This window comes from Epinephelus moara, chromosome 9, assembly GCF_006386435.1.
Source record: "Epinephelus moara isolate mb chromosome 9, YSFRI_EMoa_1.0, whole genome shotgun sequence".
Classification (NCBI taxonomy): domain Eukaryota; kingdom Metazoa; phylum Chordata; class Actinopteri; order Perciformes; family Serranidae; genus Epinephelus; species Epinephelus moara.
Window position 1 is genome coordinate 32,143,990 of NC_065514.1, and position 72,089 is coordinate 32,216,078.

Here is a 72,089-nt window from a genome sequence, read left to right on the forward strand (position 1 = left end):
GCATGAAGCATCAAGCTGTGTGGCGCCGTGGCGCTGGCGGGCAGTTAGGACAGTCCAATAATAACAGTGCAATCAAACTGATTTAGCTGTTGACACTTGCTCGTGTCGCAGTAAGGACATGGTGTAACTCTCATATTGACATTACAAGCCTATATACTTCAAAGTCTTAATAGAATTCCTAAAATTCAGTTATGCCTTTTGGTTTTGGTGCCACCGCAAGATTTTCAGTTGCTCCATCTGGCCACCCCTATGAAAAATTTCTGGTGGCGCCACTGTGTGTTGAAACCATTTTAGACAGATGTATACACATCTTACACTTGCAGCTGTGTAACCATTTTCCTGTAAAATCCTTTAATCCACAAGGACCATATCGCATTCGACTTCCTCATCATCAGCTGAGGCTGTACACACACACACACACACACACACACACACACACCAGCACACAGGTCAGTCCTAATGAGGAGTTATGACACAAACAGTGACGCACAAAGTGACGAAACAGGGCACCGGACAGCATGTGGGAGATAAGAGCCTGGGGTATATTTTAAAGACATTCGTCACTGGTAGCAGCTACATTTGGATGAGTGACACTTGAGGAGAGGAGAAACTGACCTATGAGGAGAAACCGTCCTGAGTGCCATGTTTTAGACACACATTCCTAATAATTTCTTTCGATCTAAAGTCTGGGTAAAGCAAAAATAAATGTGTGTTTGTGTTTGTCACACCACAGAAAAATGTGTTATTAACCACCCAGCCAAATTTAAATGATTAAAAAAAATCATCAAGTATTTAAAATGGGATATGACAGTAAAATGGGAGAGTGTCAGCTGACGGAGCTGAGCTTGAGAAAAAGCTCTGTGAAGCAATGGACTCTATCAGCTAACCCCTCAGCACAGCATACACACCATGAGATGAAGAATGTGTGAGCAGTGGCCGACTCTCATGAGCAGCTAACCCAGTATCACAGTCAGGGGCCATGTCCACCAAAGCCTTTTCTTTCTGGGGCCACTGTATTTTTTTTTAATTATTTTTTGCTGCGTATTTAAGCTGTGCTACAAACATCGGCAGTGTGACAAGGCACGGGGTGGGATTCCTGCACTAAGCACTGACGTTTTCTTTTTCTGAGCGCCAAAGAGTTGAAAAATGTTCAACTTCAGGTAAAAACGCTGCTCTCGTCACTGTCACTTTAGCCGTTCAGTCACAGTGGAGGAGGGACGAACACTGCAAAGACATATGACCGAACTGCAATATTTGATGAGTTGGGATGAAAAGTTGTTGGTTTTCAGCTGGAAAAAAATGCATTGGTGGACATGGGGCCCAACATACACACACTCAGAACTGAAGAAAGACTGTCAATATCAGCACAAATATAACATGCTAATCTTATTTGCACTAGCCTATGATTTTTTTTTTACATTGTATAAATTAGCCTAGCAGCTAGCAGAGATTTCCTCTACTCATATGAAACCAGGGACATCAGCAACATTTAACAAAGGTAATGTTACAAAATTTGGCTCCATTACAATTCACAAGGTTCACTAACAAAACAACTGTCTTATACTAAACACGTTTTCCATGCAAATACATATAGGATGACCATATTTTGATTTCCCAAAAAGAGGACACTCGGCCCGGCCACGACATAGCCTACTTAAATGATACTCGCAGTTTACTCAAAGATGCCTTATAATTTTAATATATTTAAAATTTATATGTATGGATAGAAAATTCAGTTATATTACAAAATAATATCTCTCAAAGACAGAAATTCAGATAGGCCCCAATAGGGGACACATACACACACACACACTAGAGTGTGGCTACCCGACCCGAGCCCGACGGGTCCCAACGGTAGGCCTACCCGGTCAAAAATGTATAAATTGTATTCGGGCTCAGGTCGGATTTGGTCAGTTTTCAGTGAACATGTAGTGTAAAAATAAATACAGTCCTACTGTCTGTCCTGTTTATTGCTTGGGCACTGTTATTTACGTGACAACACCTGAACATAACACACACACACACACACATTGGCTGTTTGTTTCTAGCCCTCCCCNCTCCGCAGAGCACCCACGGTGCACGCCCAGCCTGTTAAATAGCCTGTAACCATAACAACTGTGTGACACAAACTCAGTGCTTTGGTCATTAAATAATGTCGGGCTCAGTTCGGTTTCGGACATAACAGCACAGAATGACTGTCGGGTTCGGACAGAAAAATGTGCAGTTACATTTCTGGGGAGGTGCTTGTCAGGCTACAGCATCCATTTGACGCAGAAGTATACATCCTGCTTTATCTATGTTGTAGTAGGGGAGGGGTCATGTTAAGGACGGCTCCAGTGCGTCATCATGCTATGATTTAAGGCCCACCCAAAAATCCTGGAAACAAAATGGTTATAACAGTGTAACAGTCTAACTCTTATATAGTTCAAAGTCTTTTCACAAGTTTTCAGCAAGTTTTACCTAACTGTTGATATGTTTAGACAGAAATCTTTTATTTTACTTTGCCTGAACTTAAATCAGTCTTATCCCTCCCCTGAATTTCTCCAATTGTTATTTCCATCCTCCCTCTAAAAAAAATCCATCGTCCTTCTCCCTGAGGTGTAAAAATAATTTAACCTCATCTATTTGTTAATTATCACATTGTTGTTGTTTTTTCAAGCAGTCTTCCACCCACTGCTCTTCCTGGCCATTAAGAGTTTCTGGTCTCCTTGTAATTCCAGAGTAATGGAGACTTATAATAATTAACAGACCAATTATTAAATGTAGTTTCTGCTGCAGCCATAAAAATAAAGCCCAATATTCTGTTTATGTCAAATACAATTTGTTCCTATAGTTTGTTTTGATCTAGATCGAAACTTAAGAACCTTAAGAGTTGCGTGTGCACTTCAGGTGCAAACATTTTTGTCTTAAGCATTTCTTGATTGCCAGTAATTTCCCCCTCACACTAACAGGACCTCATGATTATACTGATACAGATGACTATCAGAGATGCTCACGACACATGAGTCAAACTTAACGATCAGTGGGGAAAGTCTCCTCTGCTGAAAGCCAGTTCCTGGACATGACGTGTAGTCACAGGAAATGAAGGGACAGTTATTCTGAAGAGTGTATGTGAAAGTGGAGGGTGAGAAAATAAACATCCACATTCAAAATAATCAAATGGCACTTATGATTGATTGCAACCTTTTAAAAATGGAACAAAAAACATAATTACTGCGTGGCATCTTCCCAAGGGAGATAGGGTGATTATCGTGCTCCATTACAGCCAATCACAGACAAATTGCATTGTAACGGTGATGGTTTGTGCGAGCACCATCTGCGTGCATAAAAGCGCCACACTTTGCCACTGTATTTGGTTTCAGTAATTTTCCTCTACGTCACAGCTGAGAATGTCATCCCAAATTAACTGTCTGCTTGGGTATTTTTGGAAAAGAAACGCACAGAGGAAAACCCTCAGAAAAAGCAGCTTGAATCTACACTTTTGTCCTCCCCAAGGTGACAATATCAGCATTTCTGCTTGAGGGGAAGTTGCGTCCGTGTGATTGGCTGATGCTGTTGGACCCAGGTGGTCTGTGAGTACTGGGATTGCCACGTGTCATTGAGACATGGTACACAGTCATTTCCCAAAAGCACAGTCCTCTCTCGCCTTGTGAGATGTCAAGTGAGTAAAAGCTGAATGACAGCCCACTCATTCTCACGCACTCACACATGTGCTTCACTTAAGTATTTCCATATTATGCTGCTTTATACATCTGCTCCACCACATTTTAGAGGGTAGTGCTGTAGTTTTCACTCTGTTGCATTTATTTGACAGCTATAGCTACCTTTAGGTTAAGGTTTTACATACATAAAACTAAAAAAACAATTGACTTTAAAAATTACATTACAATTTTTTATTTTTGGCTTTGCAAAAGGAAAAAAAAAAGATTTTATGAGTTGTTAGCAGTTCCACCAAAGAGAAATGTCCCGTCTAAAGCTCTCAGATGGTTTGACGTCCTAAGGTAATATTGTCCAAAATCCAGGGGCAAAATTTATAAAGGTGACACAGAGGACATGTCCCCAGCACTTTTTCAAACCCCTCTACTTTTTACAGTCACTGGCCACTTTATTAGGTACACCTTGCTAGTGCCGTTTGGACCTCCTTTTGCCTTCAGAACTGCCTTAATTCTTCGTGTCATAGATTCAACAAGGTGCTGGAAACATTCCTCAGAGATTTTGATCCATATTGACATGATAGCATCACACAATTGCTGCAGATTTGTCGAATGCACATCGATGATGAGAATCTCCTGTTCCACCACATCCCAAAGGTGCTCTGTTGGATTGAGATCTGGTGACTGTGGAGGCCATTGGAGTACCGTGAACTTATTGTCATGTTCAAGAAACCAGTTTGAGATGATTTGAGCTTTGTGACATGGTGCGTTATCCTGCTGGAAGTAGCCATCAGAAGATGGGTACACTGTGGTCATAAAGGGATGGACACGGTCAGCAACAATACTCAGGTAGGCTGCGGCATTTAAACGAAAATATTGGCGTGCAACCTCGTTCTGTGGACGATAGATGACATTCAGACTTCCAACTGTGTTGGTGAGCATACAAACATTACATATTGCCATAGTGTGTTAAAACAGCATGTGCATCCAGTGAATAATAAGTGTTCCAGTTTCCAGATGAAATAGTGCTGTTTATTCACTGTATCTTCATTTAGCTTTTACATGATGTAGAAGTGATTTTTTTTTACCATGTAAAGGCCTATATTGTTAAAAAACAGATCAGTGGTCAGAATTTTAAATTGTTGAAAACAAACAAACAAACAAACATTGTAAATATCAGGAAAGAAAAAAAAGTCTAGCTTGAGAAGCATAAAGTATTGGGCTAAATGTTACAGACATTGTACAGTAAATATCTTATCACTGTGATCCTGTGCGTTTTTCCATGACTCTAGCTTTGCACCAACATGAAGGAAAAAGTGTTCCACCTTGGGGAGCACAGACTGACAGCAAGAGGGTCAGGGGACAAAAATGTTTCCTACTTAATGCACCATCAGGCTGTGACAACGCCTACAAAGACATTTATGAGATATTCAACTTTTGACATTTATATTAGAGCAGGGACTCTCTCAGCAAACAAAATAAATGACCATGAAGGATTTTTTGATGACAAAGGTGTCTTTTTAAAGGTTAATGCCACTCAGTTAATCGTCAGTAATGACCTGAACGTACTGTGCCCTCTATCACCGTATAGACAAAACTAGGGGAGAAGAGCTCTTACTTTCCTGATCCCAAATGTGGAATAAAACACAGCTTCAAACATGATAAAAATAGATGACAATCACAACACAGTGGGATTTTTTCTTTTTTGTATTTTTTGTCACAAACATCACTCTAATATAAAAACAACTATAATTTGACGCTCGATGTGAGATCACAAAGTCATTGTTTAACAGCTCCAGGCTGAACGTTGGTCTTTTTATTTTATTTTTTTTTTACCTTTTTTTCTTTTTAATCTGTGACAATATGACTGAGTGCTTACATACATAAATATTACATTCCCAATCCTATACAATGGGAAGTGCTAAAAATTTTTCTATATTCAACTGATGGGACATTTGATAACATTTTCAAACGATTTAAGATTTACAGACGGTTTTCTACAGACATCTACTTGGCTTTCTTCTTCTGCTCTTGGAAAAAGTCATTGCAGGCAACAGTCAGGGCGGCCACCAACACAACAAACTCATTGAAATCCACCTCGTTGTCTTTGTTAGAGTCCAAGTCGTTCATGATTTTCTCCACCAGCATCGGATCCTTCTGAGACTGAAAAATGGAAAATAAAAAGAGAATATTAGACCAACAAACAAGATGTTCTGTAGCTTTTAGTCTCTTCATGGTTCTCCTGTATGTCTCTGACATGTAAGCCAAGAGCACTGACATTTCCCTGTTCAAGCAATTAAAAATACCTTTAAACACATAGATGTAGCTCATGATATTGGAATTATCAGTCTGTCCACGTTGGATGAGTAACAGCCATGGAGTTATTTGATTGTTATTGGAGCTTCATATTGACTCAAGGCAAAAGCTGCCGTCCGTGTCCAGTGGAGAGCAGAGTGATGTTGCTGCTCAATGAGCCATGAGCTGCAGCTGATCACACCCAACATTTATTGCTTTTGCTCATTTCCTCCAGGATCCAGAAACAAGATATGGCTTTCCTTTTACACCCCCTAACCTCTGAGGCACCGCTGATCTTTACGTTGCACAACTTATTAAAGTCAACTAGTTTAAGCAAAGGTTGAAATTAAAATCCACTCCACACTGAGGGCAAAAACTCAGATGGGATTTAGGTTACTAGAAACATTTCCCCTCAATGCTGCTGCATTATTTTAATGTGGGTTTAATTTTATATTGGTCCAAAAGACTCAGAGCTACATTTGAGCTTAGCTCATTGGGGCTGGGCAATTTGGAGAAAATCACATATGATATTTTTGACCAGATACCTCTATATTGATATTGCAGTAATATTGTGGGGTTGACTATTGCTGCTTTAACAAAATACTTATACAATGAGATTTTTGATAAAATGTTGATAACCATCAGTAACGCAGATATAATTACTAAGTGGTAAATAATACAACAGCTAGAACAGAGGAGCAGCACTTTTTACCTGCTTAGCAGACTCAATCTTTGTAGCGTAGGGTTAGTGCCAGCTTCACTGTGTGTGTATTGAGTTTTACTAAGTGATAATGCAATTGGTTATGCAGGGTTTGAAGGTGTAACTGGTACTGAATTAATTAATGGGACCATTTTATCAACAGGATGCACTAATTTAACTGATTTATTTTAATGTGAAAAGTAAAATCATCCACAAGGTTGCTCTGCTGCTTACTGCCTCTGGTACAATGAGGTAATTATCATAATTATCATTATCATTTTTAAACAGATTATATCTGTTTAAAAATGATCAACGTACAGTCACAAATTTGTGGGACAGAGTTGTCTCGCCTTTAAGCCGGCATCGGAGGTTGTACCTCCAAAACAACCGTTGCATAAGAGGGTCAACTGGCAGGACCAGATCATACGCGACAACGGTGTGATAATTTGACAACATGTTACGCGTGCAACCCACTGCAGGAGATTTAAAAAGTAGCTGTATGTAGTTAGCGGCTAATTAAAAGAGGAAGAACAACAGCTGAAAATGTCCACAAATTGGGAAAACAATGAGGTCTTTACTCTCTGAGCAGAGGACAAAATCAACCACCATATAACAGGGACAGTGAATGATTGTTATTACCACGTTATTTTATTGTTATTGTTTAAAAGTGCTGCTATTATATGTCACACTGTTGTGTTACATGTTATGCCCATCCAACTCCTTTTGCCTCTGCAATGCCAGCATGCTGTCTAAAATAACACATGGGGGTGGCATCATGCCGCTGTCATTTGTTCCTGTGTAAAAATGCAAAGGCGGCATAAAGAGGGGACTTTGTTGTGGCCCTATAGCACAATATCAGTACAAATGGACGCACTTTGCTGTGGCAGATGAGTTCCGCCACGACTGTGTCCCATGTATTTTGGCCGTAAGTTCAGAAAATGACATCGCTTCACTGTAATACAGCCTTTCAAACCAGGAAAACGCCATGATTTGAAGATATCCAAAATCTAAGACGATATCTAGTCTCATATGATCACAATCGATGTATTTTCCAGCACTGTAGCTCGTGTGAAAAAAAAATCCTGCACTTTTTATCAGTAAACAAATTCCTATGAGGAATTAAAAATTAATTATTCAAAAATATTTTTTAAATTAGCGTTTACAAAGTCTGCCACAATACAATTTTAGTCTAATTGAATTTAGGGGCTGCAATCAATACAAGACAGTTATCGGGTATTGTCTGATAGCTGATATCTGTCTCGTACCGCTTTTCCACCAAAATTAGCATATCTCTTCAGGCTTGTACAGTATAAGGCCATAGACCCCCTTTCCATTGCCAGTAGAGCAGAGCTGTGTACACGGCTCTGCAGCAGATGAGTAAAATAGAAAATAGGTTAGTAGAACAGTAGAAAGCTGCACGGAGGCCAGTGAAAACTTTACGACGGTTACCTTTCTTTATATGTCTCTTAGTATATTCAGTCTCTCTTTCAAACTTGGTGCAGACTAATTTGGATTGATGGCATCTCGCTGGTTAAGGGGCCAAAATTAACGTGTTCATGGGTGCTCTGTTTCCATCAATGCTGATTGGAGCTAGAACCAATAAATACTCGTGTCTACTGCAGAGTCAGTGGGAAAGGGGCTACATTCAATGGCATTTTGCCATTTTCTACTTGGCACTAGGTCGCCATAACTGCGTAAATGTTTAGGAAGTAGGTGTGCTTGGACAGAAATGGTGACACAAACCTGCTATGGAAAATTTAAAAAAAGATATATCTTTTTTTTTTAGGATTTTTTTTTTTTGCTTTCTTGCCTTTATTCGATAGAACGGTGGAAGCTAGATATTTAACATCAACTTTTAATGGTTTTCGTTAAAAGCAATGATTAAAAAATATAGAGAGATTATAAATAACAGAGCCCCAGACATGGCTGTCCTATCCTGCTGTGTGGAGTTTCAGTCTTTTTCATCTTTTTAATATTACCCTCTAACTTCTAAACTGAACACTATATATACAGTCATCTATAAAGCCTCGGTGTGGAAGTGTCAGTGTATTCTTCTCAGAGGAAACTGAGGGTGAATGTTTGGATGGGGCTGCGTCTATACTCAGAGGTGACTACAGCCCGGGGGGATGTGATGACATCATGGGAGTGTCTATATTTGGAGGCGATATGGGCCACTGATGATGATGTGTGAGCACCTGAGGCTTCCTATCCGGATAAGGGAGGACAAGAAGTGAAAGGAAAGAAAGATTTCTGAAGGCATCAGAGGTTTGACTCTCAGGCCCCGGCCCATTTTGTTAACGTGTTGGTCTCTATCATTTGAAATCACAGGCTCGTACTCGCACTGCTATCACACTGACTCAGGGGCCGAGGCTTATCTGAAATGACCTCATCTATCTCCGTCTTCACATCCTTTATTTCACACAATGCTGTGAGTTGATGTGATGTGAGAGCCACCAGCAGTTACTCTCTGACAGCAAGAGAGCAATCAATGCGAAAACCATTTTCTTGGGTCAGGGTCAGAATGCTCTTCTTTAAACTATCTGAAAACATGCTTGTCTAATTTTACTTTTAGTGAGTCAGGCAACAGTAAATGGTAAAAAAATTCTCAATTTGTGAATTCCTCTAATTACTATTGGTCATTATAGATCCATTGAGGTAATGGGGGAGATGTAAAGGTCACACTTTGGTGCACCAACATGTTCCCAATCAGGGCGGTTCTAGGGTGAGTGGAGATCCGCGGCTTTGTCCTGAATGAGTCAGGTATCTACGTATCTGTTAATATTGCATATATGAATAACCATTTATTATTATTAGCTCTTCCTTACTTTAACAATCATTACAATAATTTAAACAAAGTTATATTTTTTAAAACGTATAAGAAACTCGTCCAAGTTGGATATTCTGACTGAACTGTCATTTATTCCACTTTAGTGAGATACTTCTGGCTGCGTTTCTTATGGAAAAATAAATTCAACAGGAAAAATCAACATAATCTAAAAAGGATTTTAAAAAGTAAAAAAGTCATAATTTCATGGCAAACATAACAAAATGCTTCATCCAGTTTTAAACAAATATTACAGCCACTCTGTATTTGATGGCCTGACTGTCAGGACATAAAGGCCTAAAGTCCACAGGAAAGTCTTCCCGAAGACAGTGGCAGATCTTTCAATTGGCGACGTCAGCAGCCAGCTAGGGTGCCATACAGAGGGCTAACCCTAACCTTTATCCTAACCTAAGGGTGCAGAATGTGCAAGGTCTGGCACTGTCTGCGGGTGCTCTACTGGCAGGGGCTGAGCAAAAGAATTACAGCAGGGAGGAAGGAGGGGCCCTGTTTTCTGCTCCTTCTGCTTGTTGCTCTGACAATTTTCTTTAAAACACATTGGTTCCTGCTGAGGAACCAATCTGAAAATTCTGCTTCATGATGTAAAATTTTCTATTTGGATAGTCAACAAACTAAACCAACAGCAGTGCAATTTTAACGTTGAAATATGTACTTTACCGTGAGGAAGTCAGTGAGCTCACTGTTGAGGAGTTCTTTTAACTCGCCCTTGTTGAGCTTGTATTTGTCTCCGTCGTTTCCAGAGTAGTTGTAGAAAACTGTTATCAGCGCATCCATTGCACCCTCGAGCTGGCTTGGCATTCTGTTGGAAGGATGAGAGCTCTTGCAGCTTCCTGACAATGGAAATGTTTCATGATTTACATATTCAATGAATTAAAACTAAGAGTAAGAAAAAGAATTTTGTCGCTGGGTGAAGTGTTCTTACCTGGTTAGAGTTAGAATCCCAAATGTGATGAGAGAAGCTGCAACACAGCTTGTTTATTAGGAAATGAGGGGACGCTAAGTGAGCCTTCCTCTATCTTTGTGACGATAATTAATTCCACAGGTGAGATGCCCATGGTAACTGTCTTTCTTTCCAGGTTTTAATCAAGGCTCTTAAGTGGAAAACAAAACATGTACCTGTGTAACCCTGGAGCCCCCAGGGGAGTTCATCAGATCCTGGGCCATGCGTGGATCTTTACATGTGTCTGCATCACGCACCATCCCTGAAGTGACTCCAGCACTCTACAATACTTCACAAACGATGATGGGTTAAGACCTGTTACATTCATTTTTAAGGAAACAATCTAATAGTTTAATGCAATAGTTAGCTGGGAATAGTTAATGGGAATGAGCACAAGGGAAATATTATGTGAAATAAATGTCACATCAGGGACGCTGTGCTTCCAGTTTTGTTGTGCTCAAAGACAGAACACGGGCAGCTATGGGAAAGGGGGTTATGTGTAGCAGTCATTTACTATCTGGAAGGTCGGTGGTTCGATCCCTGAGCCCTAGTCTACATGTTGAAGTATCATTGATAATGAATCCCTAACTGTTCCTGATGGCTTATCTAATGAGTAGGTGGCACCATGTATGGTAACCCCAGGCACCAGTGTATGAATGTGTGCAAATGTCAACCTGCACACTTTTTCCAACCAACCAATTGACAGAGTGAGCTATAAAGCTGCTGGTCACGGCTAATCTTACTGTATAATGACGAAAACTCTGTCTGTGGGTGTGTCTGTGTGTCTGTTCCACGTTTTTCTCCTCACTGACTTAGTCAATCCATGTGAAATTGGGCACAGTGGTAGAGGGTCATGGGAGGATGAGAATGAAGCAATATTACATCAATTGGCCAAAGGGGGGCATTTGCAAACTTTGAATGGGCATATCCCATGCCCCGTATGTCGTAGAGACATGAAACTTTGCACAGAGATGCCTCTCCTCATGAGGAACAAATTTGCCTCAAAAACCCCTAACTTCCGGTTATATAGATTTTCCGCCATTTTGTATTTTTTGAAAAACACTTAAAATCGATCTCTTTCTAGGAAGTTTGACTGATCTGCATGAAACTCGGTGAACATAATCTAAGGACCAATATCTAAAGTCCCTCTTGGCAAAAGTTGGAAAACTTACTAAAACTGAGNGCTGTGGCTCCCCCTGTGGCCAAATGTTTGGGTTTTTTTCTAATTGTTGGTATGACTAAGTCATGGTATGGTATGCTGAACATAATCAGGGAAACTGTCAGTCAGTCATTCTGTCTGTCCCACATTTTTCTACTCACTGACATGGTCAATCTATGTGAAACTGCACATAGGCATTGAGGATTGGCATAGGTAGAAGGTGACAAAGCTACCAATGGGTATGGACTAGTAAAATAATATAATCAGGACAGGAATTTTTGAAACCTTATTGAGTCAAGTTACTAACATGTGAGAGGTGATTGCCAAGGAACTTTAGGACGGTAGCCTACATGTGAAGATTTTAAAGGACCAATAAGCAAAATTCATCATTTCTAGATTGAAGGAATTAAAAAATTGCTATGTGAAGAACTAGAGGTGTAATTTCATCTGGAGTTAGCCTCCGCTAGCTTCCCAGCTAACGTTAGCCCCGGCTCTCCGTTTGGATCCAACCGGAGCACCGAGCCCTGGTTTGTTATTCAGGTTAATGTGGGAAGAAGCAGCGGGTATATCGGGCAGCTGAGTGAAGTGGAGCCTGTGGAAGAAACACCGGGACCGTCTGGATGTAATAGTCCGTGGAGATGCTGCAGCTGCACAGACGAGGCGAGTGGGGTGGGGGGTGGAGAGCAGAGGTAGAGGGAGGTTGGCTCATGACACACTTTGTTTTGGTCTACGGGCAGTGCACAACAGCAAACCTAGCGGTGAAACAATTTCGCTTTTTGCCCCTTTAAGTTAAAACAGTTTCTGCGTCTTAAGATTCCTCAAATTTAATACAGAAGCTGTGGCATTTCCAGAAACAACTCATGGGAGGGGGCCCTCAAAAAGCCTGATTTTTTTTATTTCTAAGTAGTACCTTAGCAAAAATAATATTTGTTGAATTAAACAGTTGAAAGGCTTAAGTAGGTACAAACAAACATAGTGGAAGCTCTTTGAGGCCCCTCTCTCCTTTTAAAGATGCAAAATGGTTTAATCCATCCAAGTACATTGGAGATTCATCTTTAAACACAGCTAGAGCTGAGTGAGTGACTTATTCTGCTGGAGCACCAATGTACACTGTCATGTCTTTCCCCATAAAAGGGAAATCAGGGTTCAAGAAAAAAGAGAAATGAAGAAAGAAAGGAAGGGAGGAAAGGGAAAGAAAGCAAACGGACATTCTAACAAAAAATCAAAAGGTGGCTGAGAGAGAAGTGGATCAAGAGAGGAGAGGTAGGGGGGCATTAAGACTGCTTACGCATAAGGCTAGAATTTTTTGCTACGCCCCTGCCCACATGCTAGAAATCTTTCTGCATGCTGTTGCTGTTTTGTCTACAGGTGTGAAAGCACCCTAAATTTACTGATGAGTGTGTTTCTGATTTGTTAACATGTTTCTATCCCATGCAACATCTGCCTTCACTTCATATCAGCAAAGATAATCAAACTTGTAGTGACTTGCTTTGCTTGCCAGCAGGTCACTTTTCTTTCTCTCACCTTGCAACCCAAAATCTCCACGTTCTCATTGCAGGCTTTATTTTTAGCAACAGTAGCTTTTACCCTTCATTTTGTGTCCGACGGTCGCTCACACACATGATTGTCTCTCCTCTGTCACTGTGTCATAACTGACAGAGGAGAATAACACTCCATTCAGCCCCCAAAGACAACACCTGAGGGAGGTCAGCTGTCAGGTGTGCCTGCAACTTTTTCTTCCACTTGCAACCACCGGCCACAGAGAAAATAAGTTTCCATTTATTAAAGGTGATGAAACAGTTTCCCCTCACAGCTGCTTATAGTAAATGTTGTGCAAGAAAGTGACCGCTAAAAACCTTAACACAAACTGACATCACATCAAACACTTGGAAGGTTTCAAATCATTTTAATACAACATAATCCACCACATGCACACTTATTTTAGAGCATTTAATTTAATTCCAGTGTGTATCATAAACATTAGCAAAAAATGTATAATTTACCAGAGAGATTTTTTTTTTCCGTTTAAATATATAATCACAGGTCAGTCTCTGGTTCAAACAAGAGGCTATTACTGGAAGTTTTCATTACATTTATCTCAGTTATACATGTCGACTCTCTAACAGTATACAAAAAAACACACACTTCACTCCTCATAATAATTTCTTAGGGATAAAGTGAAATATTCTGAGACAAAACTGAGAGGAGACACCTGTTTTCCATGAGGTTACCTTTGTCTTTCAGCAGGGCTTTTAAAAGGGGATAAAAAGCTCGCCTCCTATCTTCATGACAGATGATTCATCATTTTATGTCCCCTCGTGTTCCCTCAGGTCCTCTGCAGTATCTCCAAGGTCACTGTAAAGACAATAGGAGATGATGCTTTCATTCTCTTTGTGCCTGAGCTTCGAAATGTCCTGCCATGAGACAGAAAATATATTTATAATGAATGCTACTGGAGTCAGGAGTGATGAGGACTGAATGTATGAAGGTTAACTACACCATTAAACTGTTTCCTTTCTGCACTCCTGTCTTTGCATTGTAAGACACACAATTTACAGACTTTATTTTTGATGCCACAAGTGTAGTAGATGTGATTATGCTCTCATCCAAAGTCATCGCATATTGTTGCTTTGTCAGTGGCCTTTCATGCTCCATATTACGCACAAGGTATCCTTCTGCAACTGCTGTTGATATTCCAGAACACCGTGACCAACACCAGGATATCAACAAAAACACAAAATGTCAACAAATGCACGTGGTTGGGTTTAGAAAACAAACATCATGGTTTGGCAAACCATTCATATGATAAGCAAACACCAGGCTCCTGGGTGAAAGTCCAGGGATTGTTGGACCCATTCATCAGCACTCCACCCCAACACCCTAAAGGGACTTTCCAGCAGCTTATATCGCATTAAACCTCATCAATCTCTAGTTGCTATAGTGGGTGTTGGAACACTTGGCTAACCCTCCCGCTGGGGTTACTTGTATAGTAGCATCTCTGCTCCAGTAGCCCATTTCTTTCCAGGTTGCCCTGGTTCCCAAACACCTGACATGGACCTTGTGTGTGAATGAGTGAATGTGACTCGTAGTGTAAAAAGCGCTTTGAGTGGTCGGACTACTAGAAAGGCGCTATACAAATGCAGGTCCATTTACCATTTACCAACAGACAACACTTCTAACATGAGTGTTGCTATTCAGTTAGTGGGATACCTGCATGTAAAGTGTTTTTCTCACATGCTAAATCTGGCCTCACAAAGGGTGTTAAATCTGCCAACAGTTCATTTTGTCACGTGTATACAGCATTTCTGACAGGTTTTATGACGGTGTCAGTCAGTTTGTCTGCTTTGCATCACATTTTGCTGCAATAAAAATGATTTCAGATGAACAGACTGAAAAGATTATCTTCTGAGGTAAAATTGATGTTGACGAAGTTGGGTGCATCCTCCACCTCACCATCACTGCCTAGTCTTCGCAGATTCACCAGCCTCTACAGCCATCAGTGTCTGGACTCCATGCTGCTCAGATGCCCCTCAATTACAAATCTCCCTCTGTGCCAAAGTCTTCCTGTCAGATCTTAACTGTCACATCATCTTTTAATCTGTGCACCTGTAATTTGTATTGAACAATTATCTTAATTATCCCACCTGTCTCTCCTGTTTGAATTGGGCTATTGGATGGATTGCCATGAAATTGGGTGCAGACATTCATGTTCCACTCAGGATGAAGTTTTATTGTCAAGTTTTATTGTCAAAATTAAAATTCCCATTTTTCTAAATTTTGCTAAAGACACTCCAATCAGCCACAGCTGTTCTTTGTGTTGCTAATTAACAAATGTCAGACATAAATGTGGGATGTTGAATGTGTGGATGAGCAAGAAGTGTGTGTGTGAGCCAGTGTTGAAGGCAGCAAAATATCAAACCAAAAACTGGAAATGTGGAGCCCATGAGAGAGAGGGAGATGGAGACTATGTTTACAGGCACAAAATATTCAATTTTTTGCACAAAAAGACAATATTCCTACTGAGCTGTTTAAATGACTCATGATAAAGTATATTCCATTAATACTCCTGTTTACATGCAACAGTGCACACTCTGATTAATGTGCACTAACATGTTGTTTATCACATCAAATATGGAAAAGTGGAATGGCTGGAGCTGCGTGTGCCATTTTGCTTCTTTGTGTCAAGGGAACAAGTGTGCAAACGCAGCCTCCCTCTTTCATTCCTTCATTCACCTTGAAAAGGTCAGGGTTGCGATATTTGTGCATATCCATAAACTGTTGATGTACAAGTCTTTAATAATGTTCAAAAGTAGGTATTTTCTCCCTCTGACCAGCAATCTGGGCTTTTCTGTTTGGCATGCATTTCTACCCCACAGTCTCGCAAACTATTGGCGAGTTGGTTTGTCATCAACATATCCATGCAGGCAGTTCTCATAAACTGCTGGCATATTTTCCCACAAAAAGTAATGCATCCTATGTTGTACATATCTTACCTAATCATGAGCTAGTTATTCATGCATAACCCACATATATATATATATATATATATATATATATATATATATATATATATATATATATATATATATATATATATATTTTTTTTTTTTTTAAAGATATTTTTGGGGGCATTTTTAGCCTTTAATTGATAGGACAGACAAGTGTGAAAGGGGGGAGAGAGAGAGGGAGTGACATACAGCAAAGGGCCACAGGCTGGAGTCGAACCCGGGCCACTGCGGCAACAGCCTTGTACATGGGGCGCCTGCTCTACCACTAACCCAGCAACGCCCCTAACCCACGTATTTTACATAGCTGTGATCGCATGACTAATGCATAATGGGATTAAACAAGGGAGTGGACCTGAGTGGTCTTCTGCAGATGATGATTGGGGTAGTGGATGGGTCACAAAACCATGGACTTTCCTCAGGAGACGTATGCTTGGAACTGAGTGAACTTTGAGTCATTTTAAGGGACATCCTCACCATGTTTCTTTTGCTAAATCTAACCACAGTAACTTTAATTGCCTTAAAGGGATAGTGCACCCAAAAATGAAAATTCAGCCATTATCTACTCACCCATATGCCGAGGGAGGCTCAGGTGAAGTTTTAGAGTCCTCACATCACTTGCGGTGATCCAAGGGGAGAGGGGGTAGCAAGACAACTTCACCTAATGGAGGCTTACGGCGTCCCAGATTCAAACGTCCAACAACACATAACTGAAACCACAAAATATCTCCATACTGCTCGTCCGCGTTTCTGCGCGCTTTATGTCTCTGCTTTCTAGGCACTGTTTTTGCTAAGGCGCTCTGTACTTCTGAAGTTGAAAAAAACTTCAACTCAGAGCGGATGAGTGCCCCATGTCATCTCGGCTTTTTTCACATTGTCCAGTCGGATGATTTGAAGCTAGGCCCAACGGTAGACAGCAGGTTGTCAACCGCCCCTTAGTCACCCTAAAATATCATTGAGGCAAAGCACATGGACCAACTGATGGTACTCCCCGTGATCCAACATCTTTTTTAGGGTCTCATGTACCCACACAGATCTCCCTGTTTCTCTGTGCCCAACAAACTATCTGCTGACAGCCTCTCACCCTCAACTAGAGCTACAGCAAGTACCCTCTGCCTGTCCATTTTTATGAATTACTGTAAACCGTTCATTGAGGATATGTTAATCCATGACAATGCACAGAGCTGACCATTAACAGGCAAGAGACTGTGTTGCAAACTGTGGTAAAACCCCCTATTGAGACACATTTTCCAAATGTGCTGTATACTCCAAATAATGCTAATAAAACCTGAATAATACCAACATATCCCACGTCTTAATCGGAAAATGCTTAATGCGGAAAAAAGGCCTAACTCAGAATATCCAAACGGACTGTGCTGTTCACATGACCTGCACCTAATTCAGAATATTGTCAAATTTGGGATAATGTAGCGACTGAGAGTGGACAGGCATTTCTAAACTTGGTAGAGGCCAACAGGTGCCACCACATTAGGATAACACCCCTCAGGTAGACAGGTGAGACACTGCAAAAACTTTTGTCTTACTGACATGTGAGATCAAACCTGCTGATGTTTCACACTGACTCTGCACTCTCAGGTTTTCATCCTCTCCTCTGCTGTGCACCAGGCTGACTGGAGGCTCTGTTTGAGTGGATGTAGACCTCCACCTGTAGATGAACCCTGACATGACTCTTTCCCTGTTCCTTTCATACCTTAAGTGGTGTTCACACTGTCACACAGCCTTAAGCAGCCATTACATAGAGAAAGAAATGTACCCAGGATGAAACAATCAAAGCAAAGCCTGTTTTCATAACTTTGTCTCTCTGGCCACATCCCCATCTCCATCTTCATTTCTGTTACATATCAACTATCAAATGCAGATGATGGAAACCCTCAAGAAAAGTCTGGTTGTTGTTGTATTGGAGCTGATCTAAACTGTGGGGTGAGCAAAACTGCACCACTGACCCAAAATGACCACATAAGACACCCATAAAACAATCAAATCCATGGGTTTTATTAACAAAAATCATACAAACAAGAAAATAAAATCCCATGCTGAGAGGCAGCGGGACCAGCAGGCCTCACACCAGAAGCCACTGGCTGAATCCAAATGTCCACACTCTGGACTTGCAGGCTGAGCCATCGCAAAGTTCAGTTGTATGTGGTGTGAAGTATTAATGTCATCACGTAATGTCATCACGTAAAGTAAGGTGGGCGAAAAAAAAGTGGATATATCAATATCAGTACTGATTATCGGCCAGATAAGTTGTTATACTGTATATCAGCATATTGGATATCGGCAAAAAAAAAAAAAAATCCAATACTGTGTATCCCTAATCCAAATGGTCATTTGGAAGGTGCAGCATTCCTTTAAAACCTTTTTTTTTTGTCAAACTACTAATTCCACAATCAAGAATGAACCTTTGAGCTCAACAAGTCCTAATGAGTTTTGAACACATTTACAGTTTCAAACACCTGAAAATAATTTGTCTGTGTTGTTTGTGTGTAGTCATATGTCATGGAATATGATTACAGCTACGTTATACTGCTTTATCAGTCGTTCATTAACTGTTCATTAACTGTGTGTTGAAATCAGAAACAGAATCAATGTTTTTACCAAGTAAGCTTGCACCTACAAAGAAGCTACCTTAGCATGTACCGATAAATACAGCGTAAAAGTCAAGAGACATAATGTAAAATGCTGTAGAAAATTTTACAATATATACATTTCTAGATTATTAGATAAATATAAGAAATATGTAAAAAATATATATGAATAAAGTGGAAGAGCTGTACATATTTGTACACTGTGCAAAGTATTGGTCAAAAGATGTGCAAAAGTTTACAGTATGAACTATAAAGTACAAAAATATGTGCATGTGGGGAGAAAATAGAGATGTGTGCTTTAATGTAACCAGGGATACACAATAATATCGACACGTCTTCGGTATCAGCAGATAAAGGCTTTAACATGACATATTGGTATTGGCGTAGAATGAAAATTTCTGCTGATATGACAAGATGAGACTTTAACAACAAGACTTTAATTAGCCAGAATAGGTCAGATTTGCCCTTGTTGTGGCTGTTGTCAAGATTGCCAGAAATATAGATAAATTGGCATACTTTACATGTAACCTACATTGAACTGGGGTTTCTCATTTTGAAAATTGAACGTGTACATTTGGAAAAGCATTGTATTTTATGTCTGCATCTGCCAGTGGGCCATCTCAAAAAGAGTAGGCATAATATTATGTTAATGCCACTATAGGATAGTTTTGGGGTTCTCTGCAATAAGGTGGAAAAATAGATGCATATATCAGTAGTGTCATCGGCAATCGCCCAAAATAAGTTGGAAAATATCAGCATATTGAATATTGGCAACAATATAATATCATGCATCCCTAAATGTAATGCATAACGCAGCACCTTTAAACACAGAGATACACATACTGTCCTTTATCTGCTTTCAAAGACATGATAGTGTGTTAGAAACCATTTATGAAGGGTTTAGTGGATATAAATGCTATGCTCTGCTTATCTAAAGTCAGTGTAGATGTAAGCATGCTAGCAGTTTGGATAAGCAGGCAATACTATGACCATTGAAGCTGAGCAACGTACTGCTGTGGATGGGGGTATTTAGCAAAACATATTTTAGCCACAAAAAAAAGTCCCACCTTAAAAGTCAATATCAGTTTAAGTGGACGTTATATTGAAAATATTTTCACAGCTTTACCTTGCCATCAGAAAGCTCTTTTCTTTGGCACTACATTATCTCAACCCCGGATCTTTCATATTCCTATGCATAAGCGCAACTGTATTATGTTGCATAGCATCCATGGTGTGGCAACAGCCTTATACTGTAGGTAAAACCCAGTATACACTGTGCGATTTTGGGCTGTCCCAGATCAAAGATGACTAACGAGAAAGAAGCATGGCGATATCTTTGGCCGTGGCTCTAAACGGTGGTCCTACGTCACACAGTGAGAGAAGTTCAAGGATGGCCCTTGTCAAGGTCTTGTGATCAAAGACAGCCTGGAATGAAATTCTAAAAGTGTCAGAGATTTGGGATGCCCATCTCACTGTGTGACTGCTGTTACGACCTACGTCTGTGAACGAGCCAAAAGAAATGCAGCATGAAATGACGCACTGGCACTAAACCCAAACAAACAGATGGATGGCAGCTTGTCATGGAGGCAAAACGTGCTGAAAGAAATGTGGGGGAAAAAACCCTTGTGGAGTGGTGGCAGCAGAAGCCTTGCCTGTATGACGTGTCCTCCAGCTCTTACCATGATCGCGTAAAGAAGGACGAAGCATGGAAGGAAATAGAGAATGATAGAGTTACAGCTGCCTTGTGAGCAGCCTAGCAGTTAGTAAACACACACAGACACAACGCAGTGTATAGTGCCCAACTTTAGGTTATTTAATAATGTGACCCTCCATGTTGTGCTACACATTTGACAAAGCGGTAACCTTGTGCACTCATTTGATGTTGTACCCAAGTACAGTAGCTTGCACTAAACTTATAACATTGCTGAAATCTCACTGTCTGGGGGCTTAATGCTCGACTAATACTAGCTTTTCAGTAGGGACAAGTCCAAGGCGTCACCATAGCTGTAGCTCTCACCCTGTCAGGATCAGTGTAAATAGCCGCTGGAGGATTTCTCACCATCTGAACTTCTTAAATAAAGACGTGTGAAGAAGGCTTTTTTCTCCACAGCGTCATTGGTTTTTATTCTCTTAATGGAGTCTGAGCAACAGATTTTTATTTCAGTTTTAGCATTGTTGTTATTATTGATTTGGTTGTTATTCTATTAGGATCTGCTGCTTTGTTTCATCTATTTTTATTCATTGTCAATTTTTATTTGGATCTTGCTTTCCTGATTGTGTTCACGTTTTTTTTGGGACATTCTTTAAATGTGTGGAGAAACTGTGGTGGCAGAACTTACTGTGAATCCAATAAATAAACTGTCCTGTATGTGTCTGCAAGAGGTCACTGTTGGGTCACCAGATTTGTTTGCTTTGCAGTACTAATCTGACTTTATTGTATGGAGTAACAAAAGTACATTTAAACCAGTCAATGAATTAGAGAAAGCAGCAGAGCTGGAGCTGCAGAGCTCACCGGATGTGTGCCTTCCCGTAGGAGTGAATGGAGGAGTCTCACACCCTGTCATCGTCTCCTCAGACACCAAGTGGTGCATGTTAGTGATGTGGAGGGTTCCACTTCTCATTTATTTTACCAACACTTGTCTGGGAAGTGGTAACACACAACCAAAAATGGTCTGTGATCTTCCATATCCACTCAAACAGCTGATCACTGTGGCACTGAAGCAACTTCCTCTCATCCTGTTTGACAATGTGCCAACATCCGTTCTCTTTTTCTCTAAAGGGTTGATGCTTTCTGATCTTACGAGTCAGTGAGTCAGTGGCCAGATCTTCTATGTTGAACTAGTTGTTTTTTAAACAATGTTTTTATTATGCTTTTCAACATATACACACAAACACAAAAGGCTCCGACAACACACAGTGGCCACAATACCTAAACATCTGGCTTGTTTCCATGATGTACAGAGCACATGATAAACTGACATAAACTCTCATGAATATTTTGAGAAAGCATAGATGAGAAGACATCATATCTAGGCTACACGTCAGAGGTGTGGACTCAAGTCACATGACTTGGACTTAAGTCAGCCTTGAGTTACAAATTTGACTTTAGACTTGACAAAATCAAAAAGGCTTGCAACTGGGCTTGGACTCTAACACCAATGACTTGTGACTTCACTCAGACTTGAGCCTTTTGACTTGACAATTGATACCTGCCCTCATTCAAAGCTGCACAAGATCTGTGACTGGAGAGTACTATTATAATAACGTAAGACTCCAGTTCGTCCTAATTAAATGTCTTTTATTGGCTACACATTTCGACAAATAAACACCTGTCTCAATTAGACGCCTGGTCTGGTTGCCAAGCAGTTCTTTTTTTATAAGTTGTACGTTGTACGTTACGTTGTAAGTATAAAGTTGTTTTATCAGGATAAAGTAGTGTTGTGTCGGCATGCTGGGTAAAACGAGCATTGTACCTCTAGATCAAATCTCTCTCTAGCTAGATCAAATAAATGATTCATAACTGATTTATTATTCAAAGCCTATTTTTTATACAAGTAATATTAATACTGGTTTAAACAAACAGTTTTATGCGAAACAAATTAAGAGCCTGTCTTATATAGATGCCTGTCCCAGATATAGGCCTGTAAGTTCAGTGATTTAAGCAAAAAATAGTCTGGGATATTAATTGAAGTTTTACAGTAATTAGTGGGCTATTTGTGGTACTTAATAGTGCTATAAGCTATGAGTGCAATACTTTTTTAATGATAAGTCACACTTGTTTTAACAAACTTGTTTAAACAAATACTAATTCTAAGAAGCATTAATGATTTTTGTAAATGTATTATATCATTACTCTGTTGTTAAAATGGAGTGCATTATAACTTGTTTAGAACTAAGAACTCAAAGTTTAGGACTTGGGACTTGTCGGTCTTGACTTGTGACTTGGTTGGGACTTGCAAAACAATGACTTGGTCCCACCTCTGCTATTTGCGCATAGTAATTATGCTCTATATGTATAAGAACAGGCTCAGTTCCATTACAGTTGACAGTGATGCAACAAATAAACATTTATAATTTAAAAAAAACACAATGACCCCTTTGAGAGAAAAGAAGAAATTATACTATGTATGTATGTACGTGTGCATGTATGTATATATATATATATATATATATATATATATATATATGTAACCCTATCTTTCAGACAGCAAGCCCCAGCGAGGTCTCTGCGACAGGGAAACAGGACTCAAACTTCCCTCGTTTATTTGCCTTACGAAACACAAAACAAACTGTCTTCAGTTTCCAAGGCACATATTAACACTTGAATTAAATATCAAATACAGAATAAAATAAACTTCATCTGCCTCTGTTACAGTTACTGATTAGCCAGCTACAACACAACTAGCTCCACACAGTTAGTGCATCAGTATAAACACATTTCAACATAAAAATTACAGGAATTTTCCCATCTTTAACATATAACCACTCTTGGGACTGGCATGTTAATTAAATTACAACAGACAGTTATGTTAATGGCTTAAATAAAGTAGTTTCATTAGTACAGTGTTTGGGAATCCTCCTTACCTTACGAGACACAAAACAAACTGTGAACTACGGCAGCTGCGAAGGGTACACATATATACATATATATATGTGTATATATATATACATATATATATATACATATATACATACATATATATATATATATATATATATACACACACACACATATATATATATATATATATATATATGATATCTATGTAACAAAATCCCACCTTTTTACCGAAAAAATGTCTGCCAATTTTGACTCTTCCCCTCTATCATTCCTTTTAAGAGAATATCTAATATTTGTATGTCTTTTATCAGCATATTTAAAGAGGAATAACAGTTAATTTTGACTTCTGTAACTTTCACAGTTTTTCCTCTGAGTGTCATCTGAACTGTGTCTTTGAAAAAGACTTGATTTTTACTGCCCTCTATTGGCAGATCAGTGGAAAGAATGCTGATCATATGGTGAGTTCTAATTTATTCAGTGAGCATCCTGCTTTTTAGAGACAGGATGTGTGTTTTAATGTTCGCCTACACTGTTTACACAGCACACAACAGGCTACTTCTCACATCCTGTTTCTAGAATATGTTCCAGTTATAAAATGTCACTGATGTCCGCATTTACGTGTTTGTTCCTCTCCATGACAAATATCAATTGTGGCAAACTGTATGTACAGTATATGCTCCAGAAAAATTTAAAGTGACGATTAAATTATACTAATTATAAATAAATATTGTTCTCAACGTCTTTATAAGATCAAGAATGAACTTTGAACCTTACATGTTTATTTTGTTATTGTTAGATTTTGTTGTTTGTTTGGCAGCGTGGTGGTGCAGTGGTTGGCATTGTTGCCTTACAGCAAGAGGGTTCCTGGTTTAAACCCAGGGTGGGGGGTGCTCCTCTGTGCAGAGTTTGCATGTTCTCCCTGTATCAGCGTAGGTTTTCTCTGGGTTCTCCGGCTTCGTCCCACAATCCAAAGACATGCACGTCAGGCATGCAATCGATGATTCTAAATTAGACGTAGGTATGATTGTGAGCATGAGTGGTTGTCCATCTCTGTGTCAGCCCTGTGACAGTGATTATCTTGAGTAACCAGGTCATGATTTCTGGCAAGAGACAATGCTGTTGAAGTTTCCAAATGTATTGTTTGCGTATTTTTTTTAATTTATTTAGCACTTTGAACACCACAAGCCGAATGTCATCAAGTTCCATTATATTGGAGAGAACGCAGACATCTCTATTACACTAAACTAAAAGTTTTTAGTGCAAGATGCTTTAAAAAAAAATCACGTTGAGTGAGTGAATTGTCCGCTGTGATTGCTGGTGTTTTGTCAAAGCCTGTTCCCCCATCAAATAGCGTTTCCCTCCTGTTAGTGCGTAACACCTTCTCGTGGTTTAGGTTAGATTAGGGTAGGGTCACTAGAGATAGGGTTTGGTTCAGGTTTAGGTAGGGAGAAACACATATCAATGGGTAAACAGTCTCCAACCCAACACCACGGGTCTCTCTCCTAGCTAACCCAACAGGTTAGGTTTCTATGCTGTCAGTCAATACGGACACAACAAAAATGGGAAGGGCAAACAAAATTTTTAGCTAGATGCCATGCTTTGATTTAACAATTTCCTGAACATTTTCAGGTGACAGTGTGTGACCTACCTCAACTCAGCTACCTGACATCAAAGCTAGCTATCAAATACATGTAATGGAGTAAGACGTACAAAGTATTTAAAGGGTTAGTTCAGGATTTCTGAAGTCAGGTCATATGAGGTAGCAGGCAGGAGTCCCACCTGGTAAGCTCAGCATTACATTGCTGTAGACCTGGGTTGATGTTAACATGTATTTTAGCCACCTCTTAAGAGGCCCACCTAAAAAAAAATCAATACCAGTCTAAGTAAACGTTATATTGGGGATTTTTTGCACTGCTTTACCTTGCTATCAGACAGCCCTTTTATTTGGCACTACATTTTCTAAACCATAAAACTTCCATATTACTGTGCCTCATTTGCCGTGCACAGTATAACTCTACAGCTCTGCAGCTGTTTGGGTCAGACTGTCAGCGGTTTATAGAAGAGACGACAGAAATAAGTAAAAATGGGTCATTATGATAGTGACAACAACTCTCCAAAGATTATTTGGATTACTTTCATTGATATTTTTGTCAGATATGGAATGATGACTGCTGGGTAATATGTATGTTGATGTTGTCCGAAGTCAAGTCAGTGTTAGTTTCAAGACAATACATGCACGATAGCTAGCACTACGGCCCGTCCAAACTTCAAACTTCAAGGCGGTTAAAGACACAGCATTCTCACAGCCCCTAACCCTTTAAGTACAAGTAGCCTACTGTATCTCAGGGTTTTACATATATGCTTAGTTACATTCCCCAAATGATATTAATTCCCAGTGTAATATTCAGTGTGTTACATGAGCCAGGGGTCTTCAGTCTTCCCCCACTACATATATTGTATAAAACTGTGAGCAAACTCGTTCACCTCGCCAGTATGGATAGGTGCTGCACAGTGATTTAGCATCAGCTAGCTCCTATGATTGCACAAGGATTCATGTGTAAAAGTTTGCCCATCATTAATGTGTACTGTAATAATGTGTTGTTTTAATGAATGGGACAAACTATCTTTGCTATGCTATGTGTATTTTCAGAAGAAAAAAAAATTTACATTAAAACTTAAATGATCAAACACAAATTTGGTGGCCTTTCTGCAGTAACTCTGAGGACCCCCTAGGGGTTGCGGACCCCCTGTTGAAGACCCAGGACATAAGTGATATGTGCAAATTATTATTATATGTTATTAAAGTCATGTCTCTCTTGTCATGATGTATTTATTCAAAGTGTCATGTGTTTATGGAAAAACTCTATTCTCACTCTGTTGAAAGCCAACACACTGCTCTTTGTCTGATAAAATCTAATGAAACATAATGTCTTACTATGAAGCACATGTTATCATTAAAACCTCTCTGTACAGAATGATTGTGTCACAGCGCAGAATCCAGAGCTGCGGTAGCTGCCTGGGATCAGTTTTCTACAATGAAATCTTTTTAGTCTGTAAGCAAACTCAAACTGCGCAACGAGCCAGCTACTATCCAGCATCTGAAAGAGAGTGCTTTTGAATTGATTTCTCATTTGACAGCTTTTCTATGATTAATTACTCTTTTGAGCGCATGGTGTGTGTGTATGCATTTGTGTGTGTGCTCTTTGTGTGCATGTCTGATGATCTGAGAGTGAGAGAAATATTAACAGGCTGATTATTGACACGCAGCAGTGAATATAAAGTATGGCTTGATGTATGAGTAATGTTATCATTGTATTAATTTTAAGGGCTAAGAGACACAGCTTCTAGTTGTGTGTGACAAAGTCAAAATCACAAGTAAACGGAAGCTCTCACTCCATGATTTGGGTCAAAAATGAGAGCTGTTGTGGCCCCGCTCCTGAGTCCTGGCTGCGGTCCTTGTGCCCATGAAAAAGGGCCTTTACAGAGCGCCTTCCTTTGAAAAGCAGGGGGTGGAGGGGGGTGGAGGTGGGGCTTGAACATACATAAGAGGCTAAGACAGTCCGCCAGTCCAATTTGGCACAACATCACCAGACAATTTTCTGTTCGCCTAACCTATACGAGGAGGCTGATTGGATCTCTCCGTTCATTTAAATCCCTCTTTATCCACTTCTGAGGCTTGTTAAACAATAATCCCCTCGGATCGTCCTTCTTTTGAAAGAGAAAGACTGTTAGTGATGAGCACAGTCAGGTTACTCAGAACTTTATCCTGGATGTCGGATGAGGACAACGTGACTGGGGTCCAGTCCCGGGGCTTGGTCCTGCAGCCTGCCTGGGACTACCTCCACCAGAACCACCACGACCTCCTGAGGAGCCCTCTGTTCCCCGTGATCCTCTCCGTCACCACCTACTTCCTCCTGGTTGGTATATACACTGTGTTCGACCTGATGGCTCCCACCTGGCCCTGCATTAACCGCTACAGGCTCCATCCTGACAGACCCGTCACCTGGCCCAACATCTGGACCACCCTGGGCGTCACCATCTACAACCACCTCCTCTACATCTTTCCGGCTACAGTTGCCCAGTGGCTGTGGAGGCCACCCACCCCGCTGCCCTGCGAGGCACCCACACTCTGTAGCTTCTTCCTGGGCATCCTGGGCTGCATGGTGGTCTTTGACTTCCAGTATTACCTGTGGCACCTGCTGCACCACCGGGTACCGTGGTTGTACCGCACGTTCCACGCCGTGCACCACCAGTACAACCAGCCTTTCAGCCTCGTCACCCAGTACCTGTCCGGCTGGGAGTTATTCAGCGTGGGATTTTGGGCTACAATAGACCCCATCCTGCTCCAGTGCCACTGCCTCACAACATGGGGCTTCATGGTATTCAACGTATACACTTCCACTGAAGACCACTGTGGCTACGACTTCCCCTGGTCCATTCATAACCTGGTGCCCTTTGGCCTCTGGGGTGGCGCACCAAAGCATGATGCTCACCACCAGCGGCCCAACACTAACTTCGCCCCATTCTTCTCTCACTGGGACTGGCTGGGGGGCACCCACTCTGTGCCAGCTCCCTCGGGCCACGCTGCTGCGGGAGAGCCAGACGAGGTGCAGGGGAAAAAAGACTAAAGAGCTGGAATGAATCTCTCATTGACTCTGTCGCTCTCTTACTCAATCTGCCTCTTTTGTACCTGCTCTCACTCCAACACTTGTTTTTTCAGACCAGTTTCTCTCTTTCGCGTCTGTCTGTCTGCCTTTCCTGTCTTTTTGATACTATTATATTGATTCACCCTATTTTGATGTCTGCTCTCTAACAGAACATGGATATTAGGAGCTGATAATCAGTCTAACATTTGACTATCTGGTAAGTTGTTGAGAAGAGCTATCTTTAATGTCTGTTTGTACAATGATAGTATAGATTATCCTGTACTGTTGTGTATTTATCTCTTATTCATAGAGATTTCCCATTAATGTGTTGGTGTAATGTCTCGATGGCATTCTCAGGTCAGCTTTCACACATTTCTGAGCTTTTATTGAGCATTTGCAGATGGTAGGTGGTGTGATCTGTCGGAGGGATTACACACACGTTAGCACGTACATTGTCCCTCTCTCCCTCCTCAGCACTGACCCTCTCACTCACACGCATGAATAGCAGGCTTTTAGCTGCACCCCAGTATGATGCGTGGGCGCAATACTAATCTATCGTCCTCTCTTTGAGACCAAATGCTTTCACTGGAAGGTTCTTATTAAAACTCCCCCCCCCCCAAAAATACAATACCTTTGTGATGTGACTGTGAAAATAAAATTATTTAAATTATGTCAGGTGTTATTCTTTGAAAATATGTTACTATGTCGAACCAATAGGGATTACTGTGAGAATCATCACATTTTTGCATTTATTTCACATTTCAGAATAAATCAAAATGTAAATTTGTGTGGCTTTTCTGAGTCAGAAATGATGTGATAATCAAATAAATTTCAAATGACGTACCGACTACTTCTCCTTGGTGGAAAAGTGTGTTTGTTTTACTTAAAAGTGGTTTTATGATGTATCGCAGTTTAACTAACATACCAGCAGAGGTCTCCTTTCCTCTCAACACACATCAGATCAGCAAGGCAACAAATTTCACATATCAAGCAGCTTCTGCAGAACATATTTTGACTGACTAATCTCAAGCACAACAAGAGATACACACTTTTTCCTTAATGCAGGCTCTTATCTAATGATATCACATAGGAAATGCAGTGAGGCATAGTATGGTGGTGGTGACCTAGTCCCACTCTGTCTGACTCTTCTTTCTGTTCACCTAGAGACAACACCGACAGTCAGAACTGGTTTTGCGTGTTTGTGCTTCACACACAGGCTGACAGTTGCAACAGGCTGTGCTTGTCTTAGAAACACCTGTCTGTCTGTCTCTCTGTCTGTCTGTGTCTGTGTGTCTTTGTTACAATTATTCTAGGACTGGGATCCTAAATCTGAATTAAAAAACAGACTTTATGCCCACGTCTGGTAGTAGCATGAATCTCTAATGTGTGTGCATTCTCATTGTAAGCTATTTTCTAACTCTCAAATTCATAGAAATAACTTAGGAAGTTAAATTATTTCCTGACTAATTCCTTAAAGGGCTACTTCAGTATTTTTCACTTGGCCCTATTTTCCCATGTTTTTGTGTCTACGTGACTAATGGAGTCAATCATTTTTGAAACTGGTCCAGCATCACTTTTAGTGGGTGTACACTGATAGTGGGCAATTGCACAGTAATGTTACATTACAGCCTGTTTCGCCACTGCTGGCTGCAGCAGTTTCACTCAGTACTAGGGGTGGGGATGGGGGGGACGATACAGCATAGTACTGCAATATTTTTGTGTGGCAATATCATATTGTCACCTAGTGCTAAATGTTGATTTTTTTTAATCAGATAAATTATTAATATTACAAATATAAATCAAACTTTTCATAGCTTACTAGAATAATATAATCAGCTGTTTTTTCATTTTACTAGATATATTTTGCTGCAATAAAAATGACTGAAGTGAGATGAACAGACTATTTTGTTTTATCGGTTAAAACTGTTGATGTTGACAAAGTTTTCCTTTGGGGACATAATTTGCCACTTTAAAACGGTAATCAATTGCAGTATATCTCAATGTATTTTATTGCAATACTCAGCATATCACAACACGTTAAAAATCACGATAATATTGCATAGTGACTTATGCATCATGATAATATCGTATTGTGGGGCCTCTGGTGAGTCCCACCCCTACTCAATACTGGACCAATTTCAGTAACAAATGTTCCCATTAGTCACTTCAAGACTCAAGACAACTTTTTTAATCCCTTGAAGGGCAATTCCATTTGACAGCTCGCGCCACAACACATAGAAACACAGAAAGAAAGGTGACAGCTGTGTGCAAAATCTGTTAGCCCTAATAATGAATTAAAAAAACACCAATAAATATATTCATTAAAAATAGCCTAATTAAGCACTGGATGATAACATACATAAAAAGGTACACAGTACCCAAACTATACAAATTCATAAGGATATATTTAACAGTCGGACAGCAGAGGGGATAAAAGACCTAGGAATAGCGATTACCCTCACAAGCAGGTTGGGCATAACGACACCCTGAAGGCAATAGTGAAAATTCACTTGCTAAAACAAGCCATTAGACTCAAGTACATGGGAAAATAGGGACCAGGTTGAAAAAAAAACAAAGTTACCCTTTACTACTGTGGTGAGATTTGAACTGTGATTTGTTATGCATTCAGCAACCTATAAACAGAAGCAAACAAATGCTTATTCTTTTATAAAAATCTAAAAATGTTCCTGCTCATATTCTACCATGTGCCAGTCATGTGGTTACAGGCCTCTTGCAACTTACAACAACCTTAAAGCACACCGGACATGTTGCATCATGGAAATACTGTATGCAACACAAACCACCACACATATGTGTGTGCAACTGCAGAACTAACTACGCTGGTACTTTGTCCTTTTTTTTTTTTTAACCATAATAACAGTTGTGAAAAAATATCCCTGAATTCCAAAACATAGGTGAATTTTATTGAAGTTAAATAAAATCACCAGGTCTTAAAGCAATATTTAATGGAACAGATCCACATTTTAGGCAATTTTCTTCCTTAAAAAAATCCTCTTTCTTGCTGTGAGTTTGATTAGAAGATGTTTTCATCACTGTAAAATATATCAGCAGCAAGTTAGCTTAGCTTAGCATAAAGAATGAAAACGAGGGGAACAGCTGGCCTGGCTCTGTTGCAAGTAATAACAAAAAACCCCCCGCCTAATTAATATGTTATATCTCATTTGAAAAACGTAGCATGTTAGCATATCTTTAAAAAAATGAATGCATATACATGTTTACCCTTAACTTTACCCTTAAGTCTTCAAGCCTTTCATTCCTACATAACCATTCATGGTCATGCACTCTGAGACAGGAAATGCCACTCCCTGCAGAATTCATAATGCATCCAAATCTTTCAGCTACACCAACTTGTATAAATTACAACCAGTGTTGACTTCTGAGAAAATAATTTAAGGGGTCTTAACTTTTTCCTTTCTCTGTTTTATTAAACTATCAGATACATAATCCATTTTAAATCTACAGAATTCTTCCCCTGGTGATATTTTATTATCAGTTTTCCATTGCAGCCGCAGAGTGCTTTGGTTAGAAAATATTTCTGTTTGCCTTGGTCACACGGTGGAACTATGTAAATATAACAAAGACAGGGAGTGGCTCTGTCCCCAACATGTGAAAAGAAGGTATTCCACTCAGAGTGCTGACAAAGGGTAAGACGACACTCACACAACAATCATTTACCTCTTAAAACAGCCCCGAGCTCAGCCTCAACCAACCAGTCATTAAACAGGAAGCTATCACCATTCACAGTCTACGTGTGTACCTGGGGGAGGGGGAGGAATCCTTTGGCAGGGCTATTGCAAGAAACACCTCAGTTCACATACTTCTTATCTAGAGATAAGGACCTGGAGCATTCACTCTGGTTCACAATACCCTTTTGTCGACAGCCTATTGTCTTTGTGTGTCTGAAAATAAAATGTGTGACTGAAACACATTTTGAATGAGCTTCAAGTTAGAAAGGAGACCAAAATTGACTATCAAGAGGTAAATGTATTGTTTGTATCAATAAATAAAAATAACTGTGACAGCAAGCTGTGTGGCTTTCTGGGCTTCAGGTGAAACATGGCTTGACACACAGAAACCAGTGGTAGGACGACCTGTTTTTGCTGTCCTCACGACATGCCTCATCACGCTCTTACACATTCTATAACCCCCTCCACTCTGACCCTCTCATCTCTGGCTGTTTCTTTAGAAGTCAGTATATTTAATAACTTACTTTAACTAAACATTTCAATACTTGTTTTACAAAAGCTTGTACATTTTCTTTCATTTTTCTGACACTAAAAAAACAACTCAACACATTCCATGAATTCCTAACATTTTCACGTAGCAAAGACAACGATCCATGACAATGAGTCTACATCCCTCTTCAGCTGCATGAGGAAAATTCAGCCGATGACTCACTCCACACAGGCATTCAAATCAGTTATGCAATATTAAAAGGAGTTTCACAGAAACTGCATCCTGTTGTTTTATCATTTATTTAAGAAACTCTGTAACAATACCACCTTTCTCCTCATTATTCTCACAAGTAAATAAACAATTTATCACACAAGGTTTAAAATAACAGGATAAAACATATTGGCTGCAGGAATGTGCCGAACAGGCAAGATTAAAAACAAAACAAAAAAAACACATTGGCTATTACGTTCTGTTGTTGATATGATTAAAGCTACAGTCACCTCTTGTTCTCTTCCTCTGAACACATTAGGTTACTTCAACTCTAAAATGGTCTTCAGTGTGGTGAACTGCTCAGTCAGAATCTTGTGAAAATCCACATTTTGTACAGCTGAAAAGACCACATGTCAGTCTTTAACAGGCCTTCCATTTCTATATTAAAAAAAATTAAATATGTATTCATTTTTTACATTTGAACACTACACAGCAGTTCATAATGAATATATATACATATATATACACATTTTAAAATGTACTCCCAGCACAGTCATCTTCACATTTTTAGTTCATCTTTGGTTATCTGAGGTAAGCCCAGTCGCCAGAAAAAAATATTAGCATTCTGCAAATAACAATATTTGTAACATTTGCATGTTTTATACTAATATCAATGTTTCTAAAATGATGTAGTTTATGAGCGGACTTTATCGTTGGGAGGTGGAGGGGATGGTGGATGGCGTGTAACCCGGGCTAGATGCCTGCCAAGCTGCAGACCACTGTTTGAGACCAATAAATAACAAATCAGTTATGAATAAATGAGTCATTGCTCTTTTTCCAGCAGCTTTTTAGCCCCCAAACGTGGCTGATTTTTGGTGACCCGTCTAAACTTAACCACACAATATATATAGAGTATGAAAATGTAACGTATCCATGGTTTGCAGAAACGTACGACGCCAACAATTTTTTCTGGCAGTTGGGTTGCTGAGGTTACCTGGTAATGACTGATGGGCCTTATGTCCATAACCACAGACCTATCCACTGTGTCTCAGTGCCACAAGGTTTCTGTGATGCCCTGTTTATAAGCACAAGCACGGTGCATGATATCCCACCAAGGTCTTTCTTTGCTCGCCTTTATCCACCTTATTTCTAACAGCTGCTGCTCTGCGTGTTCCCACTATCTGACACGTATGACTTGCTCTTCCTGGAGTATTTCATGGAGCTGAAGGAAACCCTCATCCTCTCTACAGTCCGGCTGCTCCTGCACAGCAGAGTGTTCTTCACGTGGTTCCTGAAGTCCTCCGACACAAAGTAGTAGATAAACGGGTCCAGGCAGCTGTTGAGGCTTGCCAGGCATAATGTGGAGATGTAGAAGCCGTAACCATTGTTTATCACTCCATCTTTCAGTAGAGAGTAGTGCACCACCAGCATGATGTTACTGGGGATAAAACACACTAGGAATGTCACCAGGACGGTCACGATCAGCACCACGGCTCTCTGGCGGTTCTTTGCTGCTGAGCTGTCGTCCATGCTGTTCCCCAGAGCCCTGAGCAGCAGGACGTAGGCCACAATGATCACTATACAAGGGACGAGGAACACAACCAAACCCATGAAGATAAAGTAGTAGTAAGGAAGCTGCACATCAGGAAATGGATTGCTGAAGTCCCGTATGACGTTGACATCGTGGCAGGTGGTGATGTTGGGGTCTTTGAGTTTGGCGGTGTGGTCATACAGATACAGAGGCGTGCTGGTGAGCCAGATGAAAGCCCAGATGGCCACGCAAACCCCGACAGCCACTTTGTTGTTCTTCCTCTGCTGGGACAGAGGGTGAGCCACCACCCAGTACCTCTGCATGCTGAGGCAGGCGATGAAAAGGATCGAGCAATACATGTTGCCATAAAAGAAGCTCACAAGGACTTTGCACAGCGGCTCTCCGTAGATCCAGTCATTGCCGTTGAAGTGGTATGCTATTTTTAAGGGGATCCAGATGACGAAGAGCAGGTCAGCCAGAGCCAGGTTGGCCATGTAGATGGAGGATGGGTGCTTCTTCTTGGTCCTGAAGAGGAACACCCAGATGGCCATGCCGTTGGCAGGAAGTCCCACCACAAACACGATGATGTAGACGACAGGGATGAAGACGGTGGTGAGATTACTCTTCAGTGTGTCAGATGTTGTGCGGTCCACAACTACTAGATCTGAGTTTTTAGGGTCCTTAAAACCGATAAACCCTCGTCCTTTACCTAAAATAACATGACAAAAATGAATACATATTAGGGCTGAATAGATTTTTGACTAATCAATTATTCCATCAGACAAAAATATGAATTGTGAGCCATCATTATAAAATCTACCATCTTACAAACTGGTTTAGGTTTGGGTTTAGAACAGCAACGGTTATTCAAGAATGTCACCATAGGCTCTGGATTTTATTTTTTAATTATTTGCAGGCTACAAGATAACATATTAATTATTGACAGCGTAATTCATAAACAAAATATCATTAATTGTAGCCGGGGTTGGTTGGCAAATAGCTATTTACTGGGCTTTTGATGGTCACTGAAACCTAAATGCTTTCTTCATCTGCAATCATCTACTATGTTAAGAAATCTGAAAGTCACTAGCTTTTTTGGCGAGATAAAGATTACAATGTTACGGTATCAAAAGTTTTTACAAACTGGTCTGTGGACGAAACATTACAAATTTGTGTTGGATCAAAATATTAGAAATATGTTACATACTGTATGGTTAATAAAAGTAGGAATCAGCTGCATTTTGATATAATATTAGAAAGTCTGTGATGAGTGATGGTGGCTGCTATCTTAATGTCATCACAAAATTGGGTCAAAGGTGAGCAGGGTTGGCTGGCACCTGTGAACCAATGGCTGTGGTAAACATTACTACCAATAAACTGGTTAAATGTCGTTTGCTTTTAAAAAATAGACAGATGTTCAAGTTTTCGGGTTCTTGTTTGAATTAGTTGTTCACATAGTTTCTATTGGTTGCTTCATATTTCGTAACTGAAAGCATTAAAACGTATGTATTTATAGCTGAGACCTTCACTTTTCATTTTCTGGTGGTTAGAATATTCTAAAATAAATTATGCCAGAGAAGTAGGCCTACTTAAGGGAGTGAAATTTCAACCAGCCCTGAACTCCCCTACAGCTGAGAGGAAGTAAGATATTTTCTACTATTCTCACGAGGTTGGATACACAATATCTGCAGCAATAAAATATAATATTAATAATTACTGTTAATATAAATTATTCTCTTACGCCCTCATTTCCCGATACACCTGTCAGTTGAGAGATGACCCCCACCCCAATGTCAAAAACTCCAATTCCGTCAAAAATCCTCTCTAATTCTGAATAAATAATAATGAAGACAATGGCTTAATACATTAATCTCAATATACTTAAATATTAATAAAGTAAGTCTGTATTAATATACTCTCGAGATGAGACTAAAAGTGTCTCATTGGTTCGGTTTTATGAGCTCACGAGCTCCTCAGACAATGAACAGAGGGACTTCCGGTCTTACCTGCGGCACTTGAGGCAGAAAAGCAGCAGAAAATTAGAAGCAGCGATAATAACCGAGTTAAATCCATGGCGGTGTACTTTACACGCTCTCAGCTTCACTGCGTTGTGACAGTCTGACTCTGACAACTCCTTAAATGTCGGACAACTCATACAATGTCCACTCTGGGAGGACACACCCCGAGACTACCTGTTTGGACGCTGTGTACGTCATCAGTGACCCGCCTACTTTGTTTACCCTGAGGTGGTTTTCCCATCACAGGTTTCTGTGGAGCTCACTGAACCCACGAAGAAGAAAACAAAAAAGTAAACATCCATAATGAATAAAATCTACCTCATAGATATTTTTTTCCTTGAAATCTAACCTTTGAGGTAAAAAAAAAATCAGTTCTGTTATATATTGCATCAACAGACAGACTGCTTTCAACAGTTTCACAATTTCCTACAGCAGAATCATTTTGTTCCTCTTCATAGGGTGATGTGCAGTCAAAACAAACAAAGACAGGTTGTGCTGTATTTCATATAAAAACTGCCTTACAAAGTACAACCAGAGAGGTGACCTTACATCAGAGGAAGTGTTCCAGGTAAATATAGCTGATGCTGTTGACTTCTGGAAACTATTTTTCACTTCTTCTCTGTACTTATTTTGAGTGGACAGATGTAGTTTTGTGTTTTCTATAATCCAGTTATAATTAAGTTAGTAATAATGGTTTTTTACAATATTGCTGAATATGCAGATTATTTTCTTGAGCAACTGTTTGTTTTTTTGTTTTACATTACAAAATATTTGAAAGGGGCAGCACAGCGATGGAGTGGACAGCACCTTCGCCTCACGGCAAGAGGGTTCTGGGTTTGAACCTGGTCTTGGGACCCTTCTGTCTGGACTCTGTATGTTCTCAATCAGTAATCAATGCAGATTCACTCTCAGTTGATGGACTTATCAGTTAATTATTTTAGCTTTATTTTCAACAATTCCTGACAGAACTCAAACAGTGTGACGTGATAGGTGTAAACAGATACAAACTGGGTTATAAATTGATTCAACAAATACATATTATTGGACTAAATATACTCACCCTGAATAACACACCCTTACTGGTAATTTCAAGATCATGTGATCTCTCTCCCTCCCTCACTGTGTCAAAACTGCCCTTGTCATGTAGGATGATCTGTTAATAATACAACACTGAAGCTAACAAGTACCCAGTGTAAACATGTATATGAGTATTTTTACTTCTGTAAGAGTCTGAACTGTTGCATTCTGTAATTTAGAATGTAATTCAGCAATTCAGAAACCACTTTGTACAACACTCTTTACCTATTTTGTTGAGCCTAAATATAGAAGCATGAACTCTATGTTTAATACCTTGGAAAAAATGTTTCTCCTGCTTTCTTTAAAAAGTAAGAAAATAAAATAAAAATACAAATTACATCCCATCCAACAGTGATTACTAATTAGTCCTAAAGGCCTAATAAAACTTTTTTTTCACTTTACAAGACCAAAAACTGAATCTATTCAGTAGAGGCAGTTTGCTGTTTAAGAAGAAGGAGTTGGCACCTCTCCAGCTGCCAGTCCATGCCCCATGCTTGGTCTGTATGGGGACTTGAACCCAATGAAAATTAGTCATTCCTGACAATGAATGATGAAGAAAGTTGGAGAACAGTTAGATACAAAATTAGATGTAGGCTAATTTTCCCTGGGGGGGTGGGCCTTTGTTCCAGACCCCCTTAAGTTTTAGTTTGCACGAAATATTTACAGCATCTGGTTCTGCCCCTGCTCTTTACTTCATCTAAAACCATTTCATTAAAAAAGTGATTTTTACCTTGATATAATTTGTTTCACAAAAGTAACGACATCAGTTCAGGAGATATTTTCTATTGTTTGGCAAAGAAAAATAAATTATGCCATTTACTGATATAATCATTTGCCATTAATCTATTATAGGGGATTAGATGGTGTTATACTCTGGCTTAGAATGCATCAGGACCTTTGGAAGACCAAAACAATAAACAATGAATTTACAGCAAAGGTTAAATATGAGGATTGTTTTGAAAATAAGGAACATGCAGTTTGACCTTTACAACTGCCTGCCTGACAATAAAGGCTGAGACAATGTCAGTAACCAAATACAAGGTTTCTGACAATTCAAGACTATTTAAGATGTTTTTAATACCATAAAAAAACTCAATATAATACCTGTTTCAGAGTCATACTAGACAAAGTATGATAGAAAAGCAGTGGAGATGATTAGGCCTACAATTATTTCTCATTACACTTTTTTTATCCAGTACTTTGCTGCTGTTTAAAATGTATGCATCTGTTTTTATTTATGTTTTACAGTGTCCCAACTTTTTGGAATTGGGGTTGTATTTCAGAATTTTATAAATTCAATTTAAGACTTCGTTTTATACCTTTTAAGACCTTTTTTTGTAAGGAAACTGAGTTCAATGTTTTTTGAGACTTTTAGACCTGCAGACAGTGTGACGGGGGAGAAATTGTACGTTTTCTTTATTGGCAAACTTTAAAATATAGTCATACAAGTAAAAATGATAACTATAAAAACACACAAGATATACACGTATTTCAAACTTGTATCATACAACATGCTAATTCTAGGTCTCACTTCTTTGTGGTATGTTGATACGCTTACAAAAGAGTCATCTCAAAATAACAGCGTGGACTAAAAGATCAGACATGTAAAAAAAAACACAGACCAAAGTTCAATCATTCATGGTCCAATGAAATGTGATAAAAACAGCAGAAGACTACATTCAGCAAAGTGCACTGAATATCAGTTGTATTACCAAAACATATAAAAAAAATAAAAATCTATTTACAAAATTTAAAAAGCAGTAACTTAGACAGCTTAAAGCTTCTAGGAGGACTACATTTCCTCACAGAGATGGAAGAAGTCACTGTGAAGAATTATCTTACAACCTGAGATTTCAATGATGAAAAATTAGCTTAAACACCAACAAAGCACTAGCACTCAGTGCTCCGCGTGTTCTCTGAATCAGACGTATATGTGCTGCTTTTCTTGGAGAACTTGAGAGCACTGAAGGAGACCCTCATCCTCTCCACTGTCCGCTCACTCCTGCAGCGTAGAGTGTTTTTCACGTGATTCCTGAAGTCCTCAGAGATGAAGTAGTAAATGAAAGGGTCGAAACAGCTGTTAAGACTCGCCAAGCACAGGGTGGTGATGTAGAATCCATACAGGGTGTTGGTGGCGTCACCCAAAAGGAGGATGTAGTGCACCAGCAGCATGATATTACTGGGAGTGAAGCACACTAAAAACATCACCAGCACTGTGATGATCAAGACCACAGCTTTCTGTCGCCTCTTGGCGTTGGTGGGGTCCTCCATGTTGTTCCTGAGTGCCTTGAGCATAAGGACGTAAGATATGATGCACACGATGGTGGGGACAACAAATCCCACAATTCCCATTGTCAGGAAGTAGCCCGCTGCTATTTTCTTCTGACTGGGCTTGGTGACATCATGGCAAGTGATGATGTTGAGTTCTCTTACCTGGACATCCTGTTCGTACAGGAAGAGAGGGATGGTGAGAAGCCAGACTACCACCCAGATTGTTATAGAGACAATGACAGCCAAGCGGTTATTCCTATGCCGCTGGGACAGCGGCTGTACCACGGCCCAGTAACGCTGAACACTTATACAAGCGATGAAGGAGATGGAGCAGTACATGTTGCCGTAGAAAAATGCGACCAGCACTTCGCACAACCCCTGTCCGTAGATCCAGTTGTTGCCGTTCAAGTGATACGCTATCTTCAAGGGGATCCAGATGACAAAGAGCAGGTCAGCCAGAGCCAGGTTGGCCATGTAGATGGAGGACGGATGCTTCTTCTTGGTCCTGAATAGGAACACCCAGATGGCCATGGCGTTGGTGGGCAGTGCCACAACAAACACGATGATGTAGATGATTGGGAGAAAGACGGTTGAAAGATGACTGCGTAGGAAGCGTTTGGCTTGGGAGCTGATCAACACCCCATCATTAGTCTCTGTAGAAGGGAAGCCTCTCGAATCTGTTTCAAATCATGAGATAAAAGCATATAAAAAAACAGAAGTACAACAGGCCTGAAATAGATGCAGAGACATACTACAAATTTATTTAAATGTGAAGCTCAGTCAAGGCTCATTTGTACTTCCTTTACATATGAAAATAGATACGCCTGTTTTATATATTGTAAACGACAACGTCACTGCCCTTGTATTTCCATGTGTCCTTCATGATGGCATACAGCCAATAATGCATCTAATGTTGAGCATTAATAAGCCCTAAGACTCAATTAGTGGCGAAACAAGTATCCAGATCCTTAAGTAAAAGTACTAATACCAAAATGTAAAATTTACAGCCCAGTCACCGACAGAAAATGTTGTCATTGTACATTTATGTAAACCACAAACATGTTACATTTGTACATTTCATATGTATCACATCAATGTTGAAAATTGATGTAGTATATAAGCTGACTTTGTCTGCCCACAGCTGTTTTTCCAGCGGGAATTGTGCCCCCAAAACTGAGTACTTCAGCCAAAACATAATTTATTCCTAATTATAACCAAGTATACCAAGCATTATTAAAACATGGAGCTTTAATGTATCCACTTCGTAATAACAAACAAATGTATAATATCCGTGGTTTGCAGAAATGTACAGTGCAAAATATATTCGACTGGATTGAAAATCTACTCCACTACAAGTAAATGTCTTGCATTCAAAACCTTACTTATGTAAAAGTATATATCAATAAAATGCACTTAACAGCTGAATCAATAATTCCAATATGTTATTTCCATGGCTTAGAAAAGTTTAGTCAATGTTTGTGAACATGAGCTACTCTCTGTCAAAGCCAGGAACCAGAGAATTAAGTCTTATACTTGTGATGTCATTGCGTATAAATTCTGGAGCTGCTCCATAGACAATTAATGGGAGACTGATTTTGTGGACCCACAGAATGTTGTTTAATACCAAATGAGCTTTTTCTACTGTAGTGTATTCAGTTCTGAAACAAATGTACCCATATACTCAGAACATTCCCCTGGGTGCTCTCAAGGCCAAAACACACCGGCGGCAAACTCCACACTTCAAAAAATACACCCCTTTTATTTTCAATGCACAACCCCATACTGGCGGCGGCAAGACATGCCTTGGCACTCCTGGACGTGCCTCCTCAGGGCCCTTTACGCCAATGTCCAATTTCCAGCCTTACTGCCCCCGGAATTGAATGCATATTTCCCCCACTCGCTACGTGCTTGAACATAGATTATCCTGTAGCAGCTCTTTTTCTCTGCTCCTATAGCAGCTCCTCCTCCTCTGCTCACCACCGATGTATGAAGAGAACTCTGAAGCTGTTGCTGTGTCTCATATGTGACAAAGAATGGACGAAGAGAGACTCACTGTTGAGGTCGAGAAATATCCCAAGCTAAATGCCCCAATCCCATCATTATAAAGACAATGACCAAAAGGATATTGACTGGCAAGTCATAGCTCTGGAGATCAGCTGTCCAGGTGAGAAACCTACTTTAATTACGGGCTTCCACACGTTTTAAGCTAATGCATAGGTGGAGGAAGTACACCCAACGCGTCCAACGTGCACTAATGGTGGCATGTGACGTGCATCACGTGACACACGGCAGCGCCAGTGTGTTTTCAGCTTCAGTGGGTGCGGTTACATGATGGCTTCTCATTCGGAATGAAATAAATCTGAATGAAATCATTTGAAATTTAAGTTTTTCCAGGTAGTTTACATGGGAAATATTCATTCCAAATGAGGGTTTACACGGGAGATCAGTTTAATCGCCTTTATTCGGGTCCGCGCAAGATTTGGGGCAGGGAAGGTTTCTGATTGGATAGGGGGCGGATGTTACGTGTTTACGTTTACCGGAAGAAAACACTGTATTCCTCGTTCCGGATAACAAGATGCTTGATGATGCCGTTCTTAGTGCCTTTTTTGGGCTTGTTTTGCTTATATTCTTGAAGCAGCAGTACAACAACAACCTTGTTCTGCTAATGCTTCGTCTGTTCATGAGGAGAAGGGAGGTAGAAGGTCGAAGAAGGGAGATAGAAGACCGTGCTGTGGCGAATGGAAACCGGTTAGTGCAACGACCGGTTCTGCCACCGCTAGGTAAATCTCAGAGTTTCTGTATTTCCGACCATCCAATCTTGTCATGATATTCAAGTCTTCTAATGTAGAAATTAAAAATAATGTTTCCGCTGGGACCATCTCTTGTTTTTAGAAGCTGCCATCTTGTCGCGCGCGCTATATACGCCATCGCGCCAGAAGGGCAAGGAAACGAGCATGCGCAGAAAGACCGGAATTGACTTAAAGAGGAATGAGTGTTCAAGTGCGAGAAATTCTTTCATTCGGAATTAGAAACGGAATATTCCAGCCCCTTATATAGGAATGAATTTTCAATTGCATTGGCCATTTTCATTCCGAATTAGGTGTTTACAAGATTATTTTTAATAGGAATGAACTTTAATTCCGAATGAAAAGGGAATTAAACTGTCCATGTAAACCCACTCAGTGTCATCTAGAACATCTTCCATCATTCATTACATGCGTTTACATGGAGCCATGTATTCCTTTTGCATTCGGGTTGGAAGCCCTACCCGAATAGAAATGCTCCTTGTGAACACCTCAATCCGAATGAAAACAGCCAGCCCGAAAGAAAATCTAATCGGGTGCACAGGGGGGGAATATTCCTTTTCAGAACCCGAATGGAAGAATTTTTCTGTCTTGTATACATTTTCAGAACCCGAATGGAAGAATTTTTCTGTCTTGTATACACCTCCTACCCGATTCCAGCCATTTCGTTCTTTCTGCGCATGCTCGTTTCCTTGCCCTTCTGGCACGATGACGTATACAGCGTGCATAGCAACGGGCTGAGATAGAGCAGTCGGACTTGTTGCACTCACCGGTTTCCATTCGCCACAGCACGGTCCTCTATCTCCCTTCTTCGACCTTCTACCTCTCTTCTCCTCCTCAACAAACAAAGTATTAGCAGTACAAGGTTGTTGTCGTACTGCTGCTTCAAGAATATAAGCAAAACAAGCCCGAAAAAGGCACTAAGAACGGTGTCGTCAACCATCTTGTTATCCGGAGTGAGGACTACAGTGTTTTCTTCCGGTACACATAACATCAGCCCCGCCCCCTATCCAATCAGAAACCTTCCCTGCCCCAAACCTTGCGCAGACCCAAATAAAGGTGATTAAACTGATCTCCCATGTAAACTCTCATTTGGAATGAATATTTCTCATGTAAACTACCTGGAAAACCTTTAATTCCGACTGATTTCATTCAGATTTATTTCATTCTGAATGAGAAGCCATCATGTAACCACACCCATGGAGCAGCTTCAGACTTTATACCCAATGACATCACAAATTTGACTTTTAGCGCTCTAGTTTAAGAGGGTTGTTCATTTTTACTAATATATTTGGACTGTCTTCGACCATAGGAATAAAATGGATGACTTTTGAAAATGGGTGAAGTTCCCCTTTAAGGTATGAAAAGTAAAACTGTTCATTGTGCAGTAAAATGTTCCCTGTTTGTATTTTACAGACTGATTTTAAGCATAAGGCCATAGAGGACACATAAAGGAACACCTGAACCTTCAGTGCCTTACAAACATTAAAACTAGACACAACTGGAGATACATGATTTTCACTGGACAGGGAGGGGATGAAAAAAATGTAAAACTGTAATCTGAAATGTAGTAACGTTTAATTATAAAGTTGCATAAAATGTAAGTAAACTACCTCAAATTTGTATTTAAGTAATATATAGTAGTTAAGTAAATGTACTTTGTTAGGTTACCTTCTACAACAGTTACTTTCGGCTGGGAGCACCTGTTCTCTACTTACAAACAGGCCTCTGAGCATGACTCATCTGCATTACAACGATCTACTTTACATATAACTTTATTACAGTGTGATCAAACTGCTTCTGACAGACTAATCCCCCCTATAAGGACCTAAACATCAAACATTCAGGGCCTACATTCGACGTAAAGCTCTTTATGGATCCATGTCATGCGTGAGCTGAACGTTAAAACAATAAAAACAACAGATACAGATATAAACTGAAACTTTACCTTGTTCACACAGGCAGCTCTGCACGCAACACAAAAATAGGAACAAGTGAACCCATAGCGTCTTCAGAGTCATGACTGCAGAGAGTAAAATGCAGTAGTGTCCGCGGGTGTGCCTGTGCTCCTCTGTGTCGATGTTAAACTGACATGCCCTCTTCATACAGACTCTATAGACACCTGCGTGATGTCATCGCGACTCAGTCACGTGACGTACCGAGAAAAAGTCAGGTGCCTGTGCTGTTGAGAATTTGCCTGGAGGGCTTTGAGTCAGATACTGATAGGCAAAGGTTAGGAAAAATTAATCTTGGCTGGAGTTAAAATTAATGTATTTCTTAAAGAAAGCACTGAAGACAAACTTCTCCCTTGTGTTAACTGGAGCGGATGTTTCTGTAGGACGGGCGGAAACAGTTCAAAACCCGACAGTCTATGGTTAAAGGTGAACTGCACCTCAAACAAAAAAAAAAAAAAGGTGAACTGCACCTCTCCTGGGCAGTGTACAAGATCAGGTGGTTTCCAGGAAGTCCTGCAGGAAGTCACAGAAATATTTTAAGAACAAAGTCAATTTATCGTAAAATTAAAAAGATACTTGAATATAAGTTTGGCATGAGCAGTATAATGACGCATAAACCAACACACTGTTGGGAGACATAAACTGGTAGATTATAGTGGGCAGGGGCATTCCTAGGATTTGAGGACACTGGGGGACTTAGCCTGGACCTCTGTGGGGGGGGTCACAGGGGATCCTATCCTGGGAATTTTTTAAACAACAAGCTCTATTTCATGCTTTTTAAGCTCTCTAGCATCTTATTACCCTTAAAAACTTTTTTTTTTCAATTTTATTTTCCAGATTGATCATGAATTGTAACGTAAAATATTAGCCTAGTATTTGTTAGTAATTAGTATTGAGTAGAAACAGAATACTTTGCAACTGCTATCATTAAAATGTAGAGAATTTTGAGGTACTCGTACAGGAGTATTTCCATTCTATGCTACTTTATTTTTACGGTCTATGCTTTATACTTATACTTCTCTACATCTCAGAGGGATATATATAGCCTACTTTTTATTCGACTACATTTATTTGTCTGCTTTATGACAGGTTCAGACTACACAACAGTTTTGTACTTTCTAACAGTCACTATGTCAGATTAGGCGATTGTGGAGTCTTGAATCTTGCGTGACTTGGCCAACAGACATGACACACTAACGTCATACGTCATACCTGGTCGACTTTCACGACGTGCGTGATGTCATTAGATTATTCTTGTACTATTTTTATTATCATTACTATTGTTTCAGTCACTATGGCTGTTCATGTGCCAGCCAAAATGTTGTTGTAGTAATATGAAATAGTGCCACCTGATCATAGTGCCACCTGATCATAGGCGTAGGATTGGGTAGGGACGGTAGGGACAAGTCCCTACCAATATTCAGCCCCTTCTGTATTGTCCCTACCAATATAAACACTGGCTGTTGGCGTCCGCTCAATATGGTACACAAAGGCTTAACAATCGGTGGTGTCTACCATACGTCCCGCCTCTAACCTCGTATTGCTCATCGATTGGCTCTACTGTTATTTTGGTAACATGTGATTGGTCCCCCCCATCGCCGCTCTCTCTACTGACTTTGTGGGTGCGCGTCACCATACAGTTCACGGCAGTTCGTGAGGGAACGACACATACATGCGCGTCACCGTTAGCGCTCCACAGCGGAGCGCCGAGTGTGAATGGTGAGTCAGTTGGTTCAGTAAATAAGCTAAAAAAAATAGTATTTTCTGCCAACACCTGTTGATGTTAGGCTAACTGAATGGCGTTCCTTGGCAACTCTTTGCTAGATAATGAGATGCTAACGAGCTAATACTAGCTGAGCTAAGTTTGGCAACTATTAGATCAATATTATATGCCAGAGAACATGAAATTCCACTTCACATGCTCCATCAGCAATCATAGATGTCATGTAGTGATGACACAGTTCAAATTAATGTTTGTAGTAAGATGACATGATATAAACAGTCTGAATAAATAAAGTGTAAACACTATAAATAATAGCTCCTTCAGTGACAGTCTTCAGCATCCATGGTGTGTGAAGGAGAGACTTAGGAGAATAGAGATCCACTGCTCCCAGTAAAAACACCAACACTGAGTCATATTTATGTAATAGATATTGGGTGTAAGTGCAACATTTTGCACACAGTTGTATTATAATGATTTTGGAGCATCTAAATTTTTGTTGATTTATTTTATTTATGTTTAACATGATGAAGCTGACTAACTTGTGTTGACATTATGGCTGTTCTTAGCCTATATACATTCAGATGTTGTTTAATGAATTACACAATTGTAAAACATACAGTATGTTTTCCTTAGGCTACAACAATCAAAATCTACAGTATGACTGTTGTATCTCAAATTGTCCCATTGTTCACATGTCTTGCATCAATATATTTTTTGTCAGATGACAAGTAGGAGAGAGACTGGAGGAGATGGAGGAGATGGAGGAGATGGAGGAGGAGAGGCAGGAAGAGAGACAGGGGGAGACAGAGGAGAGACAGGAGCCTCACAGGTGAGATTGAATTGTGAAGGATATATGTTGATAGTGAGATTCAACATTGTGACTAGGGGTAAGTAAAAATATTGATTCATGCATAATATATGTTTTTACCCGATATCATTATCAATTCGGATCACTATTACCAACCCAACTGCAGACCGCAGGCTGGTACTTAAGTTAAGCCCCTTCGGAGTATACTGTTATTGTTATTATTATAGTTTACCCTGGGAAGCACATACGGACAGATGTGGTGAAGTTATCAGTGTATACTCATGTAACTGATAACATTAGAGAATACAATAACCAAGACATTCTTGTATTTAGTGTAGATATCTAAATATGCATTATAAAGCAGTGATCAGTTTCACATGACGTGAAATTGCATTAAAAAATCATCAACGTACAGGTCGCCGCCATGGAGCACTTTTATGTCCCTACCAATGTGAAAATCAAACCTACGCCCTTGCACCTGATGGCAGGAGCCTCATTTGAAGCACCACATGCAAACTATGCAAGTCACTGAATCCTGCAAATGTTTCACAATAAAAGCCTTTTTAGAAAATAAAGGGATTCTCTCAACCAAAATAATAAGGAACTTTTAATTTTAAATGGATAAAAGACATGTTGAGTTTGAAATGACAGCGTGATGCATTAACTTAAACAGGGCAAACGGGAGTGAAATAAAAATAAAAATGGAAGAAGAAGAAATAAATGGCTGTGTCAAATGTGATCTGTTTCAAATGAAGTTGGTACCCTCTGCACTTGTGGTAAGTAAAAGCCCCGCCACTATTTATGAATTTATTCCCTTCTCTATTATGAAGAAATAAAATTCTTTGCTAGCTTGATGCTAATGGCAGTACTCAGCGGGTTGCTAAAGTGCCTCTGCTGTTTCACGCCATCATTTTCTTGTTTTTTATGCTGTGTGATAACGTCCCTAGAGGAAATGTCAAAAAGCCTGGGCTGTTGTTGCCATACAATTGACCACACCTCTTTGCTCCTATTGGTCAAAGTGACGGCTGTCAGGGGGGAAGTTATGGAAGACAAAAAGAAAAACATCATAGACCTTCTGTTGGGATGTTGTGAGGAAAAGGTGAAGCTTTACCTTTATTAGCTGCAGTGTTAAAGTGATGAACACATAATTCATCAACAATAATAATAATCCAGTAATATAATATACATGATTCTGAAATTGGCCATCCTGCATAATGGGTACTTTTACTTTCAGTAATTTAAGTATACTTTGATGCTAATGCTTTTGTGCTTTTACTTAAGTAAGGTTTTAAATGCAGGACTTTTACTTGTAACAGTATTTTTACACTGTATTATTGCTGCCTTACCTTAAGTAAAAGATCTGAACACCAAGTTTCGAAGACATGTTTGCCTCATTTATGAAACACAAGCATTAAATGGATCAAAAGGGATATTTCCTAAAGTATGATATGATTGAGATCATGGCTGGGCCTACTTCTGTTTTCCCTTACATTACCTGTGACCTAATGAAGAATGCAGAACAGAAGCTACTTCACAGCTCTACAAATATGCACAAGGGTTAGTGTGTAGCCTGTGTTATGTGGTAGGCTATACTAAGTGCAGTGTTTAAGTTTGGCTACTGTGTGGTTGCTGAAACTGACGAGTCTTCCTTCACTACTTCTGTTTGTCTAAGCTGCTGATGGCAATGTCAAACAGTCTTTCATGATCATGATCATACAGGCTTTACTTGTTATGGTGGGCTGGTTTAGAAATTTGATCTTGCTGGTCTACCTGCAAAACCTGTATTTGTAATGGCCCCTGATTCAAGTCCAGCTGAGGGTCCTTTGTTACATATCTTAACATATTCTATATAATAAACAATTAAAATGCTTAAAAACTACATGTACTTTGTTGCCATAGGCTTTACTTCCTCATTGTGTTGGGTCCCACAGACCCCACTGCTGTATGTGTACGAATAATAACGATAACAGCAAAAGCTACCATTTCTTTTTCTTCTGACCTTAAAAGTTCTAAAGTGGTAACTCTTCACTTTGCTATAAACGTAAACATTTAATCATGGATGGATTACTGAATGGCCCTGACACTCAAAATGACCTCAATCAAATGCAGAGGAACCAGGAAGAGCTACAAAATAAAAAGAATTACCTCAAAGAGACAAAAAGTTACGTAAAGACTACAAATACCCCATTTCCACCAAAATTAGTGTGTGTTCAAATACGGATAAACCCGCTAAAAATGAGCTATACACTCCTTTACCATTGCCAGTAGACCAGAACTGGGTACATGGCTTGGTGTGTCACTTTTGCCGATACAGACAGGCCCAAGAACAGGAAAACAGTAGAGAGGAGACTTCTGAAAAATTGACAGTGGTTTTGTATTTTTATACTTAGTCTTCTTGTCATTGCATCTTGCCAGTAAAGAGCTTAAATTAGCGTGTTCATCAGTGTGTTTTGTTCCCAAAACTGCCAATCGGAGCTGGAGGCGATAAATACCCATCACTATTGCAGAGGCATTGCATTTAAAAGCCAGATGTTAGTGACTGTTAGTGGGATTATGTGCAGTGGGAAAGGGGCTCAAGAGATGCAAAACCACCACAAAGTCTGTGTCTTTCTCCTATATGGGAGAGGTGGTGGGGGGCCTTTTGCATATCTGTACCCAGGGGCCTATTGTCTCATAATCCACCCACGCATTTAATGAAGGTGACAAAATACAGATGGATTATTTTTGATTATTTGGTATTTTAACTCTGCAGTGTTGCTGATGAATGCAAACCAATTTGTCCATGCACTATTAAATTCTCTGTTTTTCCCTAAAAACCACAGCTAGCCTAGCGAGAAAGACTCAAGACTACAGTGGTCATCACGAGTGATGTTTTTAGAGACATATGACGCACATTTTAATTGATGAAATGTTAAAACATTCTTTTAGATCGGTATATAGGCTATGCATTTTTACAGTTGTCGAATGTAAGAATCCCTTTAGGCCTACAACAATAAATGAAAATTAAAATGTTGACAAAAGGAACAGTTATTAATTTCCAAATAATTTTCTGTCAAAGCCACAGGGAGCCATTGGAGATGATCTAAAGAGCTGAATGTGGCTCTGGATTTTCAGGTGACCATATACTAATAAAACATAGTAGCCTACATAATATGATATGCCATTTCTGCCAATAAGTGCCCCTAAGTAACACACACTGGACCTTTAATCGAACAAGTTTTAGACCGCTGGTTCAACAAAACAAGACATTTGAAAATGGCTTCTGAGGAACTGTGATGGGCAATCTTTCACTATTTTTTTTATATTTTGCACTGTGAACAACTAATCAGTTAGTCGAGAAATTAACTTGCAGACTCCTCAAGTGGACACAGAGAAATGAACTACAGAACAACCAGCTTTGTCAGCTTGGACTGAAAGATTCAGAAGGTATTTATTCAGCCATAGTTTCTTAACACTATCCTAAGACTAATACACAGTGAAAGAGAAGTGGCTGAGGTCAGATTCTATCCTTCAGGTTACATTTTATTAACAGTATAGTAGCGCTACCTGCTGGAGGAGAAAAAAATCTAAACAATGGTGTAGGATGACAGCATTATATGAGAGACATTTAAAGTACTTCACATTTCCAACCAGCAGAGGACAGCATGAAACAAACTACACCCATTACTGTTGTTCATTGGATATCTTTAAAGCAATATCACAAGGATATTATACTTAGAGGACAAAAGTGGCCAAAAAACAAAAGTAGTAAGCATATATATATTTTAAGTACAAAGTAAGACATGATTAACAGCTTTTCAAATGTGAAACATAAGTGGTTGAAAATAAGCTTCTCAGCAAAACTACATACAGAAAAGTACAAAAATAAGACAAAATAGAAAGTAGTTTACTTCCATTAAATGTAATACTCACAGGTTCACTTGCAGCTTATAAACTCATAAGCTTTAACACATATGCAGTGCAAAATAAAAGCATTTCATAGTATCAAGTGTTCAGCAGAATTGTTCTAAAGCACATTCTTATCTAATCTTAGCTTCCTTCCTTCCTTCTGTTTTTACTTCATCATTTAAAAAGGAATTTATGTCATTGCACATTGTTATGAAACCAAGACTTTTAGGTATTTGTGTTGGCATGATAGGGTTCAGTTATCCTCCCTACATTCTAATCAGGAAAGAAAAATACATACAGACAGCTAAACCTTGTAGATTATCTTTGTGCTCTTTAGTTGCTGTTACTTGGACTTCATAATAAAATATTTCTATTACTTTAAAATCAGATAGGAGTCAGTTTAATGTCTTTTCAATACGAGTCTATCGGACCAGCAGCTTCTTGTACTGGCTGTTGAGGTTGGCTTGGAAAGAGTCCGCTTTGGTGACTGAGGAGTTTATTTTGGAACTTTCTGTACGACTGGATTTCAGGATCTTTCTGCTGCTGGATCGACAAGAGTCAGAGGTTGTATGGCTGCTGCTGCTGCCGTCTGTAATCTTCTGACACCTCAGCACATTGGACAGTTGTCTCTGGCATTGGGATGATCCAAAGTAGTATACCAGAGGATCCAGGACACAGTTGAGACTTCCCAAACACATGAAGACCAGATAGACTGCGTAGGAGCCATCAGGTGCCTCCTTGCTCTTCTCCACTCCCGCGTTGAACTGCAGGTAGTGCGCTAGGAGCAAACAATTAGTGGGTGTGAAACAGAGCACAAACATCACCAGCACGGTCAGAGCCATCACCACTGCTCTGGTTCTTCTGCGTGAGCGTCCTGGAACCCCTCGTGGGACCCTGCTCAGAGACCAGATGACCCGTGTGTAGGACACCACAATGATGAGCAGAGGCAGGAAGAAGAGGGCGCAGCAGAGGGTGATGAAGTAGATCTTGTAGCGCGTGATTAGCTCATGTATGTACTGGACATCATGGCAGGTGGTGATGTCCAGCTGTCTGATGTGAACAGTCTGGTTTGAGAGGACAAGGGGCACCGAACCAGCCAAGGATATTATCCACATGGTTACACAGGCGATGGTTGCGTTCCGTGGCCTTCTCCAAGCCAGGGAGTCGATGGGATAGACCACAGCGAGAAGCCGGTCCACGCTGATGCAAGCTATGAGCAGAACAGAGCAATACATGTTCCAGTAAAAAGCTGCAGTGACCACACGGCACATGAGCGGGCCGAATATCCAGTTGTTGCCAGCAAAGTGGTAGGAGATCTTGAAGGGGAGCAGCGTGGCGAAGAGTAGGTCGGCACAGGCCAGGTTCAGCATGTAGATGGCTGCCGGCTTCTTAGGCCGGATCCTCCGAGCAAAGGCCAACACTGCACAGATGTTGATCGGCACACTAATGAGGCAGACCAGTGTGTAGAAGGAAGGAATGAGGATGGTGGACACGGGGCCTGTCAGAAACAGCAGTGCCTCCTCAGAGATATCCTGCCCGTGGAAGATTGTTACATTACGCTCCCAACCACTTCCATTCGCTTTGTCTACATAATCATCTGAATAATGTTCATAAGGGTCTGGTATTTGTTCAGCTGAACTGTCAGAGATTGCAAAGGACCTCCCTGGTACACTGCCTGGAGAGAGAAAGAAATGTGTCAGAGAGAGGGATTGTTCAATCAGGGTATTTAAAAGGTATTTTATTATTCATATAGTGATTAATATTATAGAGCTTATCTTTTTTTTCAATTTATTTATTTTAAAGAAAATGTAATGGATGATTTGAACCCTTTATGGTATTATGTTGCCTCAAGGTAACGTACCCATTTTTTAAAAAAAAATTAGACTCACACAAGACATCCTGAATTAGGATGCTGCACTTTAAGGGCCCCAAGGAAACCAATAATACTGTTCATATTGTAACATGACTCTCTGGAGGACATGTTGAGTCCCTTTGTTGGCGCCTTCCTCACAAGGTTCAGCTCCATCAACTGTCTCCAAAAAACGTAGACATATTTTTCTGTCATTTTACAATTTGTAAAAAATAGATTCACAATAAAAGATAACTAAAGTTTAATCTTCAATCGTTTATATGTTTTTGATAATTAAGTAATAGAAAATTGTTAAAATGCAAATGTTGCCCTGAAGCAGCATTATACGTTTATGAATCCCCACCATGACAGGTTTTGGTTTAGTGTATCTAGGTTTGTATACTGTTTAAATACATAACAGGCATCATCATTTCCCTTTAAGCTCTGCAAATTAACCTAGATACATTTCATAATGTTAGTTAGTTCAGGTTATGTCATTGTATAGTCTACTAACAGTGCACTTTGTGTGTCGTCTCGTGTGTCAACACTATGCCTATATTTTACACCTATTTTTTTCCCATTTACAGAATGAATGCGATATTATTTTATGGCTCTTCAAATTACAAGAGGGTTAGTACTCCCAGTTGCTGTTATTGAGGATGAATCAGAATTTACAGGTTTGGAACAAACTATGTCTGTCAAGAAAGACACACAGCAGGACACTGAAAACAGGTGTTAAAATGTAAAACAGATAATCAAACAGTGATATGTAATTCATTAACCTGTTTTGAAGAGGGTTTAAATAGTTAAGTTTTCAAAAACATTGTTGATATCAAAGTTTGCTGAATTTATGCTTACACTCTTAAACACATTCATTCCAATGGTTTGTCCACGGTGGTACAGTGTTGTCAGAGGGTAACGATTGGGAAAACTAACTTAGGACAAGAGTTAATTTTTAATGTTTTTAAATTTTAAATTTTATAAATTTTAAACTTAAAGGTTTCTTAATATTTTCTATGAATACTGTACTTAATTTCCATTTCGTACCATGATGGTATAGTGTTGTTTTAAGGTAATATACCCAAAAGTGTACCCTAGATCAACATTTTTTTTTTTGAAAATTTCTTTAAATTCTGTTTACTTGGTCTATTTACTTGGCCTTTTTTTTTTTAATTCCAACTGGCATCATAATGCGTAGGCTACCATAGAGGGTTAACAACTGGTTAACAGTTTCATTAGAATTTGGAAAGTATTTTTCCACCAAAAAATGTAAAATAAAAAATAAAAATAATAAGTTGATAAAAAAAAAGTTACTTTCACCCCTCTTCTACTATTCTACGTTATAGGGCTGCAACTAAAGTTTTTATTATGGATTAGTAGCCAAGGTTCAAGGTGACGTCATCAAATGCATTTTTTGTTTGTTTGACAAAACTATCCAAAAAAACCAAACATGTTTAATTTTGTGGGTTTATGACAAAGAAAAAACAAAACAGATCCTAATATTTGAGAAGCCGGAACCAGAGACTCTTTGACGTTGTTTCACTAGTTCTGCTTGAGTAATGAAACGTTTATTTATCATTAAAATTATTTGCTGGTTAATATTCTTCCAGTCATATCAATTAATCTGCCAATCGTTGAGGCACTATTATATCGTATAGGCTACAATAAATCATATCATACATATTCTACCATATCTAGCCTATTACTGTACAACGTTACATATTTGTGATAAGTCACAAAATAAAATAAAATCCTGTTGTCTCAACTTCAGTAGAAAGTGAGTTGAAGTTTTCTTACCGTTCCTGTCTGCAGCCGATGCGGCGCGCGCACACACCAGAACCAACAGCAAAGTTTTTAAACACACTGGAAACATGTTGCAGCTGGAAAATGAACTCAAAACACCAGGAGAGAGAATATTAAATATGATAATCTGTGTTTGAGTTCTCCGTGTTCCTCGTGCCTCCGGTTTATTACTGCCGCTGATCACTGGGCAGTGAATGTAGGCTATCACAGAGTTTAGGTTCCGCCCACAGTCCGGTGGGTCCGGAACGCCCCGTGTCCACTAATCAACTGCAGTCTGCACTCACAGAGACATTCGTGCGGTCTGATGTCACCTTTCCCGTCACACAGCAGCAGCCACATTCAGTCAAACCATTAATAATGTCAGAGTTCGAAATGTACCAAAACAGACACAGATCATTTTCTGGCAAATCGTGAAATCAAGTGTGAACTTCTACTACTACGAACTATTATAATTATAATTATAATTATTATTAATTTTTATTTTTTTGAAATTTGAAATTTTTAGATATCGCGATAATGTGAACTCGTATCTGGAATAAACTTCCTGTACACTCTTGAGGTGTGCCTCAATACGAGCTTTTATTCTTCTAAATGAGGCCTAAAACTATTCTGTTTGCCACTACTATTATTTAAAGATGTAACATTGTCATTCTTCCATGCCTTTTTTCTTTTTGTATTTTCTGTTTAATTTCATGTATGATTATACATAAAGCACTTTGAATTTCCTTTAGGTCTTAAATGCGCTATATAAAGACACTTGGATTGTGTTTACACTTTCAGTAAAGTGATCGCAGAAATATGGAACTGTTGTCAAAATTATGCAATTGAGTGACCCAGGAGTCCTATAAACAGGAAATGAGTTAGCATTTTAGCACTCCCAGTTTCCCTGTCTCAAAGTCAGCGGGGTTTTTGGTTAGATGCCTGGAATGAGGTCTGACGTAAACAAAAGCTTAAGAGGCTTTGATGTCTCGTTCCACGATATAAAATACATCAGTAAATACCCCATTGATGACTGTTGATGAGCTTTTATGTGTCTTAAAAGAGGCGGTTGCTAACAAGTAGCTAATGAGACTACAGAAAGTCTTTACACTGAACATGACTTTACAGTCTTGTTAGGTCATGTGACTGTAATGCAGTTCATTTACTGCCTAACGTTAGCTTTTATACCCCTGGTGCTTGCATTTAGGCATGAAAAATCATAAAAGTGGTGTTCATTTGTGAAATTATCTTGCTGAACAAAACATGAAGTAGCCTATCATAAACTTTTGTTTGCCACAGAAGTCATTCTCTGCAATAATCCAAAATCCAATAGAAAAATCCCATTGGCTCTATAAGGTAACCAAAGCAACGCCAAGTTCTGCGTCGGCCTACATCCTGGCAGCACTCTATAGTGTCATGGCTGCCATGGCAACAGTAGGATTGCCGAGGGCAACCTAACTCAGTCATTCAGTTGTTAATCATTTAATCTGAAAGTGCAATTTAGAAGAATAACATATCCTTTATTAATTAATATTTTTTGCTGTGTTTTGTACACACAGGCCTGAGATACATACATGCACAAAAAGGACCTATCCATGCATTAAATGGTGAGATGTCAGAGTGATTTGACTGCCTTGGACAGCAGTTGGAGGTTCAGTTGCTCAGGAGCACCTTGGCAGTGCTTAGGAGGTGAACTGGCACCTCTTTGGCTACCAGTCCACATTCCATGCTTGCTCTGTATGGGGGCTTGAATCAGCGAGCTTCTGGTTCCCAAGTCAAGTCCCTATGGCCTGAGCTACTGCCACTCACAACTTTGTCATTCTGTTCTCCAGGGTTATCACAGGAGCATTTTAATAATAAACAAATATTTAGGTAAGTGAAGATGTATTCACATTTTTCAAAACAAATGTTACAAAGTGCTCCAGAGTAAAAGCATTTAACACAACAGCAACAAAACAGAATCAACACAATGACAAAACATGAGGTTGGTTGTCTGGTTGCATTTATCACTAGCAGAGGTGTGAGATCATACATGTGGTTATGCGTATCAGTGAGCTTTTGTCTTGTGTGTGTCTGGGATTTGTGTGTATATGATAATCTGCTTGTTGCTGTTATTAAAGCAACTCTCAAGAAGAAGAGAAAACTGTAACGCCTTACAAAAGGTCACGTCTTTCATTCATTCATTCTTTTAGGCATTTGAGGTGATGTAACCAAGAAAAATGAGAGCTACAGAACTGAATAGAGTGCTTATCCATTATCAACTGTCAGTGGTATTGCTGAATATGAAAGTGGAGTGTCAGAGTTTTGGGGGTTTCTTTTGGGTTTTGGGATAAAAACATCCACCAACTTCAGAGGATGACACATGAATCCCCAGAGATGTTTAAGTGCTTCCTCTGTTTGGAGCAGCTGAATCTGATCAGATAAACAGTGAATTACAGAGACGCAGTTAGGTTCAAGAACAGGTTATGATTTTATAGGATGTAGAACACATTTCGTTTGAACATTTGTGATGAGTTTGGAGTCATATTTTTTATATTGCAACTACATGAAAACATTTCTTTAGAGAGTGCGTCATGGTTTTCTCAGCATGCGACAGCCACCAGCTGTCCCTTCTTTCTCCCTTTTTTCCCGTGTGGTTAAAGTCGGTTAACTTGTTTCTGTGAACATGTTCAGACTCTCTTTCCAGGAGATCACATGATAATTATTTGTTATTTTGCAAATGGTGAGATGGTTCCCACTGCTTCTGGTAGAGATCAAGATTAACCAAGTAATGTTAGCATTGACCTTCACATATGGCGTTTACAACTGCAGTTATCAAGCACTGAAGTAAGGACAGACATGAAAACAAAAATGTGGGACCGAGAAAGTGTTTGTTAGAGCGAGAAAGAGAAATATGTTGAATACTTCTCTGTGTAAGATGAAAAGGGGAACGTGATGGGGGCAGGATGGGGTGGGAGTCGTCTGACTCATTCATCCTGAGCTTTATATCCAGTGGGACTATCTGAGCTCACAGACAGACTAAACCCATTTCCTCCTAAAAATATTTGTCACAATGACCTGTTTCTTATTTTTAAAACAGTTCTGTTATGTAACGTGCCAATGATTACACTTAACTTTTATGCTGCTACAGGTCCTTAAAGATGTACTATGCAGGCTTTTCCCTAAAAAGTAATGTATTGACTCCTACAGAAATAATCCCACTTAGTCATCATCTATGACCCCCTCTCAGTGTGTGGTAGTGTATTTATCTGCAGGGACTCTGCCCTCTGCCTCGATTGTTTTATTTTTTTCTTATTCTCTGTGTTCAGGCCATTTATGGGCGTGTACCCCCACATAGCTCAGGTGAGGTCAGAGCTTTATAAGAAGGTAGCAACCAGCTGCCAGACTGGAAGCAACAGCCGTCCAAGAGACACAGTGCAAATATAGAGAGGCGAAACACTAAACAAGAGTGAATCTGGGGTTGACTTTTACTTTTGCTTTTGTTAGCGAGTGTTTACACATTGGTATTGGCCAATATTTGCCCTTTTGACTGCCATCAGCCTATCATCAAATAAAGGGACTTTCACTTATGGCAGTGGCTGATGTTTTACTGTTGTGTCATGTCAATTTTGGGCAGGCTAAGAAGCAGAGCTCAAGAAAGACTAACGGCGTCCTGTTGTCCCAGGGACATTAGAATGTAACCAAGGTGATGCATTCAAGCTACATATATACAGTAAAAATGAATATTGGGTGAAGGAAAAGTATGACATTCTCATGATATGTCTAAATGTAATCTTGTAAAATGTTTTTGTCAAGATACTTGAGTAAATACAGCTGTTTGAAGGTGAAATTTGTTGATGTTCTCCCAGCAATATAAAATAGATATTAGAGGGGGGATTATGGTTTATTATATATAGTAAAAAGGATTTTGGAGCAGTTATTAAAAATAATACTTTTCATGTGAAGGGTTATTTTAAAGGTTGTTTCATACATTTGTATGGTTGAATTTTTGGTCTTTCAAAGGTAGTGTAAAGAAGGACTGAATGACTGAATGATAACAGTTTAAAAAATAAAATAAACAACAACTTAAAAACAGCAGCATCGGCTATTGGCCAATTTGTTATTTTAAACATCTGTACCGGCCCAGAATTTCACAGTTGGTGCCTACTTACAACCAATGCACTCCTTCAAATTAAAGTTATCTTTTTTAGGAAAAACTCAGCCAGCCTATTTTAAGAACACTGTACTGCTTAACACATGTTAAGCATGTATGTACAGACACATAACACATTAAAACAGAGTGCTGTGGAACTCAAAATGTTAACTGCACCAGTATTAGTCTATGCACATCAGAAAATTTGTAATATTAGTGTAATACTGTAAACTAAGAAACCAAAGTATATCAGTATGTGATTCCGTAACCCTTCACACTGACACAGTTTTAACTAGACTGCTACAGCAGTGTAATCAAATTCCTCACGAGTTTTGGCCTTTTGGGGCAACAGAAACAAGCTGTGAACTTGACCATTACAGTTGTGACATGGTGAACAGCTTCCAATTTGCACACTGATCAGATATGGAGGAACAATGTTATTCATTTGAAGTCGTGCTTGTGTCCACCGGATGAACTCTATGTTTGCTCTGGTTTCGGTCTCAACCAACTCCTGAGTGTAATATCTGTCACTTCAGCTGCTAAATGCTCAACTGTGTTCACTAGTTGGTCTCATACTGTGTCTGTCTCCTAATGACAGACTCCTAATAATCCTTTTATCTCAGACATGTTAGGATATTACATACCTTGACATGTTTTGGCGGAAACTTCCGCCTTCCTCAGAAGTGTTAAGAACAACTAAAGTCATTATCAGAAACTAAAGACATAATGAACACCACTGAACTGTGTCTGTCTCCTGTGTGGTGCTGGGCAGGAAGTGTGCAGTGGGTTTATCAGAGCTTCTTCTCTGTCTGATACGGCTGAAAACAAGGCTATGAACCAAAACAGAAAAGTCGCAGGTCACGAAACCAAAATAGAGCAGAAAGATACTATAAAGCTCCACAGAGCTGAGTGAACTGCAGAGCTGGGTGATAATTATCTCCTGATGCCATCTATTGTTGATATAGAAATATTAATTATAGGCACTTGAAATTCTGTCATGAGAGAAAGTGCAGCTGGACGTGGTGTCTACTTCAGAGGTTATGTTGTTCCTGCTGCATGCTGAGTTTGGGCGTAAACTAAGAGCTCATTCCTTCTCCTGGGAGGAGGCAGGATACAGACTGTGGGAGATTAGGTCCAGAGTGAAGTCAGTGGCACAGTTCCAGGCCAGTGTTTCAATTCCTGTTGTTTTTCTCTATCCACTTTAGCACATTTTATCGTTCTTTGGGCATCGTCCAGTCAGGATGAGCTGTGAATTCAACAATAGGGTGTTGAAACTGTTGGGAAAAGGAAAAGACAAAAACAAAAAGGTGAACAGTGAGATGTGTTCTACGTGTGCTACTGTGTTCTCAGTCAAAGGTTAAATTTTATAAAATGTCTCAGCTGGTCAAAAGAAATCCCTAAATCCACAAATGTCTGTTTGGCATTAATTCTTGAGAAGTTGGGTAGGTCAGATTCAGAGAGAGCGAGAGAGAGAGAGAGAGAGAGAGAGAGAGAGAGAGAGAGAGAGAGAGAGAGAGCGAGAGAGATGGTGGAAGAGATCTACAACTGTGAGAACCAAAACCGGCAGTCAGGCATAGTGTGCATATGTGTGTGCATATGTGTGTATTTATACCCTTCTGAAAGAGGAACTATGTATTCTGGTCCATCAGACAGAGGTGGTGTTAAACATTCTTTAAGAATATCCAAATTGCAGTCAAAGGAACACTTTTGCTTTGACTGCAATTCTTCAAAAGTGTGTGTCAACATTCAGCATGCATGAGCAAAAATGTCACTACTGATGAACCTATGTGTTAAATTGAGGGTGCCTTTGGAGAGGTGAAAGGGAAACTTGTGTTTTAAAACCTAGACCCTATTTTCCTGTTTTGTGACTAAGTGATTCATGGTAACAACAATGTTTGAAATTAGTCCAGTATTGAGGGAGACCTCTGCAGCCACAGCGGCAAAACACACTGCAATGTAATCTCTAAGGACAATCGTGCATCATCAATTTAGGTCCACTGAAAGTGCTTGTTTTTGCCACTGACAGGCTCAGATTGTTATTAGAAGTGTCTAACAACATTACAGAAAAGACCCTACCCTGTGGCTCAGAGGTAGAGCAGGTTGTCCACCAATTGAAGATCAGTGGTTCGACTCCCGGCTCCTCCAGTCTACATGTCGACATATCCTTGAGCAAGATACTGAACCCCAAATTGCTCCCGATGATGCTTCCATCGGTGTGTGAGTGAGTTAAGGTGGCACCTTGTATGGTAGTCCCGGCCACCAGTGTGTGTGTGAATGGGTGAATGTGACTCGTAGTGTAAAAAGCACTTTGAGTGGTCAGATGACTAGAAAGGCGCTATACAAATGCAGGTCCAATCACCATTTACAAAAAAGTGTGTTGTTTTACCTTTCACTGATCTTCCAGCCCTTTCTTACTCTCAATTCATCAAATACCGATGATTTGTCAGTGATGTTGACGTCAGCCACTGATGCAAAGAGGCACCCTTTGCGATAGTATAAGATGCACTGGGTATGTCAGTTTTAGAGGCAGTGGGCAACAACCCAACTCTTTAAATACTGTCGCTTTGCCAGTGGATGTTGGCATCAGACATATAGCCCTTTTCCACTGTAACTTTTGGCCACGCTGAGTCTAGGAATGCTGCGCCAATTTGTATTTACAATGTCAGTTTAGACACGCTGTGCCATGCCAAGCTGCACCGGAGATGGAGCTTCACCAGAGTAGGTCCAAAAGCCAGGCGACCCACCCTCAAGCGGGTAGCAGTAACGTCTCGCCAACTGCAGCCAACCTCCAATGACCCTGCTTCTCCCCCTAAAACAAGCCATGTGTATTGCAAGACTGAACTCACCTCTGTCTGCAGGAGACCAGAGAGAAAGGCATTTTTAAAAGTCTCTGTGTGTTCAGCTCTCAGGAGTTTTGTAGCTTCTGAATCTCTGTGGTTTGGAGTTTAGTTTCTCTCCTGTGTCCTGTTTTTACTTCAGATATCTGCTTTATTTTATTGCTTTATGTTTGGGACGTTTATCGTGAAGAATCGATAGGAAATTAAACGTGTTTATCACTGAATTAGTGCAACTTTGTGAGCAGCTTTTCTTCAATAGAGGCAAATCTAATGATACCGCAGGAAGGAAAAGTAAAAACAGAAACAGCCAAGCAGGTAGATAAGCAGGTAGACCTGTTGTCATGGAAATGCAAATCCCTGTCTTGCTGGGCTGACAGCCTAAACCAAACCAAGACAAGCGAAGCCAGCCCATAACTGTTGAAAAGGGGTAAGAGATGTATAGAGGCACCCTTTGTGGTATGATATGCATCCAGCAGCAGCATTTTGTAACACTATCGGTGACTATCATAATGTAAAGAGTGAGAAAGTCCGTAAAGGGAGGAAGGGGAGGTGGATGGGTCAAACAAACACCGAACCTTCACCTGGGAGGCCATTGTTCATTTTCCATATGAATTTTAAGCCAAACCATGATGTTTTTTTCCCTGAGCCTAACCATATGCCTTCGTTGCATAAACTTAAGGAAATAAACTGAAAAATCAAGTGTTTTACCTCCATTGTAAGTTTATTTTGAGAAAGACTGTATGCATGTTACAAACATAAACTTTACATTTCTTCAGGAAATTGAAGTGTATTTTCAAAAGACACAATGCATGTATTCAAGTGTAACTGACATGCTGTCCCTGAACATCCAAAACAGACTCAGGAGGGCGTGTCATTTAGCCATTTAGGTCCACTGACAAAGCGGCTGTATTTGACAAGTTCGTATGAGAACATGTCGGAGATTGTGTTTGTGTTTGTTACCAAGTCTCACACAAAGAAAAGAGTCATTGTAAAATCAAACACCCACATTACATAACGCTAAGCTACACTTTCTGTAACATTAATAAACTCTTCTGAACACTGCTCTCTCCAACTGTCACTAACATTTCCAGTGTTGTTTTTCTGCAACCAATCACATCTTGCATGATTTCAAAACGAGACTTCTCCTTGAATGATACTTGGTCACAATGACAAACAGACCATGGAAAGGTGAGGACAAATGTTTCATTACTCTGTAGGGATCCTGTCAGACACATAAAATTCTGAGCCAGTCATTGGCAAAAACAAGCACTTTTAATGAACGTAAATGGACAATGTGACTGTTTTGCCACTGCAGCTACAACGCTATCAATCAGTACTGGACCACTTTCCAAAACTGTTCACTCCATTAGTCACTTTGATGCAAATACATGGAAAAAATAGGGCCCAGGTTCAAAGATACCAACGTTTCTCTTTAATGCAGTGCTGCAGGAGTCTGGAGTTAGTGACTTATTTAGACACAGTGGAGAAAGTATTCAGATCCTTTAGTTAAGCAAAAATAGCAATACCAGACTGTTACAATACTCTATCACATGTCAAAGTCCTGAGTTCAAAATGTACAGAAAGTATTATTAGCAACATGCACTACTGCAGTGCTTCAAAGAGTGGGGCAGGATGTGTTACAGTTTTTCCCACGGTTGTGCTGTTGACAGACTAAATAATGTGCACCGTATTTGGTGGAAATAGGCTGGAGCATATCAATCTTCTCACTACTTGACACATAGTATGCCAACTACCCATGGGCACAGACATATGGGAGCCACATTGTGGCTTGAGCTGTGTACTCACAGGCCTTTCAACCATGAGAAAACCAATCTGTGTCTTTTTCACAGAAGTACATCCCTGTGTAAGATCGACGTCATTGTGGGAAGACAAGGTTGTTAGCAGAGGTAAAAGGCAAAACTTTTCATATCATGTGAATGGATAGTGGAGAGTGTCAGTGCTCCGAGGATATAAAAGTGGTGTCAAGGGGCATTCTGAGTCTTAGCAATGTCAGAAAAGAATACCGAAGTGCAACATGAAAAAGTTAACACTAAAGGTTTTGTCACTGCTATTGTTATTTTTTGTCTCGCTTCTTTGTGTAGAGTAATCATACCGTAGGTTTTGGAACTACAGTTGTCACGATGCTTTAGGGGATGTAAACAGGAAGTATAATATCACATTCCAACGTCAAACTCTAAGTTTGAGTTTCAAGTCCTAAACAGAGCAACAGAGGAGGGATCTCCCTCCCAGGAGAGACAAACATGCAATAAATCATAGCTGCTCTAAGTGTGGCTGCAGGCCAGGGCAGCAACCAGATACACTCATGAAATGCATGCATTAGCCAATATTTAAATCATCCACAGTCCATTACAATATTTTAACTTTTATTATTACACGGCTCTATTAAATGCTGTATTATGATTGGTCAGTCGCGGCATTCAGAGGTCTGATATTACTGTGTAATGACCGTTGCTATGTAGCCCAGCGTTGCTAAGGACGCTGCCCTGACAAGGAGATTCAGCTGTTGCCGGCAGTTTTTTTTTCTCTCCCCCCGATTTAATTTATAAATCAATAAAAATCGTATAATTAATCAATATTTTGTCTCAAATTATTTATTTAACTGATAATTAGCCGTGTAATAAGCGGAATAATGTATAATAAGCCGGTGAATACTGGGAAAATAACTCCCAACAGGGGAATAGAACCCTGACGCGCCATTATCCCTTACATATCTTACATTGAATACACTAATAGGAGACTGCCCCCCTAACAAGCGTCTGTCAGGTTAGGAATGACAGCTACTGGCTCCTTGGCAACTGGTTGCGCAATGGATTATGTTCTGTCATCACCGCTAATGCTCTGAGCTAAAGTTAGCAATTTTGGTGGACACCTTGCAGTTACATGTATTTCTGTGCAGCCATCAGTCATACGCTGGCTCCCTAACTTGGCACTCAGTCATCAAAACTTTAAGACCTTATATGAGAGTCACTTCCTGGAGTGAACACTGGCGCGTCTGGCTGCCGTTGCTCTCAGGATCTTTCATTCATTTGGGGCACTGCAGTTGGCTCTCCTGTCCTTTAAGTTAAATTAATTGATAGTCCTATGAGTTTTAGACTGATAAACATGTGTTTTGAACTAACAACTCACCGATTTTGTTACGGACTGCTGGATCACCTGCCTCCCTCAGCTTCCATTGTTCCAATCTGGGAACTGCGTTCGGCACCACATCAGCAACTACTGTATGTGGATTAACACGCTGGTTGTATGTTCACCTGGCTAACTTTCCGAGCCACCACCAGCATCACATCTTCACCTGGATATTGCTTGTCATTTTTGTCAGAAATTCATTCAAATAAACACAAGAAGTTTGTGCTCTAGAGAAAGGATCAGCACTCAGTGAATCACCTCCTAAGCCCTATGATAAGCTATTGTGGCAAGGCTTAACTATACAGACCAGTGAGCAGTGATAACTAACATGTCTTTGGGGTCATCGGGTGGGAACCTCCTTTCACGAGTGTTTCGTCTAGTTGGTCCCACGACATCTCCAGGAGGCTAGACAGTGATGTCTGGCGTCCCAGAGACACTCCCCTCATGCCAGGTCTCACTGCTCCCCACACCAACCCAACAACCTCTTTTACCTTACTTACACATGGCTTTCTCAGCCCAAACAACACTGCCACCTTCAGCTAAACCCAGGCTCCGTACATGCGAGCTCCAAGTAGAGACAGTGCTGATACTACCTTTCCTAGCACATTCACCATACTCTATTTCACACACTAAATAGCATAACTCCAATATAATCTAAAGTTAAAGGAGATAAATAAATAATACATTCACTGTGGATCCCGATGGAGCTTCAGCTCTTCGTCCTTCAGGAAAGTCTGACAGTCAACAACAGTGTGCTAGTTAACCTTGCTAGGTTGGATAGCAACGACCTCAACATTAACAATCTCACTTTCTGGTTGTTTAACATCCACTAGCTGACCAATAAGGGACCCCTTCTTGGTCACCCTCATAAACTCCAATTGGCCCAGAACTCAGCTGCCCATGTCATTACTAGAAACCCCTCCATAGATCATATCACTTCTGCTCTCCAGCAGCTCTGGGGATGGTTGCACAAAGCATCTTATGTTAACGTTTCCTTGGGAAAAAAAATTGGTTATACAAGACATCCTCAAGTCTTCTGCTTAAGGGTTCCTTAAAATGTTTACTTAAGTTTTTCTCCTTATCTTGGTCTTATACTTAAGGAATAGCTTTAAGTTTGGTAAACTGTTGCACAGAAAACCTTAGTAACCAAAGTATGGACAAAAACAAAGTACCTCACTCAATTTTCCAAAGCTGCACTCCTCCAACCCCTTTACAATTAATGACTGCTCTGGGGTTTTATGCAAATGCAGTCAGTTATTGGACAGGTATTTCATGTAAGCCTTAAGTGTCCTCTTTTGGAGCAAACTTAGGGTGCTTTGTGCAATGGGCCCCTGCCTCTCACCTTTAAGGCCCCTCATAGTCAAGCCTCTTCCTACCTGTCTGAACTCCTTCATATTTACACACCCTCTCATAGTCTAAGATCCTCCTCTGCAACCCACCTCACATCACCGTCTACCATGACTACCATGGGTTCTAGAGCCTTCAGCCGTTCTGTCCCCCGCTTTTGGAACTCTCCCCCATAACATTTGCAAATATTGACTCCCTCTCCGCCTTCAAATCACGTCTGAAAACAAACTTTTTCAAGCTAGCATATTAACCCTGATTTAATGGTGACACACACATTGAGACTTGCACTGATCATGACTTCATGATGATGATTTAATACCTAATTTTTATAATTTAGATTTTTGTTTCGATATTTTATTCACTTATTGTATATTATAGAATTGTTTGACTTCATGATCTGTGGCTATATTGCTGCTTGTCTTTTAACTATGTCTTGTAAAGTGTCCTTGAGTGCTTTAAAAGGCACCTATGAATAAAATGCATTATTATTATTATTATGGTTAACCCCTGCATAAGATGCTGTGTGTCCAGAATAGACCAACATGATAAAATTACAGTATGGACAGGTAGGATGGCTACATCATAGACAGATTATCATCATTTAAGAAGAATGGATCCAGGAGGATGTCAAGCAACTTCAGGTGTCGCCAAACAGACCTGAGCCACACAACCTCCCCTCCACCTGGAAAGAGGAAAGACCACACAGACTTAGAAGAGACAAGAGAGAGATCTCCTGAAGGCACCACCAGCACGGGGAGAGTGCTGACTTCAGTGAAAACTTATCCTAGCAGAGCAAAGCAATTTTTTTATTTATTATCTTGAATTCTGGGAGGTAATCCTCTCACTTCATTTCTTTTACTCCCACTCATTACACTTTCTAGTTAAAACTTCCATGTCACACTCAAGTGTCATGGAAGTTGTGTCATAAAACCACTGTGACACAACATGATTATTACAAAGTGCTTTGCAACCTTGACCACTTTTCCTTCCTCTCTCACAATCCCCCAGACAACAGTGACTATACAACTACACAATGAGTCCAGCTTCTATGGTGGAATAGCACGAGGAATGGAATTTACAAGTGTTAGCCACACTTATCCAGATACCATCATACAGAAAGATTTAGTGGAGTGAAAGAGCAGTAAGAAAGCTGTGCACTCAGTAAACACTACTAAGGCTAGTGGGTATGGATCATAGAGAGTTTGTAAAGATGGATGACATGACAGCTCCCTAAAAGTGAAACTTAAACATCTCGATCTCCCCCTGGTGGCTGGTTGCAATACAGGTCATAAACCCCACCGCCTCCATGTTAGTGGACAGGGCATGGGCCAAAATAAAAAGTCAACGTACATGATAAATACATTTACAAGTAAGTTTGGTTTTATTTTCTTATTTCATGCTACAAAAAGGGGGTTTGACATCATGAATGAAAACTGTGTGTGCCAGTCGGTGTGCCTGCAATCAGTGGCGCTGCTTGCAATAGGTGTATGGGCGGGAACTCGATCTCTACTGCCTCCAGATGATGTCACTAGGATGGCAGTGGCCATATCTGGCATATTTCAGCTTAATTTTTGTACAGTAGTGGTGAGTGGAGACATGCTGTCTATCTTTATATACAGTCTATGGTATGGCTAGAGACAAGTCAAGCTAGTGACCACAATAACACTTGAAATGATGTCTATGCACTGCAGACAGTGATGGTTTGTACAACCTTAAAAACTGATTTTTTTGGCCACTTGGGGGCAATGAGAAAAGTTGTCAACACAATAAATCATCATCTTTTAATATGGCAAGTTTGTTAGCAAACAGTTACTTATTTACACATCCAGCAGACACAGAAAAACATTAGCATTAATTTGGAGTTGTGTTTGTGTTCACCTGATGAATGTAAGTCCAATATTCAGCCAATATTAGCTCTGTTTTTAGTCTCTACCAACTCCTGAGGGAAATATCTGTCTCTTTAGTTGCTAATTGCCCCACCATGTTTACCTGCTGCTCTCTAACTGTATCTCTCTGCTGTTTAGTTTAGTTCAGTTCAGTTCAGTTTTCTCGTCTGCAAGGAAACAAACACACAGAGAGCTTGAAAATGGATGCCGAGAGATTTAACTCTGTTTTATTAAACGTGTGCTCAGTCCACAAGATTGTGGAAATGAAGGACTTACAGCGACTTTGTTTAAAACTTTTAACGCAGTCAGACTATGTTTACGAGCACAAGAGTTCAGCGAGCCACTGAAGGACCGCCCTGCAGATTTACTATTGGTTCTGCAACGTAGGGAGTTCTGAACTCTGAAATTGTATCCGCTCATCTAAACACAAAATCAGGGAGAAAGTCATCAGTCTTTAGTTAAGCAAAGCGTCTAAAGACTGACTTATGAGTCTAATGAAACTTTAACCGGCCTTTTATCAGTTGCTGTTTAAACAGTCCTTTTAAAAAAAATGTTTTAAATGTGTTTTGAATGTGAATCATGTGCATTGTTTAGCCTTGTCAAAGGAGAATTTCTGTCACTGTTGGGACAGGCAATAAACTTTATCTATAGGCTACTATTCTAAATTTGGTGGAAGAGTGAAGCATAAGCCAAGGAAGAACCAACTAAATTTTGAAGTAGATCTGAATCATGGAGCGGATGTGCAAATTATTTTACACTTTAAAATACACGATACCCATAGTCTGAATTGGGATTGCACATGGCTCTCACCTTGGACGGCACAAGCAAACATGGAGGTGGCTGATATACAGTACAACATCACGACCTCGAGTGTGATATTGCCTTTACACAACAGTTCAACAACTTATCAAATTATTTACGTATGTTGTTCCGCGAAAAAAAAAAAAAACAGTTCCCCCAGTCCAGAACGATAGATAAGAGCTTACCTTACTTGTTCTTATCTATCGTTCTGCCCTAGTCTGTTGCCAGGCAACGCAACCCAGGACCTCACAAGCTACTTTGTATTTACATTGAGCTGCAGCAGCGTAACTTCGTACTTAGGACAGTTCGGCTGCTGAAACGTTGGCAAACCTGGATGTTGGCACGGTCGGATTCAAACACACCTGGAGGTCTGCACAGAAGAGTCCTGGCTTTCCTTTTCCTCGTTCTCTCCTGACGACTACTCAAATGTAATTTGGGGGAAAATATCCCTCTTGGTGTAACGCTATAGTGTCAGCTTTGACAGTTGGTTAATTAACGGTTGTATTTATATTTATAACACCTGTGAGCGGAGTGATTTTACTGTTACATGTCCCAGTGATGTTGTACTCTATATCAGCACTCTCAGAATGCCTCTCGTCCAATCAAATTACTCGGTCGGAACTAACTGTTGTGTAATATAAAATAATTGATTTTATAGCTCTCTACGTTTTTATTTTCCTTCAAAGAAGTGTGTAACAAGTCAGAGTTCTTTTTAATTTGTTCTGATGTCAGAAAAGAAGAAGGAAGGTTTCACAGTTATCTGTGACTAAACTTTACTACAGGGTTTATTGCTGTTTATGTAGCCTAAGTACTACAGAAAACATGAGAGACCAGTACAGGAAACCATCCAAATGTTCCACTTATCTCTGTCATCTGTGCTATCACTAATTTCACCATGGGTCTTCAGGTACTGTAGGGATACTTGAGTAATTCCTTTGTCATGGCACTCGGAATGCTGTGGCAACTTCTCTGGAGCTGTAAGTGGAAAAATGATTGCAACATTAGCCTACCAGTCATAAATTGTACAAGAAGCAATGGAATGAAACAGTCCTATAATGGAGGGGAATGCCGCCCTCTTGTGGGGAAAACTGGAAGTTTTTCTTATACAGATGAGAGTAGTGACAAGCATATTTAAAATAGCATGAAAGAGTCACATCTAATGGGGCAGTCAGGACATGTAGGCTACTTGATGGCATCAGTTATCTCTACGTTTGTACTTCTTCACATGCTTGATTGATCACATGCTTTTTCTTAGAAAATAAACTTGATTTATTGTCTTTATTATCTGTTGAAGAAGTTCAAAAGAAAGCAGTGACTCCCACGGTCATAAATATACTTGTGGTGGGTAGCTGGCAGAAAGGGCCGACATTACCTGCATGACGTTAGCCTACAATGTAGGCATGGGGGTGTCCAAATTTTTTTGAATGGGGGCCAGATTAGATAATGTAAAAAATACCTTGGAGCCAGCTGCTTCTCACATCAAGTTGGACAAACGCAACAGTTTAATCTTTCAGTGAAAATGTATTCAAGCATGTCTGAAAACTGATTGGCCCAGGGCTGGTCTTTGGACATGGCTGGTCTACATCATTTTGCTCTTTTCAATCACACTTAGAGCAAGTCTTTATTATTTCTTTGTGTGCTGTCTGTCTTTCTGTCTGCTTGTGTGTTTGTGCTCATCTCTCTCGCTCTCTGTGTAGACACAACTGACAAACATTTAGAAAAACTAGTGGTTGTATACGTATGCGCAGCAGTCAACTTTCTCCACAGTTTACATCCATGTCTGTGAAAACATGGATGCTTCATACATATCTTCCCCCTAGCAGCACAGAAGATCTATAGAGTCAGCACAGTTTCAGACGCAGTAGCAGATCAAACAGATAGGAGGGGATAAGGCAAGGGCAGACTGTTCACTAATTAAACAATCGTGGATGGCCTCATTCTTTGGAACTGATAAAGAGACAAAAAAAAAATTCCTAACATTGGTTGCCATATCTGAGCAGCCTGCCCAGGCATGTGTGGGAAAGACCCAAAAGGAGACACACACTGACTGTGTTTACAAGGTCTTTAGTATCCCGGTTTTGAGGCTTATCCCGGCTCTGAGCATATCCGGGATATGATGTTTACATGGAACACAGAGAAACCCGGTTATTCTACCCGCGCAGGCGTGTGTTACGTCTTTTACGTCTTTTGTTTACAACAGATTGAGCGGGAAACGTGATATATTTATTATATTTAGAAGTAAGAGAAAAATGAGACCTCTGTGGCTTCTAGCGGGCTTAGCGTTAGTAAATACTCATGTCGCATTACAGCTATGGCTCATCCACTTCACTTCAGCAATGGGAGGAGAGAGCGACAACAAATATTGAATACGTCACCAACTTTGATAGGTATTCGGCTGTCACTGCCACCATGCAGTACAAGGCAACAGTGGATTTCTTGAAACCGGGAAAAGGCCATAACCTGGTTTCTGAATTCGGGATATGGTGTTTTCATGCACAAACACAAAAACGGGATACTTAAAGACTTTAGACACAGTGAGATTTTGAAATCAACTCTCTGAGTAACAGGTAACCAGTGTAAGGATTTAGAACTGGAGCAATGTGGTCATATTTCCTAGTTTTTGTCAGGAACGTAGCAGCAGCATTCTGAATAAGCTGAAGTTGCCTAACAGCTTGTTTTGAAAGGCCTACAAACAGACCACTGCAGTAATCTGCCCTACTGGATATAAAGGTGTGGGCGAGCCTTTCAAGGTCTTGCTTTGACATTATTCCTCTGACTTTAGCAATGTTTTTTAGATGGTAGTAGGCAGATGACCTTACGGATTTGATGTGGCTGTGGAAATTTAAATCTAAGTCCGGGATAACACAGAGGTTTATTGCATGACTCTTAGTTATGAGAGAGACGGCGGCAAGGTGAAAGCTGGCACTCTGTCTTTCTTTCTGTGGACCAAAGACAATTATGTCTGTCTTCTTTTGAGTGACACAGTGACACAGACATTCTGGAGGTCCATAATCACCCGGTGAAAGCAATATGTATATTTGTGTGTCATCTGTATAATTACAGTAGGCCACTTTATTATTGTGTGTGATTTTGCCTGATGGAAGCATATAGAGATTAAACAAGAGGGGTCCCAAAATGGACCCCTGTGGGACCCTACATGTCACAGCCCTATGCTCTGACTCATTGTTACCAGTTGAGACAATGTACTTCCTCTTGTAGAGAGTCCAACCCAGTTGTCTTGTCTTTGTAACAAAATGGTGTGGTCCACTGACTCAAAAGCAGCACATAAATCCAACAGCACAAAAACAGAAGCTTTGCCTGAGTCGGTGTTCAGGTGAATGTCATTTATTACCTTTATGAGTGCAGTCTTAGTGCTGTGATTGCGTCCAACCGCAGACCTCCAGCCTCAGGCCCCACCGTCAGTGCTGGGACCCATCTCCATGCCAGGACCCATAGTGTAAAATCAGGTGACCCATAGTGGAAATCACGTTTATTGCAATTCCTTATCAATAAAAAATGTTTTTATACCACTGCACGTTTAGGCTACTAACTTATTTCTTGTCATGCTTACAGTAAATAAATAAGTGTAACATATGTTTAGATGCAGCTGTATTACAGGCTACAGAGCAGAGAAGGTTATGTTACAGCCAGAAACACAGGCGGAGGCAGGAGGGATGTTTCACTTGCTATCACTTTATTTTTGCATTTAACAAATTTAAACCAGTTCCTACTCTGAACTCTAATTCATGCAGTGCATCCACATCTTAACACAGATATGTCCAAAGTCTGGCCCAGGGGCCAATTTTAACCGGCCCTCGGCTTGACTTTCAAAATATACCAAATGTGGCCTTTTACACAATAATGGTTAATTGAGCAAGATCACTTTGCAATTTTACCCTTCACCTCACAATAATAGGAC

At 40.0% G+C, this 72,089-nt stretch overlaps 5 protein-coding genes across 5 annotated transcripts; 1 reads left to right on the plus strand and 4 right to left on the minus strand.

Annotated features, from left to right (window-relative positions):
- Positions 1-4,072: 4,072 nt before the first annotated feature.
- On the minus strand, positions 4,073-10,531 carry s100z (S100 calcium binding protein Z). Its single transcript, XM_050052387.1, has 3 exons — positions 10,413-10,531; positions 10,148-10,320; positions 4,073-5,816 (listed from the first exon to the last, which is right to left on the minus strand). Exons 2-3 carry the CDS (start codon positions 10,286-10,288, stop codon positions 5,661-5,663), a joined length of 297 nt encoding a protein of 98 aa, XP_049908344.1. The 5' UTR covers positions 10,289-10,320; positions 10,413-10,531; the 3' UTR covers positions 4,073-5,660.
- A 16,464-nt stretch (positions 10,532-26,995) lies between these two features.
- Positions 26,996-27,889, plus strand: ch25hl2 (cholesterol 25-hydroxylase like 2). Its single transcript, XM_050053792.1, has one exon. The coding sequence runs from the start codon at positions 26,996-26,998 to the stop codon at positions 27,887-27,889; it is 894 nt and encodes a 297-aa protein (XP_049909749.1).
- A 4,499-nt stretch (positions 27,890-32,388) lies between these two features.
- On the minus strand, positions 32,389-35,998 carry f2rl1.2 (coagulation factor II (thrombin) receptor-like 1, tandem duplicate 2). Its single transcript, XM_050052366.1, has 2 exons — positions 35,852-35,998; positions 32,389-34,554 (listed from the first exon to the last, which is right to left on the minus strand). The coding sequence occupies exons 1-2, from the start codon at positions 35,916-35,918 to the stop codon at positions 33,464-33,466; spliced, it is 1,158 nt and encodes a 385-aa protein (XP_049908323.1). The 5' UTR covers positions 35,919-35,998; the 3' UTR covers positions 32,389-33,463.
- A 1,998-nt stretch (positions 35,999-37,996) lies between these two features.
- Positions 37,997-44,098, minus strand: f2rl1.1 (coagulation factor II (thrombin) receptor-like 1, tandem duplicate 1). Its single transcript, XM_050052368.1, has 2 exons — positions 43,964-44,098; positions 37,997-39,888 (listed from the first exon to the last, which is right to left on the minus strand). The coding sequence occupies exons 1-2, from the start codon at positions 44,034-44,036 to the stop codon at positions 38,831-38,833; spliced, it is 1,131 nt and encodes a 376-aa protein (XP_049908325.1). The 5' UTR covers positions 44,037-44,098; the 3' UTR covers positions 37,997-38,830.
- A 5,815-nt stretch (positions 44,099-49,913) lies between these two features.
- Positions 49,914-54,243, minus strand: LOC126395155 (proteinase-activated receptor 1-like). The gene is made up of 2 exons (XM_050052378.1): positions 54,036-54,243; positions 49,914-52,064 (listed from the first exon to the last, which is right to left on the minus strand). The coding sequence occupies exons 1-2, from the start codon at positions 54,109-54,111 to the stop codon at positions 50,812-50,814; spliced, it is 1,329 nt and encodes a 442-aa protein (XP_049908335.1). The 5' UTR covers positions 54,112-54,243; the 3' UTR covers positions 49,914-50,811.
- Positions 54,244-72,089: the final 17,846 nt, after the last annotated feature.

What these genes read in the sequence shown, in the direction of transcription:
- LOC126395155 (XM_050052378.1), bottom strand. Translation starts at nt 54,111, where the DNA reads ATGTTTCCAGTGTGTTTAAAAACTTTGCTGTTGGTTCTGGTGTGTGCG. An exon ending in ATCGGCTGCAGACAGGAACG is followed by an intron (nt 52,065 to 54,035) that starts GTAAGAAAACTT and finishes TTCTCTCTCCAG; the next exon opens with GCAGTGTACCAGGGAGGTCC.
- f2rl1.2 (XM_050052366.1), bottom strand. Translation starts at nt 35,918, where the DNA reads ATGGATTTAACTCGGTTATTATCGCTGCTTCTAATTTTCTGCTGCTTT. An exon ending in TTCTGCCTCAAGTGCCGCAG is followed by an intron (nt 34,555 to 35,851) that starts GTAAGACCGGAA and finishes ATGTTATTTTAG; the next exon opens with GTAAAGGACGAGGGTTTATC.
- s100z (XM_050052387.1), bottom strand. Translation starts at nt 10,288, where the DNA reads ATGCCAAGCCAGCTCGAGGGTGCAATGGATGCGCTGATAACAGTTTTC. An exon ending in AGCTCACTGACTTCCTCACG is followed by an intron (nt 5,817 to 10,147) that starts GTAAAGTACATA and finishes TCCATTTTTCAG; the next exon opens with TCTCAGAAGGATCCGATGCT.
- f2rl1.1 (XM_050052368.1), bottom strand. Translation starts at nt 44,036, where the DNA reads ATGACTCTGAAGACGCTATGGGTTCACTTGTTCCTATTTTTGTGTTGC. An exon ending in GAGCTGCCTGTGTGAACAAG is followed by an intron (nt 39,889 to 43,963) that starts GTAAAGTTTCAG and finishes GATTTGAAACAG; the next exon opens with ATTCGAGAGGCTTCCCTTCT.
- ch25hl2 (XM_050053792.1), top strand. Translation starts at nt 26,996, where the DNA reads ATGAGCACAGTCAGGTTACTCAGAACTTTATCCTGGATGTCGGATGAG.